General features: G+C 51.1%; 1 protein-coding gene and 1 pseudogene across 1 annotated transcript; one reads left to right on the top strand and one right to left on the bottom strand.

The window, feature by feature from the left end:
• Positions 1-32,763: 32,763 nt before the first annotated feature.
• KCNA10 (potassium voltage-gated channel subfamily A member 10) lies at positions 32,764-34,296 on the top strand. The gene has a single exon (XM_058537194.1). The coding sequence runs from the start codon at positions 32,764-32,766 to the stop codon at positions 34,294-34,296; it is 1,533 nt and encodes a 510-aa protein (XP_058393177.1).
• Positions 34,297-58,971: 24,675 nt separating this feature from the next.
• On the bottom strand, positions 58,972-71,015 carry LOC131401066 (chymosin-like; annotated as a pseudogene).
• Positions 71,016-71,259: the final 244 nt, after the last annotated feature.

The raw sequence follows: 71,259 nt of genomic DNA, 5'->3' as shown, positions 1-71,259 counted from the left end.
GGCCCTTCTCTGAGCTTCCACTCTCCCCCTACTGCCCACGAAGCTGCTCCAGCCCAGTGGGCTCTCCTCCTTTGCTGACCCAGCACCCCCAGGTCTGTGAGCTGTACCGCCCCTGCTGCCTTTTCTGTGACCTGAGGTGGCAGGAGCTCCCCAGGCCAGCACAGACCTCTTCCGACGCTGGAAAATGTCTCTATGGCAAACTAACTCACTAGAGCCACCGTTCTTGTCTTGAGAAGCTGAGGGCTGTCCTTGGTGCTAGGAGGACCTGGATCAGAAGCCAGGGTGGGCAGGCCAGAGGCCCCAGCCTCTCTCGTACTCTCACGTTCTCTCCACTCTGGTCCCAGGGGCACTGAATGGGGACACAGGACATTTCCTGTTCCTCAGAGGAAAATTGTGAGCAGTTAAAAGCAAGTGCTTTTTATGTTTGTCTTCTTTGAATGAATCTTTAAATTAGAGGGGGGGTCCAGGTAAGTATCACTCCAGCTTAAGCATCAGGTCAGCAGGTGGGTTGAGAGAGATAAGATCGCTGAAGGGGGAGGTGCTGATAGTGAAAGACCAAGGGCAGGTGGCTATCCATAAGCCTCCGGGCTGGCCAACTGGAGGAAATGGCCCACGTATGTGGTCATTCATTGGCTGGGCTGAAGGCTGGTAGCTTCTGGGGTGTAAACCAAGGCCAGCAGCGAGTCCCTCGCAGGGCTACAATAAGGATCACATGTAGTAATGGATGAGGAATTAGTGGGATGCATGTGCTGCAAGTGTTATCGTCTGAGGACAAACTCTGGCAAGGCATGTAGAGAGAAGCAGAAGCAGTAATCCTTCTTGACATCAGCAGTGGTCACAGTGGACATGCTTCACTTCTTCCAGAACAGAAGTGCTGGTTACTGAGACCTCAAGATTTACCCCTCACCCTCCCTGTTTCTGCTCCTGGGCTTATGCTCCCAGGGGAAGAACACAAGTTTCTGAGCCTTAAGCTGTTCCTTCCTTTGCCTGGCTTTCTGACTGCCCCCTCCACACACATCCTGAGCCCCTGCGTCAAGGCGGCAGAACCGATGTGAGATCCCCCCCCCGCCCAGCTGCCCACATACCCTCACTGGGAAATTCCAGGACACACACGTCCAGCTTCAGAAAGACTGTGATGGCTCCGCCTGGCTCCAGCAGGGCTTCAGGTACCCAGAGCACAGAGCAGGACAAGCCCCAGAGGTCAGCTCTTCCAGGCCCTTCATTTCCTTATGGGAAAGTGGAGGCCCAGAGAGGGGGTGTGACTAGTCCAAGGTCACACTAGAGGCATAGATGGACCACCCAACTCCTGATTAGTGCAAGCTCTTTCTACTACATTAGCCTGACTTTCTCCTACTTTTTGGCAGCCTTTTAGTAAATGTTACATTACAGAGAAAAACAAATTTAAAGTCCAATAATCCTGATCCAATTCACTTTTACAACCAATAAATGCAGACTATGAACCAGCAAATAAAAAAGAAATTGCTTTTTAAAGAAAAGATTTACTTATTTAAGGCAGGTATTACAATAAAAATTATACTTAAAGAATAACTGCAGTCTTTTAACTTACTTCACTTAATTTATTCTCCAAAATAAATGAGTCTTAAAGTAAAGAGCATTGGCTTTGGAGTCAGACAGATCCAAGTCCACAGCCCGGTTCTATCACTTATCAGCTATGTGACCTGGGGCAGGTCCTCAACCTCCCTGAGATTCAATTTCCCTATTCATAAAATGAGGATAACATCAGTTTGACCACATGGATTTGTTGAGAGGTTTAAAGGAAATCGTGCCTGGAAAGCACTTAGCCCTGTGCCTGGCACATTGTAAACCACAGTAATGAGCTGATATCCAGTACAGCGTCTTCATGCTGTTCCCAATCAGTTTTGAGGCCAACAGGAGCCACCCACCAATTATTGTTATGAAACCATATGAGGCAGAGCAGTCACTGCCTGGCTGTAAGAAACCTCTTTCCTGGACCTCAATCCAGAGAATGATGCCTATGGACTGAATTGTGTCCTCCCTAAAATTCATATGTGGAAGCCCTAACTCCCAATGCGACTGTATTTGGAGATAGGGCTTTTAGGAGTTAATTAAGGTTAAATGAGGTCATAAGGGTGGGGTCCTAATCTGATGGGATTGGTGGCCTTATAAAGAAGAGGAAGAGAGAGATCTCTTTTTCTCTCTGTGTGCTCACACTGCGGAAAGACCATGTGAGCACACAGCAAGAAGGTGGTCCTTTGTAAGCCAGGAAGAGAGCTCTCACCAGAACCTAACCACAATAGCACACTCATCTCAGACTTTGAGCCTCCAGAACTTTGAGAAAATAAATTTCTGTTGTTCAAGCCACTCAGTCTATTGTATTTTGTTATGGCAGCCTGAGCTAAGATGATGACCAGCCCATGCTGAGTCCCTGGATCATGACAGCTCCCAGCTACAGGGACAGAAAACCACATACCACACCCTGACAGTGGAGTCTAGTGGTGAAGCACATGGGCTCAGACCCAGACTGCCTGGAATTAAATCCCAGCTCTGTTACTACTAGCTGTGTGATGTTGAACCATTTACCTAACCTATCTGTGCCTCCGTTTCCTCATGTACAAAACAAAGCTCATAAAGTTGTTGTAGAAATTACATGAATTAATGAATATAGTGATCTCAGAGCAGTTCAGTCAATGAATATCTGCTGAATGCCTACTATGTGTCAGGCACTCGGAGTCTAGCAGACGAAACAAAAATGTTCCTGCCCTCATGGAGTGGAGGAAATGGATGATAAGAAGATAAATGTGATAGTGATAAGCACTAAGATAAATAGAGCAGGAGAGAGGAATAGGGCTGTGGTGGGGGCTGCAATTTTGGATAGGTAACCAGGGATGACCTGATGAAAGTGGCCTATGCAGACATCTGGCAGACAAGCAGCCCAAACAGGTGGAACAGCAAATGCAAAAGCCTTGAGGTGAAAGCATGTGGCCATGTCCAAGGAATAGTGAGGAGGCCAGTGTGGAACTGAGTGAGCAAGAGGGAGAGCGCCGGAGAAGAGAAGTGATGGGGGCTGGTTACACAGGCTCTAGAGTCATGGAAGGGGCTTTGACCTTTACTCTGACTTGGGAGCCCTCAGAGGGCTTTGAGAAGAGGAGATATGAGTTGTGTTTTTATAGGATCACTTTGGTTGCTATTTGGAGAATATACTGTGGGGGATGGAGAAGCAAATGTAGAGAGACCAGTTAGGAAGCTACTAGAATAATCCAAATGAAAAATTATAATGGCTTGAACTAAGGTGGAACAGTGAAGGTGGCAAGATGAGGTCAGATTCCGGATATATTTTATAGGTAGAGCAATATAACTTGCTATAGTTTGGATGCAAAAAGTGAGAGAATGAGAAGTCAAGGAGAGCACCAAAGTTATTGATCTGGGCAAATGAAAAATGCCATTTACTGAGATTGAAAAGATGCCAAGAGAAGCTGGTTTGATGGGAAATATCAGAAGATCAGTTTTGGACATTTTAGTTTTAAAATGCCTCTTAGACATTGAGTAGACATACAGGGTAGGCAGTTAGATATACAAGTCTGGAGTTCAGGAGAGAAGTCTGGGCTGGAGGTAGTTTTGGAGTCATCAGCATGTAGAAGATACTTAAAGCATGAGATGGATGACATCAGCAAGGGAGCAAAGGTAGATAGAAAAGAAGAGGTCGAGGGCTGAGCCCTGGGTAACTCCCACAGTAAGAGATCAGGAAGCCTGGGAACAACCAGCAAGGGAGAGTGAGGAGCAGCCAGCATGGTTAGCACGATTTCAGTATTTGTAACTATTATTGTTTGTTGTTGTTCGTTGTTGTTATTGGCTGCATCAATGCAGCACCACTCCTCAGATCAGAGTGCTGCTATCTAAAGCTTACAGACGGTGCCTGAAGGATCTGAAAATTAGATAGAAATACTCCTAGATGAATTTTTCATCAGACCAGAAGAAGAGCAGAACACAGGAAACACACACTCAGATATGTAATGATAAAAACTGGTGCAAGAAGGACAGATCCTGCCAGGGAAAGATGGAAACAGGAAAACATCCTGCACGTATAAAAGGAAAAAGAGGAGGAAGATGGGGGAAGTCACTGTACTTCCATCTCCTGCAGCCGCCCCCTTCCACCCAGCTGAGTGACAGAATAACAGGAGACAATGAGAAGACAGAGCATTTTTTAACTGCTATTTTATTTTAAAAGATCAACTATAATCATATAATTAGGGTGCCTTGTTTGATGGAAGGATGAAAAGTCAGACTTGAATAGGACAGGAAATAATGTCTTAGAAGCTGTTTTATAACTAGCTGGCCCCTTTGACTTACATGCTGAAGGCACTTAGGAAATCGTGAATGTTTGGCCAAGGCATTAGAGGTTGTTGAGGGTCACAGAGGAAGGGAGACATCCCTGAGGACTGTGATGGGGTGGATATTGAGACAGCCCTTACACCGAGAGCCCGGCTAACTCTCCAGGTACAAAGCCCACAACTCGGTCTGCACCAGGCAAAATGTGGAGCAAATATCCAAAATCCATGTGCAACCACCTGGAAGATGACAAGATGTGACAAGATTGCTAACATATCCTTGAGAGAGAGCAGAATGTGCAAGACCAACTTCAACAACCTCAGAGTCCAAGGAGGTAGGAGGGAGATGACATATAGTATGGAACTTAGGTTACTTGGTTATTGTTCTCAAGCATCCACATGTCATATATACGTCACACATATGTAATAAAAAGAACTGCCTTTTATTAAGTACTCATGGGCACTGAACTAAACCGCTTACATAAATTACCTTATTTAAGTCCAACAACAACCCTGTGAGGTAGGGGTGCTATTTTTACCTCCCCCCTTTAACACATTGATGTGTTTAGGCTTAGGAGAAGACAATTGACCTTCCCAAGGTCACAGAGCTATTAGGCAGCTAAGTTTGGCCTTGAACCTGAGGCTGACTGGCTCTAGAGTCCACACTCATAATCTCATACCACTGCCTCCCTCAATGAGGTTTCCAGGCAATAATCTTCCTCTCGCTTCCCACCCTCCTCCACCACTTTCTTGATGGCTGCTCCTGCCCACTGCAGTGCTAACCGACAGTAAGCCCTCAGCTTCTACCTTCTCATGGTCAAGGAACAATGAGAGGAACATGGTGAAGTGCTCAACAAATACTTCCTGAATTAAATATCTGGTATCAACTTTGAATTGGGATCACCAACATGGAAGGTGAGGAAACTCAATCCCAAGGGAGCCAGAGAGCCAAAGCCTTTGATGAATGCAGAGGCAAGCTGAGATGGGACCCTCTTCCATATGACTTTGAGAAACACTCCAAACAGACATACACACCAAGGTTGCGCTTGGGCCATCGCTGGCCTCCAGCCATTGTCCAGCTTCTCCAGCCAGCATCAAGAGACTGATTCAGTAACTGTGTGACAAACTCCATTATGTCACCACTATTGTGTCAACACAGAGTCAAAACTACTGGTCAAGTAAGTGAGGGTGGGGGGATGATCATCCAGGCCCTGTGGTGCTGTGTAGACACCCAAACCTCACTTGTCTTAGTTTTATCTTTGTTAACTCTTATGCAATACTGAGTAGGCATGACCCACACAGAAATGCTTATTCCTTTGCCTTCTTGTCCAGAGACTGGAAGCTCATATCATAAGCTAGGCGTGCCTTCTAATCACAAAAGATTTTTATGAAAAAGAAAAATCATGGCAATTCCTTATCCAGAGGCTTTACAACCTCAACACAAGAGATGTCAAACAGACTATATCTGTGCCAAGACCATGTTTTCAAAGCCAGAAATCTAGACACATGGTTAGATAAAAGATTTTTAAACTACTTCCTTAACCAAGAGACAGCCTGTAGATGTGGTCTAGGTGGCAAAATATTAGAATTTCAGGGACGTTTATGGAAACCATATGATAGCATATTTGAAATTGGGGCAGTACCAGAAAATCCAGGATATATATGGTCATACCATCAAAATATGGACTGTTCATGGAAGACATTTTGCCAAACCATCCTGTAGGCCTGGAGAATACAGATCAAATTCTGTAACAATAGGTTTATGAAAAACCTTCAAACCCCAGAACTATTGCCTGCTTATTGGAGCAATATTTTAGGGTCCAAATCCTAGAAGTTATCAAAAATTTCAATGGTGCCCCCATCCTGTGGAGCTGATTCTTCTTTCCTGAAACTGACCAAGGATACAATACTCACAATCTCAGCACCAAGGACAGAGCTCTCTTAATCAGGGAGTAATGTTTAGTTTCTCAACTCTGCAGACAGGACATTTTTGTGAGTTAAAAATGACACCACAGGGGCCGGCCCGGTGGCGCAAGCGGTTAAGTGCGCGCGCTCCGCTGCGGCGGCCCGGGGTTCGCTGGTTCGGATCCCGGGCGCGCACCGACGCACTGCTTGGTAAGCCATGCTGTGGCGGCGTCCCATATAAAGTGGAGGAAGATGGGCACCGATGTTAGCCCAGGGCTGTCTTCCTCAGCAAAAAAAAGAGGAGGATTGGCGGTTGTTAGCTCAGGGCTGATCTCCTCACAAAAAAGAAAAAAAAAAAAAAAAAGACACCACAGAATATTAGTGCTAGAGGCAATTAAGTAGCTCAACACTTTCATTTTATAGATGAAGAATCTGGGTCCCAAAGAAATCAAATGATCCGCTTAACATCCCAGAGCCAGAGCATTAGAACTCAGGCCTCCTAACTCCCAGCCTTGTGCTTTTACCCTGCACCATACTGAGACCTGGAAAATCACATCAAGGTCACTCTCTTGTTCCTCTACAGAAAGCTTCCCTGATCCATCAGGGCTCAGTCAACATTAGTGCCAAGAGTGAATATATTTGGGGGGAGGGAGAGAGGTAGAAAATACAAAGGAAAGAAAAATCTCTATGGCTCGTCAATTGGGAAAGCTTTTCTTATTACCTTCTGGGAGTGCGACCAGTTGGAAAGACAGTACAGGTAATGAAGCACAAGTAAGTGGATGGTTCCTGCCAAGATCACAGCTTGAGAGAATGGACGGCAGATGGGAAGCCCCAGGCAGCCAAACCCAGGACTGAGGGACAGAGTTTAGAGACCATTCCCCAAACCTCAGCCAGTCAGCAGCACATGTTGAGACCCCAGCAGACATAGAGAATAGCAGGTTCTTGTTGTTAAACCAGGCATGGCTCCTGCCCTCAGAGATGCACTGAGGCCAGCTTGCCAGATCTCTGCTGAATCAGCCACACCACAGTGAGAACAAATCCGTGGCTCCCCAAATGTGAACCCTCCCATATGGAGGATTCAGGGGGCTGTGTGAATTTAGACAACTTATATAAACTCTCTGAGCCTGATAATGTGAGAAGGTTGGACTAGACGGTCTGGAAGCACCGAACCTGAATCGCCCTCCCAGGGTTGTCTTTCTGAGTGAGGTGAAGGGGACTGGAAAGGTACCACCAGGTAGTGTGTCTTTGAATCTGTAGGTCAAGCTCAGCGCCTCCCTCCCCCGACTTTCCTACCAACCAGGAGCAGTCACTGCCCAATCTCACTTGAGATGCGAATGTACCCAGATAACAACATTAACCATAGAATTGGAAAGAAAGGTGGATGCTAATGCAGAGGCTACGTGAGGCCAGCTGGCTGGACATCAGAAGGCAGCTTTTATTCTGATGAGCTCACTGCCGACAAGATTCTATTCTTCATCCTTACAGACTCAAGACTCAAAGTCTGTCAGGATCCCAAGTCAAATTTGATCAGATTTGTGGATACAGATGTACACTAACAAACCTTACATGAAGACCAATGAATAAGGCCTGAACACCAATTAAACCAGAACAAGAAATATAACTGTCAAGTAGATTAGAAACTTATCCAAGCTGACCACAGCCTCTCCATGGGAGCCAAATTATAGAAACATTGAGGAATTGGCCAAGACAAGTTAATTAAACTATTTGATTGCTTAACGGCATCAGGATCTCCTACCCTACCATGCCCATCTCTACAATTGGGGTTCACCTGTCAGTGGACCAGCTCCTCCCAACACCTGCCAGACAAGCTCCACCCAGACAGGGGTTAGATGGGCTCTGCTGCTTTTACCTAACTGATTCTCCTTCCTTCTGCTTCAGTTTCTGACTAATTTCTCCTCTAACTGAGACTTTTTGTGTGCGTGTATGTAGATTCATTTACCATTGAGTCTTTTTGGTCTTGTTGGCATTCTCTTTCTTTAAGGTTATCTTTGTGTTTCTGCTCTGATCCATCATATATCGGTCATGTAGTTTGACTACTATCTGCTTGCCAAGTTCAGGAATTAGAGGAGGGACACTGTATCAGTTAGACATCACAGACCACCCTCAAACTTAAAACCACAGTCATTTATGATTTCTCATGCATCTGTGGGCCACCGATCTTGGCCAGGCCTGCTCCTACATCTGGGAATCTGCCGGGAATCCTCTGATCTGAGCTGGGCTCAGCTGAGGCAGCTCTGGTCTTCATGGCTCTCACCCTCCTTGGACTAGCAGGCTAGCTGAGGCGTGTTCTTCTCAAGTCACTGACAGCTGCAAGAAACCAAGCAGAAACCCTTAAGATTCCCTAAGGCCTAGGCACACTGTCACTTCCACTTCCTTCTACTGGCCGAAAAGTCACATGGCTGAACCCAAAGTCAAGGGCTAGGAGGAACTACTACAAAGCCACATGACAAAGCACATGGATACAGACAGGAGTAAAGAATGGAGCCAATGACACATCTACCACAAGCACCTCACTCCTGTCCCCCTGTATCTCCTACAGGAATGACCCCCCCTAACATTGTTAGGACATTTTTTAGTTTGAAAGCACTTTCATGCATATTGTCTCATTTGATCCTCACAGAAAAATCATAAATTAGGACTTGGTATGGTCTTCCCTACTTCACAAATGAGGACACTGAAACTCGGAAGGATTTTGGTAAATTGCGATGAAGGAGCTTGATTCCAGTTCACCTGTCTCCAGATGCATGCTCTTCTCCCACTGCTGCTCTGCTTCCTCCTGCCCTGGCAGAGCCTTGATGTGGAAGCAGGAGCCCTCTGTGCCTCTTGGACCTGTGGTTGGCCCTCATGCTCCTGTGCCAGATCTCAGACCCGACCTGCCCCAAGTCTGAGTCAGCAGCCCCCTGACTGACTCCTTGAGGTCCTTGTCAGGCATCTCCCCACATTGCCCCACCTGCCCCTCTACCTGCAGCCACCAGCCAGCAGCCAGCCTCTCACAGCCTGATCTGGGGAGAGCAGTGTACCCCCTGCCTCCATCCACCCTCCCATTCTGGGGATGTCCTGGGCTGTGGAGCTCTCTGCCCCACCCCTCTAATTGCTGCTTTTTCTACGAGTAGACAGAACTGAATTGTCCTTGGCCTACGCACCACAGACTGAGTGGCCCAGAGGGGCTGGGAGTGCTGAGACAGTCCTAAAAGGCAGAGAGTTTGGAACTCAGCCTCTCAGCCTGCACTTTGAGGAGCTCCTTTTAGGCCATCCTATTGCTGCATGAACATAATTCAAACTCCAGGAGAAGAGTTATCAGGCGATAGGGACTCGGGCATTTCCTGGGTCCCGCCAACTCTGTTTGGATCTTTCCTGAAACCTGTAGTCATTTATTCAATAAGAATTGATTGGATGCTTACTGTTTGCCAAACACTGTGCTAGTCTGAGACAATGCAAAGACGAATTAGATATTGTCCTTGGACACAGGAGGAGGGAACACAAGCAATTACAACAGGACCACTGCTATATAGAGGAATGTACCTGGCTCTGTAGAAGCACAGGGGAAGGAGGGCCTGAGTGACCTTGTATGACCAGGAGAAAGCTCTGAAAAGAAGGTGATGCTCTAGCAGAATTTAAAGGACAGACAAGAGTTTGCACGTACACAAGCTTCAGGGGAATGGAGTGGGAGAAGCATCCCAGACCCAGGGGGCTGCATGGACAGAGTGCTGGGACATCAAAGGGGACAGCATGGGCAGAGTCCAGGGGGTATCAGAGTGACAGGGTGGGCAGAGTCCAGGGGGGCATCTCGTCCTGGCAGTGTTGAGGGACCCACATGGGAAAGTCGGGGAGCAAGATGAGGAGGGACTGGTCTTCTGTGCTGATTAGTTGGGTTAGCTTTGACTGCAAGCGATAAAAACAAAAGTGGCTTAAACAAGAGAGCTTGTTTCTCTTACATAAAATCTATATATGTGGGGGCCAACCCAGTGGCATAGTGGTTAAGTTCGCGTGCTCCACTTCGGCAGCCCAGGGTTCACAGGTTCGGATCCCGGGCGTGGACCTCTACACCGTTTATCAAGCCATGCTGTGGCAGTGTATTTCCACATACAAAATAGAGGAAAATTGGCACAGACGTTAGCTCAGGGACAATACTCCTCAAGCAAAAAGAGGAAGATTGACAACAGATGTTAGCTCAGGAACAATCTTCCTCACCAAAAATAAAAAAAGCTGGATATGTGATCCTGGGCTGATTTGGATTCCACTGTCAGGGAGCCAGCCTCCTTCTATCTTGTTGCTTCCCTGTATAGAGTTGACTTCAGGGCCAAGAAGGGACATCTAGCTCCAGGCAGCAAAGATAAGAAAAGGAGAAAGAAGAGAGCAAAGAGTGAGTGAGTGTCAACTCTTAAAACTGGGGCCCCAGGAAGCTGCCAGGAACACCTCACTTACCCCCTCCTTAGACACTTGACCACACCCAGCTACGAGGGAGGATGGGAAATGTGGTCTCTGTTCTTGCAACCTCATACCTAGCCAAAAATGATGGTATTAAGCAAGAAGGGAGAACCAATATTCAGTGACAACAAGCCACATACGCCATGAAAGGAGTTTCAATTTTGCATAGTAGCAGATGGTGAGTCATTGAGGAATTTTGAAGAAGGGAGTGACAGATCTGATTTGCATCCTGGAACAATCACTGAGGAGGCTGTGTGGAGAAAAGACTGAAAAGGAAAAGCTGGGGGCACCTGTACAAAGGCCATTTCAAGTATCCATGGCCAGGCAGATGAGGAGGCGGGGTAGGGAGGAGAGATGCCAGAGGGGTGGAAATGAAAGGGGTGGGTGATTAGTTAGAATAGAGAATGTGGCAGGGGAGGGAGTCAAGAACAACCCCAAGTTTCAAACTTTAGACAGTAGCAATGCTCAATAAATGTTTGCTAAATAGTTAAAAAAATAAATGAAGAGTTGCTATGAGGGATTAAATAAATTAACATTCATAAAGTGCTTAGAGCAGTGCCGAGCACATAGTCAGCACTCAGTGACTGCTAGATCTCTGGTCTCAGGAAAGGTCCTAGGTTAAGTCTTGCCTACAGGGTGGGATGACTTTCTGTGTAGTGCCTCCCCTCTCCTCCACCCCACTCCTCCATACTCCAGTTTGAGGGAAGAACCGGTCAGCAACCTGGTCCCGATCAGGTGGGGCACTGCCAGTGCTAGAGCAGCAAGCAAAGGCAAAGAGAATGACCCAAGCGGATGTGGGTTCTTCAGCCCACTCACAACAACCTTGCCAGGCCCATCCAGAACAGGCAAGCAGTTCTAATTTTAAACCAATGGAATGGGAAATTCCAGATCGAAGGGTTTGCTCCTGAGCTGAGGGATGGGCAGGAGGGTTCAGGATTGGTATCACTTGCTCCCAAGATCAGGGGAGATACTTTTCCAACCCCTACCCCAGCCAAGTCAACCATATTTAGAGTTAGAATGTTAAAAAATGACTCAACTAGTTGAGAACATCAGAACTGTTTTCTTTACACTCTTCTATTTTTCACAGTTTTTCTATTGTGAATGCGTATTTCTTTTTAAATAAGAGGAAAATAAAATTTCAAACACAAACACACAAACAGCCCAAAATGCTGGTTTGCTGTAGCTCTGATGAAAGGTGGGACCACTGGCCTAAGAAGAAGCTTACTGATTCTTACCAACCAACCACAGCAGAGGAGAAGCCCCCTCTCCCCAGACTGAACCTCTCTGCCGGGAGCTAACAGATTTTGATACTGGCTTGTGGATGCTCCCTTCACCCTATTGATCAGCCCTGGGCCCTGCCCCACCCCGTGTTCCAAGACTCTGTTAATTTCATCAAGCATTTCTCAGGTGCCTCCTGCAGTGCCAGGAGCTAAGGATGCAAAAATGACTAAGCCTTATCCCGTGGCCTGGAGGCGCTCACACGGAGAGACCTATTAGGACTGGCCTGCTCTGGCAGTTGGAATCTGGCTGGAGCTGAATGTTCGTGCTCCTTTGGCAGATGGATATGGAGGGGTCTGGGACAGAAGGCAGTGCCTGCGGGACAGAGTTGAGAAGGGAGCTCAGATTTTGTCACCACCCTCACCTCCTGGGAGAAGGCAAACTAGAGATAAACAGAGCCATGGCCCTGCCCTGAGGACAGAGACCTCAAGTACTCTGCCTGTGCCTAGAGCACCCTCCCTTTCCACCTGAGGATTCAAGGCCCACAATCCAAGCTGGCCTCCAACCTTGCTCACTGCTTTGTTGTTAGAGACAGATCTGTGAGTTATGGGGCCGGGGGCTGCCCTGCAAGATCCTAGTTGGACTCTGTGGGCATCTTTCTTTAGTGCGCCCCCTACAGGACACCGATGAGGATGCACCTCCACAATCACTCCCCTCCCCATGTTGGAGCTTCCTCAGGCCGAGCCTTCCCCCTCCCCACTCTGTCACTCTTGAAAGGTTGCCAATCAGTGGGTTGTTTTGTGAGGGTCAGAGAGGGAGGCGGGGCCTGCTGAAGGGACTGAGCTCCCATCTGCCTTCATCAGACTAGAAACTGAGCCACTCAGAACCTGATCCAATGTGTTTTTTTCCAACCCAGTGTGATTAAAGTCAGCATCACCTGAAACCCAAGACCAATGCTTGTCCACAAGGCCTCCCAGGTGGCCCTCTGGACTGCCGCACTCTCCTTCCCTGCAGCCCTTTGGAACCAACCTGAACAGGCAGGAGGCGCCATTACCACTGGGGCTGGGAGCCGGGCCCTGGCTGAGGGAGACAGAAATGCCACTCTGGAAAGTCTCAGGGCATCAATATTTCATGCCGCTGGAGCTGTCTTTGTTTTTATGCAAATTGCTCGGGCTGCCAGATGGGCAAGGGCTGGCAGCATCATCCATCACCAGGCTGTTCCCTCCTCGCAGCCTTGCTAGCTGCCAGGGCCCCACAGGCTGGCCTCAGCTGTGGCCTGTCCTCTCATCAGGTCTGCACAGCAGGTCACAGCCCTGTCCTGAACACTGGGGGATGCAGAGGAAGCCAGAGGCCAGGTCACTGTGCTGGGGGACTCACAGATGGAAGGGCCTCATGGTGAGACAGCAGCCAGCTTGTCACTTTAGTACAAGGCTGTGTAGCTTTTGTTTTAACTCACAAAGAACCTGTGAGGAGGGCATAACAGGGCTTATTATCCCCAGTTTTCAGATGAAAAACCAAGGCTCAGGGCTGCTAAAGGAATTGCCCAAAGTCACCTGGCAAGTGAAGTAGCAGAGCTGGTCCATGGTGCCCTCCAGTCCCACCTCTAATCTGATACCACTGTGAGCCATGTTCGGAGGCTCTGCCCTTCCTCTCCCAGCCTGCCCGTGATCTGCACAGTTCTCAGCTTCTGTACCCTCCCTCCCCACAGCTGGGCCACCTGACCCTGCTAGTAGCCTCAGCCACGCCACAGCTAACCTTTGCCTGGTTCCCAGGGCCTGAGCCCACCTCCAGCAACCTAACCAGTGGCACTTCCTCCAGCTTGGGGGTCTGCCTTGCTCCTGCCAGGTTTTACTCCCTCAGGAGAACCCCAATACTGACTCCTGCCTAGTAGCTCCACCTATGCCAGGATTCCGTGGGGTCTCTGGGCTCCGCCCTGTGGGGATACCTAGCCACCTGTGCCCAGCCTCCAACACGACTTCTTAGCTGTAGTTGCACACGCTTCGGGCTCCTCAGCATGACATCCCTCCTAAAACTACTGCCAGCCTATCCCGCTCTGGTCGGTAGGTTTAGTCTCACAGACTGCCCCAGTCTGCGCCTTCTGCCCCAGTGTCCCTGACTGTGCAGGGACAAGGCCCCAGTCACAGCACTCAGTCCTGCCTGGTCCATCCCACACTTCCAGGGTTCCAGGGCAGTAATGGTGATACGAGTGACAGTCAGTGCAGGACCCTGCAAGCATGCAAGCCCTACAACCCAAGGGCAGAGCCTGCAGGAATTGGTTGATTCCCTGTGATGTCACTACGCTGGACCCAGCTCAGCCAAAGGCTGCCCGGGGAAGTTGGGAGAACTGTAAGTAACTTACTGGGGGACTTGGGCAAGTCACAGCACACTGCATCTGTATAATTCAGAAGTTAGGATCAGTGACTTCCAGGGCCCCTTTTAAGTCTCTGCATCTCTGAACCAGTCGTCACTCTTCCTAACCACTCTCTTCCCACTTTTACCTCTCCCCTAAGACAGGGTCAGAGTGAGATGTAATAAATGGCTACAGTCAGGGTTGCGGTGGGCCTGTGACCTTTGCACAAGCCCGGAAGTGTCGTGCAAAATCTGGACGCCACCTGGCAGTGCTGCTGTAGAGGGGCTTCCTGCATTGAGAATAGGCTAGAGCAGAACACTCCTGACATCTCCAGATTCCAGAATTCTGAATCTCAGGTTCTGCACCTCATAGAAGAGACAGAAGCAAAGACCCGTGGGACATGTCCTGTGAGTGCATTGTTTCATTTCATCCTTGCGTCACACCAGTCTAGCAAGGTAGACAGCAAACTCCCCTTTACAATTGAGGAATTGAGACTCAGAAAGGTTAAGAAATACCCCAAGGCCACACCACTAGAATGTGAACCAAGGTCTGTTTGAGTCCAGAGCAGCTCTCCACTATACAATGCTGCACCCAGGGGACCCTGACGTCATGTGGGCAGGACATTCCTGAGCTTGGAGTTTGCCAGGGAAACTGGGCTTTCACACGCATCCGTGCCTTCCTTTGCACATGCTATGTTGCACACGCCTGGAATGCCCTCCTCCATCCCTTCTTCCACTCCACCAACACACCTCTTCTCTGCTTTGGGAGATCCCATTTATGCCGCAAGGCTCAGCTCAGGATTCCCCTCCTGCCTTTGCTTATCTCCCTCCTCCACCCCACCCAAAGTGCTCCCTCCTCTGTGATCCTGTAGCAAACGCTTCTATTATTTTCCCAGGCAGCAGGCTCAGAGCTTGGTGTATGTGCATGTAATATTCATCCAGTCCTCTCGGCATCCTGTGAGGTGGCTCTTGGTATTTCCATTCTACAGTCATAGAGCTGCACTTTTTTTTTTTTAGTGAGGAAAATTAGCCCTGAGCTAACATCTGTGCCCATCTTCCTCTATTTTGTATATGGGATGCTGCCACAGAATGGCTTGATGAGCAGTGCGTAGATCCGTGCCTGGGATGAGAAGCAGCAAACCCCAGGCCATGGAAGCGGAGCGTGTGAACTTAACCACTACGCCACCCAGCCGGCTGGCCCCTGAGCCGCACTTTTTTGCTTTTTGTCCCCCTACCCGCACTGCATCTCTGTCTCCAGCACTGCGCACAGCACCGGAGCATGCATTAGGTGCTGAGCAATCATGTGCTCCTGTGAAGAGAACCTGCTTGCACCACTAATGTCTTCAGGTGCTGAGAGATGGAGTGGGTCTGTGCTACGGAAATGTGACCCTGACCCAATTCAGATCTGATGGCAGATAGTTCCCTGACCTGCAGAAAACGGCTTCTTATTCACTTCCACCCTTTAACTCACGCTCCTCCTGCCTTCGGGCTGCCTCTCTCTCTCCCTGCTGAGTCTAGCCCCAGCATATACAGTTGGGGGGATGGAGACCCCCCTAAAGTGTGCACAGCCCTGCTCAGCCTTTTGTTCCAGAAACTGGAGCACCGGAGTTTGGGTCAGAAGGACAAGGCCAGGCTGAAGCCTGAGAGGCCTCAGGATCTGATAGGAGAGTTCGTTTTTCATGGCTTGGTGTCCAGTTGGTCAAACAGAGGCCCTGGGTCCCTGGCCATGCTCCCAGCCGGTGGTGGTAATAGAGCCAGAGGTCAGAGCGGAGAGCAAGGAGATCAGGTTCTTGGGCAAGGACCAAATCCAGCTGCGTCACTGGGCCTGCACTCTGGGGAGAAGGGGGCCACAGGATGTATTCAAGTGGGGAGCCCAGGCGATCCGGGAGGTCAGACCTCAACCGGGCAGCATTGGAAACAGTAAGGATTTTAGCCCGTGGGCATCAGAGTGTGTTCCAGGGAGTGGGAGAGGTTCCAGGAAGCCAGAAATAAAGGGCCCCAGCAGGCAGAGTCAGAGCCCTCACCCCACCCTAATCAACAGAGCAGCTTCTCTTTATCTGTTTTATATATTGGACTTTCAGGCAAAATCTCCTGAAGAAAGAAAGGGTTGTGGTGATAATGACAATGATGACGATGAGGAGGAGGAAGAGAAGGAGGAGGACTCATCTTACCTTGGACTGTAAATGCCCTGGGTCTTGGACCTCAGCTCCCTGTCGCCCAGCCTCAGGCTCAGCAGAGTGAGGAAACTACTGGCAGGCACCCCAGCTGGTGAACAGTCCACACCATCACTCCACAGCCTGTGTGGCCTGGGTAGACACTGCCTAACTTAGACCTCTCTCTTCCTGGGCGCCCCACACTCCAGTCTTCAGAGAATCGCTCTTCTGGACCTTCACGCCACTGCACCCGAAGGTCCCCTCTCCATGGAATGCCTTCATCACCTACACGTCTTTTTCTCAGCCTGGAGCACTTTTCCATTAGTGCAAATGCTCCCTCCCTGGGGAGCCCTCACTGACGTCCAAGTTAGTCCCACATACACCTCACACACCCCCCACCCACCTGCTGCCCTCACCTTGAACACAGAGGTTACGTCTGCAAGTCTAGATTCACATTTCAGCTCTGCTATGTCAGGAGCTGCACAACCTTGAGCGAGCAAACCTCCCTGTGTGACTCGGTTTCCCCAAACCTGAGATGGTAATACTCCCCACTACAATTGCCGGGGGAGCAAACGAGATAATAACATAAAGTGCTAGGCCCTGTACCTGGCACAGAGTAAATGCTCAATAAAAGGTAGCTGCCGTAAACACTCTCGCTGTTCACTGAATTTCTGTGACCAACTCCAAGCTCTGTTTCCTGCCCCTTTTCCCCACCATAACTTTGGCACACACAGCTCAAATACACTTGCATTTTCTTCTCAAATGACTCCTTTGACAAGAATGACAGGTTCCTGTGCCAATGACAGTAGAGAAGAGAAGCAAAGTCAGGAAGAGAAAAGAAATGAGACAGGTGAATTTTTTTTATAGTTTTATGGTAATCAGGAGAGTCTCTTTTTCTACCCATAGAAAGTCCTGCTTCCCACTCAGCATTTATGGCATCGTATTCTTTAGGTGTTACCTCCATTGCCTGATTGGTTAGCCTGGCAAGTTGCCTAGCAGGGGGTGGGGAGCAGCCGCCTCTGAGGACCACCCTGGGCAGTGGCCGTCTTTCCACAGACAGCAGGATGCAAGGCTGCAGGGGGCAGGAGAGGCCATGTTAGACTCACAGTCTCACTGGGCCCTGCCACATGCAGCCCCTTCTCCCTCTGTCAGGACCTCTCCCCTCCCTCTGCTCTGCAGGTTACCCCCTCTCATCCTCAGGTCTCAGCCCAGAGGAATCAGACCCGCAAGTCCAGTTAGAACCTCATGGCCCCTGGCTCCTGTCCACAACATAACACTCATCTCATGGTGGTGAACTACCGTTGCCTTCTTGTTGGGCTGCCCCCTGGCCTATGAGCACCTTGAAGGGCATTCACATTTGTTCCCCTTATACCCCAAGCACCTAGCACGGTTTCTGTGCCCAATAACTGGTGTTGAATAAATGAAAAACCAATTGATAAATCACTGGATGTGCAGAGAATCCCATGGGCCCCGACTCTCCATCCCTCTTAAACAAGGATTCATGTGTCTGGAAACCACTTCTCAGAGCCTTGAGAGTAAGGAGGGCTGAGCCCCAGCCAGGTAGAGCCCAGCTACCCAGATGGAAAGGGGTAATCTAGTACCCTAGGCCAGCTGCTCCTGTGCAGACTCAGAGCTGGGAGAAGGGAAGGGTTACTTGGCACGAAATGGAACTATGTGTGAAGTGTGGTGGGAGTTCTGAGTTAGAGGGATGGGCAGAGTTTGCTCTCCGTATTTACTCACAGCCCAGTGCCGACTCCAGGACCCACCACCACCCACTCAACTGCCCTGGCGTCTAGAGCCTGGTGTTAGCATCTCTCCCAGGCCCAAGTAAGTGCCCTGGTGCCCAGAAGGCTGAACCAAGCCTCTTCGCTGGCTGCAGTTGTACCTCAGAATGGCAGCCTGGAGGTCAAACCTGATGACTAGCTGCTAAGCCCTGGTAGTGACATTGTAAAGGACCATACCCTGCTGGATCAAAGGAAAACAGTTTTTAGCTGTGGTCACTTACTAAGCATGTCCCCTCCCCCCCCATCCTCTTCTGTTTGTCTTCAGAGTACCTGTGTATGACCACCTGCATTCTCTTTAAGAAAAAAAATTCTGAAAGATTCAGCCAATCTGGAGTTGCTTGCAAACAGTGAGCATTTAACTCTATAAAACTGGTAGGAACCATTCCACTCTACATATTTGCCCACAGGAATTGAAAGCATAGTCCATACAAAGACAAGAGTATGAATGTTCACAGCAGCTTGATTTATAACAGCCCAAAATGGGAAACAACTCAAATGTCCATCAATAAATGAAGGGATAAACAATGTGCATTATATCCACACAGTGGAATACTACACAACAAAAAAAAAAGGGAGTGAGCTATGGACACATGCAACAACACGGATGAATCTTAAAATTTATTCTGCTGAGTGAAAGGAGCCCCGGACAAAAAAAGAATACACACTGTATTATCCCATTTTTATAAAATTCTAGAAAATGCCAACTAGTCTATAGTGACAGAAAACAGATTTGTAGTTCATTGGAACTGGGGGAGGGGGAAGAAGAATTGCACAGGGACTTGAAGAAAGTTCTGGGGTGATAAAGATGTTCACTATCTTGATTGTTCATGGTAGTTTCATGGGTATATACTTATGTCAAAACTTATCAAGTTGTACATTTTTAATATGTGCAGTTTATTATATGTCAATTATATCTAAATAAGCTTATTTTTTTAAAAAGGTGGGAGGTAGAAAATTGCAATGTTATGTCCAGGGCACAGCCTCAGCCATGCCAATGGACTCCACTCTGTGTCTTAGCCCCTGGCACAGTGCTAGACAGAGGGCACAAAAAATGTTGCTGTACTTAAAATGAATAAATATTGGCCTATCTGACTCATCTGGCCCAGGAGGAAACTTCCCTCCTGGTCCTGGCTTAGTCACATCTGCTGAGATATTAACAACACTCATAGCTATAGGGCGATTAATCTGATCAGTATTAACTCCCTAAGCAGAACAGTGAGCAGAGTATACCTCAACCCACTCCCTGTCCCTCCCTCCATCTCCTGCTCCCAGCCCTTCAGAGGGCTGCTCTTACTCCTCAGAGGCTGCTCAGAACCCAGGATTTGTTCCAAGAGAAGGGGATGACCGGGAGCAGATCTTGAGCCCCCCGTCTTCCTGGCATATCTGCATCCTTGTTGGGTGGGGCCTCCCTGGGGCAGGGAGGGCAGGCGGGCAGGTGCAGTCCCTGAGCACAGCCTCCTGCCCCCTGGGCAGCAGGGTAGGTGCCAGGTACTCTGGGACCCTCACCCTCTGGGACTCTTGTCTCTCATGCAGTCCTCACAACACAAGGCCACCCGCTCAACTCTGAGAGTGGGCAGTAACAAAGAAGAGAAAGGCCCGGGGAGCGGGCAGCCATCCTTTATTGACGACTCTTCAGCTGTTGATGAGAAAAACCTTTGTGCTGGCCCTGTTGCCTGTCCCAGGGAGCTGAGCTGCGGTGGGGCCAGGGCGCTCACGGTGGGCCACAAACACTTCCTGAGCCAGAACTCAGGCCGTGACTCAAGGACTCAGGAGGGCAGTCACCAGGCTCTGTTGGGCACCAACTCCCCTCCAAGACGGAGGCCCACAAAGCACCAAGCTGCCCTGTACAGAAGAAAATGAGCCAGTGCCCCCCTGAAGAACAGAAAAAGATCTATCATCCCAAGATGACCCAAAATACCCCCCAGTGGAGCCTCTTGTGAGTAAGACACTACAGGTGCATGATCCCTGAGAGCAAAAGCCGTAACTTCCATAGGCTATTTCCCCGTACCAGGCATTGCTCTACATGTTTTACTGCATATCAATTCAGTTAAATCATAGCAAAGCTGTGACGGATGTCACATTATTTTCATCTCATTTTATAGATGAGGAAATGGAGACTCAGAGATGTTAGGTAATTTGCCCAAGGTCACACAGCCAGTGGCTGAGCCTGAATTTGGACCCAGGCAATCAGCTCCAGAGTCTGGGTGCTGAACCACTGTGCTGAATTCCCTCAGAGAGATTACAGGCTATGCTCAAGGTGACCAGCTAGTAAACGTAAAACTCAACACCAAGTCTTCTAACACCAATGCAGTCTGATTCCACCTCTCTGCCTCTCCTTTTTGTTGTTACCCAAATAGAGCCCCTCAGGATGGTGAGGGCAGAGAGCTGGGGCAGTTTCCCCTAACGTGGCACTGTGGGGGGGAGGGGTCCTCTTTCCTCCATGTCAGGGCCCTCCCAGAGAGCCTGAAGGCATCTGGTTGGAGTTGGAGAAAAGGCCCTTCCCTGGTTGGTCAGGTCAAGGTTCTGTCCCCCAGGTCCAATAGGACTGGAGCAAGCCCCCAGCTGTGCCCCTACCGCAGCCCTCCTCACAGGAAGGTGGGGGAGACCCAGATGCAGTCTAGGACCTCATAGTAAGAATCTCAGTGCCAGGGGTCAGTCATGGAGGAGCCCAGCAAAACCACACCTGACTTGATCACCCATTTATGGGCAAGGTCTCCTATGAGCTAGGGGTAATGATGGGGAGACACAAGCCCACCACCACCACCCTCTGTGCCTACATGTTATCACTAGCTCTTAGGAAATGCCCCCTGAGTCAGCACCTAATTCAGCCTCTGTGTCAGTATCTGATCTGTGCACCGTCAGCCATGGAGGTAGAGGGCTGTCCTCTCCCCAGTTCACTTGGCCTGATTTGCCCCTGGTGCCCTGCGCCTTGCCCTCTGCCCACCGACCCTGACCGGATCCTCTCTCTGGAGCTTCCTCCAGAGACAGACAGCAAGGGCGATCCTGTTTCACAGAAGGATAGGATTTCCAAATCCCAGGCATCAGCTGGGCAGGCTCCTTCCTGCCACTCCTCCTGCGTGCCCCGAGACCAGCAGATCCCCTCGGCCATGGAGAGCTGACCTAGCCGGAGCACCCAAGGCTCACACAGGCCCAACAGGGAGCACCTTCTCCTCCACTGCTCCTGCTGGTGAGTGCTTGGCCACATTTTTCCCTCTGACCTGCACGTCAGTCTCTGCAAGTGGATCTTACCTCCCACATCAAAGGGCCCCCAGCATATTTCTCCTAGAGTTCCTGAAGCATTCTGGGGAAATTCAGTTGCATGCACAGCAACAAGCATGAGCTGCCTAGATTGGCTCGTTTCCCAGCATGCTCTTAGGGAGACACATTATTCTTATGATCCACATTCCTAGCTCATTTTGCTTGGAGCCTTCCAAGAATACCAGTTTCAATCCCCCACCTAAGCCTGGGCCTTGTCTTTGCACCAGAAGAAAGTATAGTGGTCCTCAGATCCCCAGCTACTCTGCCCATTTCTGCTCCAGAAATTTGGGAGCCTTCTTGGCGTTTAAAGAGGCCCCAGAGCCCCACTGCTCAATGTTCCACATAACAGCCAATAGAAGAACAAGCCTGGAAACCGGAAGCAGAAGAACTTTAGCCAGGAGACTAGACAACGGCCTCTGTAGTATTTTTGTGGGCACATGGGCAGCTTCCACCACCCACCCAACTGCACACAGGCAGATGCCTGCAATTCCACCCCAAGTGCTTCGTTGCATCAGCTCACGCCTTTGTGTACCAATCAATGAATTATTCAACAATATTTACAGAGGTTCTTCTATGTTCAAGGCAACGTACTAGGGACTGGTATTATACAGGAATATGAATCCTTCCCCCAAATATCTCTGTAGTTACTATTATTATCCCTGCTTTACAGATAAGGGAATTGAGGCACAGAGAGGTTAAGTAAGTTGCCCAAGGTCATACAGCTTAATACATCCTGGAACATAGCTATGGGGTGGTTCTTTAGGGAGTCCCAAGAAAATAACTCAAGATTGGGGGTGCTTGCAAAAAGGAGAAGCTGACATTTGGCATTTTGTTGTTCAGTGTCAACATTAGCTACAGAACCTGCTTCCCTGGCACTGGGCTGCCTGTGCAGGGAAAGGAAGGTGATGAAGAAGGTGTGGTGGATGACTGCCAGGTGGAGCGGAGCCAAGCTGGTTCCTCCCCTCCAGTCCCCTGAAGGATACTGCATGTGCCCACAGACCCCAGAATTTGCTGCAGAGACTAGATGAGGCTGAGGTCCCACCACAGCATGGGAGAAACAGAGGCACACACAGGGTGCATCCCAGGCTGGGAATGGTGGGGGCTTTGATCTGGGCATGGAGGAACCCGCTGGAGGCCTTATGCAGGGGTGACTGGACCCACCTGGCTGTGAGGAGGAGCATCTGGTAACCATATGAGGAGGCCATGGCAACAATCCAGGCAAGAGGTGAGGTCTGAACAGGCTGGCAGTGGGAGAGGAGGGAGGGCAGGGCCAGGTAGATGGACCTCATGGAGGCAGATCCCACAGGGCGTGGAAACTGAAGGAGTGTGAAGGTTGAGGAGAAGACAGCCTTTACCCCAACAGAGAACCAGACTAGGGCACACCCTGGGGGAAGGAGAAGACAATGTGAGCTCAGACAATCACAGGGGTGCCAAAGGAAGGCCGCAGTTATGCTCTCAAAACCAGGCCACGACAAGGCATCTATTCCCTGGGCCAGCCAGGACCGAGCTCCCAGACACACCATAGCCAGTCTTTATGTGGCACCCACCATGTGTCTGGTGCTGTTCTAAGTGTTTTACAAACATTCACTCCTTTAATAACCTTGACAGCCCTATGATATAGGAGGTCTCCCTATTTTACAGATGAAGAAACTGAGGCACAGAGATTAAATGACTTGTGCAGGGCTAGTTGGTCACAGTTGTAAACCTCGACCTGCTGGCTCCAGAGCCCATGCTTGTAACCACTGTGCTACTCTGCCTCTTGGGAGATGGGGGAGGGGAGGAGGCTGGTTTAGTAAACTTATTGATGCTGAATTGCAACATGTTATTGAGAAAAGCAGGAAAGATAGTGAGTACCTCCCTAGCCTTGAACAAGGCTGCCTGGCAGCACCAGGTGAGTTTTTGGCTTAAAATCAGACAAAGGAGGGTCAGGTCCCTGCACTGCCACCTACTACCTCTGCCTTCTAGGCCTGAGTTTCCTCATCTATGAAAGGGAGACAGGAAGAGTCCGTCTATTACTGTCCATCTCCTAGATCTGTTGTGAGGGTCAAATGAAAACATGAATGTGAAAGTACTTTAGAAGTCGCGGAGTTATACAAAAGTGAGGTGCCGCACAAGATTCGGAAGGTGGGGGCTCTTCATCAGGTGAGCAGCTCTGGCCCAGGGGCTGTGACTCTCGCCCCCTGTGCCTTCATGAGCGTTCTGACATCTAGGATCTCACGTGCTCCAGACGCGTTCATTCAGCACAGACGGATTAAGAAGCTGCCGTGCAAGGTGTCAGGGGTGGGTAGATGGGCAAATGTTTTTATGCCCATTTTAAAGATGATGGAACTGAAACTTAGGAAGCTGAAGTGACTCCCTTAAAGATATACGGCTGGTGAGAGGTAGAGGCAGACTTGAATCCATGTCTACTGACTCCGCATACCCTGCTCTTTCCAGCTAAGAAACTTGCTTCTTGGAAACTGGTTGCTAAGGGCAAGGTTGGCAGTAAAGGGTTAAAGAGAAATGTTCTCTATTTTACGATTTTATCTAAAACCATCCCTTCTTATACTCCTGGGAAGGCCTAAAAACCAAATTCACATTTCTGGGGGCGAGCAGGAGACGTTTTGTCAGAACAAAAACCCCAGCACACTGCCACTTATGGAGCGCTCCCCTCTGCATACCCCAAGCTGAGCTGGGCTGAGCTGGCCGAGAGGGAATCTGGGTGGGGCCACCATCCAAGCCCCCATCGGGAGCAGCAGCAGGACAGAGTGACCTGTTTGAGGACAGGGTGTGATGTGAGTATACAGAGAGTGTTTGGCCTCAGTCTCAGCTTTCTTCAGTGTCACTTCCTGGCTCCTCACCTCCCCCAGGACCTGCTTGGGTGTGGCTAACACCCACAACTCTGGAGAGAGCCAACACAAAACCGCAATGAGCTTTCCACTTCCCAAAGCCCAAAGAGTATTTCATTGATAGACTTGAGCAAAAGCGGCATCGCAGAAGGTGTGCAGGCACTGGTGGATCCAGCCCCCAACTACCACCATGCATAGGCAGAACCTGCAGGAAGTTACTGAGGCTCCCAGGCCTGTATCTTCTGTGCCGTCTCTCCTGGTATCCGGAAGTGCACCTATTACCATCAGAGGCAGATGCATCCTTCTCTCCAGGGCAGACAGGAAGGCAATATGGAGCCTCGATAATGCACAAAATCAAGAGGTCCAGGAAAAGGCTCCAAGAGTCCCGCCTCCCGGCTGACTTCTGGAGCAAAAGTATTCCCCTCAATGTTGGGAGGGAGCTGTTCCAGTCTCCATGGTTAATAGCAGTTAAATTGTAAGCCCTTGTATTCCTGCTGGAATGAATTATCCTGTGATCATTCTTTCCAGCATCGCTGCTGCTGCTCAGGTTTTAAACAAAAGAGCTCTTGCCCGTATCATTCTGTCTCTTTAGGAAGACAGCTCTGTCCTTAGCAGTCCCCTCAAGGAGAGAGACAGACTGCCCACGCTGTGCCCTCCCCACTCTAACAAGGAAGAGAGCCACGTGACCGGCTTCCCAAGACCCTCCAGCCCTCCTTGTCTCCTTTCAATTGCTCCAAGTAACAGAACATCTTCCTGTTCCGAGAGGCAGACAGACTAGATGAGGGGGAAGGGGTGTCAGGGCCCACCTGGAACACAAACATCTGTGGATGTGGGTGGTTTCCGGGGCTGCAAGTTTGTGCATGGGAGTCTGCTCAAGTGTCTCTGCATATTTGCACATGAGTACATGTCTATCTATGTGTTCACGTGTCTTAGTAATTTTACATGTAGCAAGTATGTGTCTGTGACTATTTGTATGAGAAGGCACATATAGCTATGTTCATGTATGTGTCTCAGTGTGTCTACGTATGTGGGTCTGTGTCTGTGTGTGGCTGTGTGTGACTGTGCATGTGTGGCCATATGCACATCCTTGTCTCTGTGTATACGTTTCCCAGGCACAGTTCCGGTTAAATGAGAATAGGCCACCCACACTGGTGGGTCTGCTGTTGTGGGACAATAGGAGAGAGGGAAGAAAGTTGGTTTTCGAACTAGAAAACTTGGGTTTGAGTCACAGCTTCATAACTTAGTGACAGAAGGATCTTCGGCCAGTCGTCCGCCTTTCTAGACCTCAGTTCCCCCATTAGTTAAAGGGGGGTAACAATCTCTACCTGCCTTAGATGCCATTGTGAGCCTCAAATCTTGTGTGGAAATGCTTGGCCAGCATGAGGGTAGGCGACCAGAGTGGACAGGAGGAAGCAGCTTTGCCACAGGCAGAGGGGCTAGAGTATGGGCCATACCATTCGTCCCCAGCCTCCGATGGCCCCAGGGATGTCTGTCCCCAGGACTACCCCACCCTGACCTGCACACCAGCCCCAGCAGGCTCAGCCTGAGCGGGAACAGCCTCTGAAAGGGCCCAGCTGCTGCACCAGTAGGCGTGTGACACACACATTTCCCTAGTGCCAGGAGATGCAGAGGAGAAATGGCCATCCCACCCCAACCCCTGACCGGGGCCCCACTGATACAAGCCATCAGCCTTCCCCGAGCACCTGTTATGTACTGCATACTTTCCATGTGGCCTCACTTCCTCACCTCAGACTCATGAGGCAGGTAGCAGTAAGGCCACTTGTCCTCGGTCATACAGACAGCAAGTGGCCGAGCCAGGATTGAGAGCTGACCTTCCCATCTGCCCCAGAGCCTGGACTCCTAACTAGGATGGAGAGCCCGCCTCGCGTTCCCTGGGGAGGCCCCTCCCCGCGGAACCCTCACCCCCAGCCTGCTGACTGCCTTCGCTCTCCCCACCAAGTACAGGTCTCCTGACCAGGACACTGCTGTCAGCTTCAAGCTCTACCCATCAGATGCCTCCAAGACTGCCATTTCCAACCTCTGCCTTCTGCTCAGGAAGGCTGGGAGAGCTGGGTCCTTGCATTACCTCCCCGCAGGGATAGAAGGGCGAAGGAGGGCTGCTGAGCCAGCAAGTCTTGCCTAAGATTCCATCTTATTATTCCCTAGTTGGAGAAACTGAGGCTCCTGACGGGTGGGGTAACATAATCCCCAACCACTGGTAAGGCAGAGAGCAACAGAATCTATACTCTTCAGGCCCCTAACTGAGGCTGGGCCAGGGTGAGGGAAAAGATAGATCTTGGGCTGAGGGCGGGGCAGAGACCAGGGAGGTGGCAGGGGTGAGAGCCACCCTGGAGGGAGAATCAGCCAGCCCCGAGGCCTGGCTGGACGAAGAGGTGAAGAGAGGCGTCCTCAGAGATGGAAGGAAGGGGCCCTGTGGAGATGTTGCAGAGTGACTAGGGATTGCTTCCGGCAGAACAACACCGCCCTCTTCTGTCTGGCCACAAGCAGTGCCGAGGTCTGCCTTCCAGCCACTCCTTGCTTCCATCATCCTCTCATTCACTCAACAGGTAGTGGGAACCCGCCTCCTCGTCCTCCCGTCTGCTGTGACATCTGAGCTCGCCCTCTACGCTGCTCTGCGTTCCCTGTCCCTGGGGCTCTCAAGGCCCTGTGCTTCAGCGCACACAGTCCTCTTTGCATGATGACTTCTTTCAGCCACTCTCTGACTCAGAGATGGCTACCACCTCACCTGAATATGTAGGAGGTGTTGGGGTTGCTAAGCAACCAAGGGAGATTGATGGGGAAGGGCCACGGGAGGGGCTCAGGACACTGACTGCTCCTATCCTTCTGTGACCTTGAAAAGCCAGACCCACAGCCTGCACTCCCACAGACTGTGGAACATGTGCTCTGGGAGAGGCACAGGATTGAGCCCCCACAAGGCCCTGCCTGCAGAAGTGCCCAGCTGAGCGGGAAGAGACCACAAGCACCACAAAGCCACATCCACAGACTGGGTGCAAACCTGAGGTGCTACAGAGCACGAGGAGGCAGCTGGGCCACTGTGGTCTACACCAGGTGGCCAGGGAAGGCTTCCCAGAAAGGATGAGGCTGAAAATGATAGCAGCTCCCACCTAGGAATGCCTACCAGGTGCCAGGCACGATATTCACAACACATATTATCTCAGTCTTCCCCCAAGAACCCTGAGGGAAGGTATGATTAGACCCATTTAGAGAGGAAGAAAGCAGAGTTCACAGAGATGGTGATTTGCCCAAGGACACACACCTAGTGAGTGCAGAGTTGAGATTCAACCCAAGCCTGCCTGGATCTAGGGGAAGGAGAGCAAGCCAAGGTCAGAGGATGCTGAGGTGTACGACACGCTGGGGTTAGTGAGTGGACCGCCTGTGCCCATGTACAAAGATGCTGAATGACCCAAAGATGACAAAGCTCTGGGGAGATAAGACACGGATCCAATGATGTTGGGCCAAAACCTTGTCTAGGGGTTTCTCAGGAGGGCACCAACATCCTTTGGGAAAGCTTCCCATCAGGGGAAGTTAGAAGTAAGGCAGGTGGCAGGACCTGCACAAATAACGGCCTGGACGGAGGAGAACACAAGTATGTTCAGAGGAGAAGAGAGGTCGTTTTAACCCGATGCACTCTCTCACTGTGCCAGGCAAGCAGAGGGAATATGCAGAGAATCAGATGTTGCAGAAGACTCTTGAATACAATGGTCACTCCAGCTCTGGGTGAGAGTTCAGCCATGAGTACTGGTAATTCTATCCAGGCCTTGGAATGCTGGGCAGATGAAAAGATGTAAGACTCAGGGAAAGCCATCAAGAACCCCACACTCCGAGGGGCCGGCCCGGTGGCGCAAGCGGTTAAGTGCGCACGTTCCGCTGCGGCAGCCCGGGGTTCGCCGGTTTGGATCCTGGGTGCGCACCGACACACTGCTTGTAGAGCCATGCTGTGGTGGCATCTCACATAAAGTGGAGGAAGATGGGCACGGATGTTAGCTCAGGGCCAGTCTTCCTTAGCAAAAAGAGGAGGACTGGCATGGATGTTAGCTCAGGGCTGATCTTCCTCACAAAAAAAAAAAAAAGAACCCCACAGTCTGCAAGCAGAACAGGCTCCAGGACTGCAGGTACTTGGCCCCTAAACACCTGAGCCCTGCAGCTCCACCCTCACTGGGGTGCTCCCCTGACCCAGAGCATCCATCTCCTCCCAGGGGCCAGTGTGGGGCAAGGAGGGCGGCCCAGGAGCAGAACCAGCTCCCATCTTGGGTCCCGTGAAATGGTCATTTAAAGGCCTATTTAAAGTAGAGTGAAACCTCTCTGGAGCAGGGGATAATTCCCAGTGCAGGCAGTGGCTTCTCTCCTGCCACCAAAAAGACAGAATGCCAAGCACTAAGCTGAGGCGAGCCGGCTTGCCAGGGCCAGGGGCTGCTTGACGCTGTGCACACTTCTGAGGGAGAGTGGCCTTCCCACAGCTGCTCTCAGCCCTACCACTCCATGCTCAGCCCTGGGTCTGGGTGCATTCACTCTTGCAGCATGAGTGGGCATGGTGCTGGCAGCGTGGTGAGTGCTACCCAAGCGTAACCCCCTCCTTCCCCATGACCCATGCAGTTTGCAAAGCACCCACATCCCCTTTGGTCCTTAAGAAAACCTTGAAGAATCATCAGCAGACCGTGCACTTTTATCTCCTGGTTTGTTTGCTTATTTGCCTTTTTTTTTTATACGTATATATACTGAGACACAGTGATGCACGCTAGACTTAAACTGTGCAACTTGATGAGTTTGGACATATGTACACACATGTGACACCATCACCACAATATCACCACAATCGAGATAAACATCATCACCACCCCTAAAAGACATCCCCTGGTCCCCTGAGAATCCCGCCTTCTCCCTCCCCACCACCAGCCCTAGGCCACAGCTGGTCTGCTTTCTGCCACTCTAGGCTAGTTTGCAGTTTCTAGAATTTTGTATAAATAGAATTATGCTATATCTACCCTTTTTTATCTGGCTTCTTTGACTTAGCATATTTTCTTATTACAGATGGAAAAAATGGAGTCTTGATAAGGAAATGCAAGTAGTCAGTAATCATAAAGCAGTAGAGGAGGCATTGCAGGTGTCCTGGCTTTGAGCCCAGTATGCTATCTGCCACACTTCATTCATTCATCACTCATTCATTCATTCACCAGAAGTTAATTGAGCACTTGGGTGGGCTAAGCCCTGGGCCAGGTGTTAGAATCATAATGGTGCACAAAACAGACATGATCCCTGCCCTCATGAGCTTGCATTTCTTCTTTCATTCATTCATTTGCCTACTTAACAAATATCACTGCATGTCCACGGAAAACACTGCTTGAACTTGGCACTGCCACACCACCTCCTATGCCCCGACCCTCATCAGCCGCCCTCCTCTCTGCACTTTGAGCTGGGCACTAGGTGATGCAAGTGGGGATCAACAGAGGTGAATTCTGTCCTCCAAGGCCATGCAGGGCAGAAGGAAAAACTGTAAGACACTGTCCTGCACTCTGAAAGCTTACAAGAGAGCTGAAAAGCCAAGGCTGACCTTGCGGAAGGTGGCGCTCCAAATTGAGCACCAACGTGAGTGATCTGGGCAGGGAGGCCAGGAGCTCAGGGGAGGCAGAGGGCTCTCCAAGCTGGACTGGTTGAACAGGCTCCTCAGACAAGGTGGGACCTCAGCACTCCCCAGATGGGCAGAGGAAGAGGAGAGAGAGGGGAGGGGAAAGTGTATGCCAGGCATGAGCGGAACAGGCAGGGAGGAACGGTGGCAGGACTAGGCAGAGCAGATCAGGATGGTGAGCCGAGACTTCTGCCTGGGGAAGTGGAGGCCACACAAAACGTGCTTCCTGCCCACGCATATGTTACATGGCATTTGTGCGTGGAGCAGCGAGGAGGAGAGCAGGGAGGGTATTTCTTTACATTTTTATAATAATTTACAATTTACAAAGTGCTCTCACTGTTGTCTCCTTCTTTAGTCCTCAGTATAATCTTTGAGGTGAGAATTACCTTTATTTTTCCCAATTTACAGATCAGAAAACCGAGGCTCATAAAATCCAGTGATTTGCTGTATACAACTCCAAAAATATACAACTCCTAAGTGGTAGAGCAGAACCTCAAGCCGGGTCTCTTGTCCCCAAGACCAGTTCTCTTTTCTCTATGTCTGTAATGATCAACATTTACTAATCTAAAAGTGGCACGTGGAGAAATCATACAGCACGCTTCTGTAGACCTCAGAATACACTGTTTCACCTTGATACTGTCCCCCCACCTCCTACACAACCTGACCCTCTCCAACCACACTCCTGTCTGTCACTTTGAGCTGGAGGTGGAAGCAACAAAGAGATCAGGAGGAGGGGAGAAGGAAATCACCTGGCTCCCAGGAAAGGAACTTAATTATTTGGCGAAGGAAGCTCTCCCTAATCCCTGCTTGCCTTCTGCCCCTGGCCTCCAGAGAAGGCTCCTAACAGGGCCCACTCCAGCCACTTGGAAGTGGTGTCCAAGCCCCTGCACCAGAGCCCCCGGATGGCACCCCTTCCTCTCAGCCTGGAGAAAGAGGGATGGGGTTCACACCAAGAAGGAGATAAGCAGGGAACAACCCCCAGGGCCATGACCCCAAAGGAGAAAGTGCTGCTCTGAAGTCACAAGGTGGGCACAGAGCTGGAGTCCTGGCCCTACATCTGCGAGGCAGCCCCTAAACCATCACATGGGTCACTGCAAAGGAACAGCTAACATTTCTCCAGGGCCTACCGTGTGCAGAGCCAGGATTCCAGCTCACGTCAACCGGCTCTCATCTCAGAGTTCTTAACCACTGCTCCATCCTGCCTTCCAACCAGTCCACTGCTCACCAAGCATCATAAGGCAGGCCGGCGCCTGACACGCTCTGTGGTGGGTACATCCTCCCCCATTCCACAGCTCAGGAAGATGCAGTTCAGTGAAATTAGGCAGCTCGCAAAGGCCACTCATTCCTAAGAGGTAGGGCAGGTGCTCAACCAGCCCTGGCCACCCAAACCTGAGCTCTTCACCCCACACCATGCACCTGAACTGAGAAAGGAGGTGTGGGACTGAAGGATCTCTGTGCTCCCACACTTCTGTGGCCCTGGCCTGCAGCTCCCCAAAGCCCTCAGCTTCCACGCAGGGGTCCCATGGTCTAGTAGGAAAGGCCCTCGGCCGGAAGGCAGGTTCAGGTCAGGGCTCTGTACCACTTGGTCCCTGTGACTCAGTTTCCCCATCTGTAAAATGGAAATAACATTTTCCAACCTCACACGATTATTGTCATTTAGTGAGATAAGCGAATGTGGAATCACTTTGAAAAGACTACAACACTGTACACAGCAGGATGTCCTTGTCATCTGTAAATGAAACAACTCCAAGTCTGTGCCCGCTACAGACTTCACCTCTCCCACCCTCACCCTCAGGCTGCCTGGCTTCAGTGTTAGTCAGCTGAAATGGAAGCTTGAGTGGACCTGAGGAAGGAATCTTACTCTCCGTGGCTATCCAAGCCCACTGGGCATGCTCTCCTTAACCGCCCCCTCAATACACGCAGACACAAACACACACGCGCGCGCGCAATTGCTTCCTTACTTCTCCCTTGCCTAAAATGATTTTTAAAAATGAAATCATTTCTCATAAACATCTTGGCCTTAGGGCAAAAAAATACCAATGGCTGTTGGCATCTAAAGTTCCTGTTACGTGGAGAAGGTGGCAAAAACAGTAGCTACAATTTAGTGATCTTTCCACCAGGCATTTTACATACGCTACCTCGTTTAATGTATGCACAAAACAACCCTAAGTGTTACCTACAGAGAAGGGGCTAAGGCACGGACAGTTACTGCTGGAGGAGACACTGATGGCTGCCCACAGAGCCTCTGTCTTCTTGTGCTTCCTTCCCAACAGAATCAACTGGGTTCATGTATCCACCCCCGCCCCACCACTTGGTCCAAGAGGTAGTGGTGGAGGTGATGAGAAATGGTTGAACTCTAGACACATTTTCAAAATATAACCAAAAGGATATGTGAGGGACTGGCTGTCAAGGGTGAGAGAAAGAAGGGAGTTAAGGATGAGACTGGGCATGGGAAAGTGTTAGGTAAACTAGAAGACTTCATCCAAACACAAAATTATACATTTTATTAAGAAACATTTACTTCCTCTTTCATTACGGCCTCTCTCTGCCGTCATGTATGGAGACACTCTTTGGCTGGAGAAAGTTTTCTCCTCTCAGCCAGGCTCCTTCTTTGCAATTGCTTCTAGTTATTAGTGTGTGCAGACTTGGGGTACAAATTGATTTCAATGGATGAATGTTGTCAAAACAACCGTGAGGTTCCTTCCCAAGCCAAAAATAAATTATTTTTTATTCCACTGGTATACCTTACCTCAATGATCAAGAGTCAGTGGTATCCTAGCTCCTGTATGATGACCTTCTTCCTCTCTACAGCTGGCAGCAGGCAGGGAAAACTAAGCGTCTTCATGCTGCTTCCCGGACTCCCTTAAGATGGATGCGTGTGGCTGGAAAGAAATGGAGGTTGCTCTGGTAAATTTTGATAATTCAGACGAAATCCAGGAAGAGCCAGACTATGCCACAGATTTTGACCCAACCAGCCCAAAAGGCCGGTCTGGAAGCAGCCCCTTCAACTGGAGGATCCTCATCAGCGACAGCACCAACCACGAGACAGCCTTCTCCAAGCTCCCTGGAGACTATGTCGATTCCCCAGGGCCTGAGCCAGTGGTCTTAAATGAAGGAAACCAGAGGGTGATCATCAACATTGCTGGGCTGAGGTTCGAGACCCAGCTCAGAACCCTCAATCAGTTCCCAGAGACCCTCCTGGGAGACCGGGAGAAAAGGATGCAGTTCTTTGACTCCATGAGAAATGAGTATTTCTTTGACAGGAACCGGCCCAGTTTTGATGGAATCCTGTATTATTACCAATCTGGTGGGAAAATCAGGCGCCCGGCCAATGTCCCTATCGACGTCTTTGCTGATGAGATCTCCTTCTATGAGCTGGGTAGCGAGGCCATGGACCAATTCCGGGAGGATGAAGGCTTCATCAAAGACCCTCAAACATTGCTCCCCACCAATGACTTCCACCGGCAGTTCTGGCTCCTCTTCGAGTACCCTGAGAGCTCCAGTGCTGCCCGTGGCGTGGCCGTGGTCTCTGTGTTGGTTGTGGTCATCTCCATCACCATTTTCTGCCTGGAGACACTACCTGAGTTCCGGGAAGATAGGGAGCTGAAGGTGGTAAGAGACCCCAGCCTCAATATGACCAAGACATTCCTCTCTCACACCATGTTCACTGACCCTTTCTTCATGGTGGAGTCCACCTGCATCGTATGGTTCACCTTTGAACTGGTACTCCGGTTTGTGGTCTGCCCCAGCAAGACTGACTTCTTCAGGAACATCATGAACATTATTGATATCATCTCCATCATCCCCTACTTTGCAACCCTCATCACAGAGCTTGTCCAGGAGACAGAGCCGAGCGCCCAGCAGAACATGTCCCTGGCCATCCTGAGGATTATCCGGCTGGTGCGGGTCTTCCGCATCTTCAAGCTCTCCCGCCACTCCAAGGGGCTGCAGATCCTGGGGCAGACACTGAAAGCTTCCATGCGGGAGTTGGGGCTGCTCATCTTCTTCCTCTTCATTGGAGTCATCCTCTTCTCCAGTGCAGTCTACTTTGCTGAGGTAGATGAGCCAGAGTCCCATTTCTCTAGCATTCCTGATGGCTTCTGGTGGGCAGTGGTCACCATGACAACTGTGGGCTATGGGGACATGTGCCCAACCACCCCAGGGGGGAAGATTGTGGGCACTCTGTGTGCCATTGCAGGGGTCCTCACCATTGCCCTCCCTGTGCCTGTCATTGTCTCCAACTTTAACTACTTCTACCATCGAGAGACTGAGAATGAGGAGAAGCAAAACATCCCGGGAGAAATTGACAAAATCCTCAACAGTGGGGGTTCACGAATGGGCAGCACAGACTCTCTTAGTAAGATCAGTGGTGGCTGCTCTGCAGAGAAGTCCAGGAAGTGATCCGTCCAGGGCTTCTTGGCTCCCCAAGTCTCCTCGTGTCTCTCGATCTCTCTCTCTCCCTCCCCTCTCCCTGCCTCTTGCTCTCTGCTTTTCCAAAGACGAAAATTTATCCTTTGTGACCAACAGGCCATCTTTGACTGCAAGCTGTTTTAATAAACCCATACTTCTGCTGTATTTTCTAAGCTGTTTCTTCTAAACCAACTATAGGAAGATTTCATTCTCCTTTCGTGCGATGGGGTAGTTCTGGTCCTTGCTACTCACCTGTGGGCCCCAAGACCAGCAGTATTGGTATCACCTGGGTGCAAGGAAATGCAGAATCTGGGCTCAGACTTACTGAATCAGAATCTGCAATTTAAAGGGGTCCCAGGTGACTCATTTTCACATTAAAGATGACCCTGACTTTAGTCTTTCTAAGAGGAAGCATATTAAAACGCCAGGGATTGCTGTGAGCAATGGGTAAGACCTCAGAGTTGTTTAATAACGCCTCACACTTGTGTAGCATTGCATAAATTTTCCAAAGCTCTTTCCCCTACATTATCTCACTGCATCTCAAAATAACCAATTGAACAGATTTGATTATTGTTTCCATGTTGCAGATGAACAAACTGAGGATGGTGACTTACCTAGGTCATCCAGGAACAGTGACACAGTCAATGCTGGAATCCAAATCTCCTACCTACCAGTCTAGAGCTCTTTCCATTAATGAAGGGGATGTGATGGATCTAAGGGGAGCGGGAGAGGAACTCGAGGGGTCTGTCTTTCAGAGGATCCAGGCAGCAAGGCTCTGGCCAGGAACACTCTTCCCTGGTCTCGTCGTCTCCACACAGCCTGGTAAGGCAGTGCCTGCCTGGTCCTCTTGCTCATCAGTCCCTTCCTTGGACCACAGACAATCAGAAACAGTCCCAGATGTTTTTCGCTTGGCCAGTCTCCATGAATTTATACAAAAACTGGGGATCCTGAGTGTGGGAAGAGTACACACCAGGGCTTTGGAGGACTGCTCCGGGGAAATGGACATGTCCACTTATCTCGAGGTTTAGCTCCCATGGAGTCATCAGGAATTGACCAGCAGCCTGTGGGGCAGCTGGGGTGAGACAGCAGGTCCCTAAGTCATGTGGCCAGAGGGCAGGCCTACCCAAGGAACTGCTCTCTTGGGAAAGGATCCCTCTCAGCCCGCCAAGCTCCCAGGATGAGGGAATGGAGCTGAGAATCCCCAAAAGGCAGGAAAGAAAGTTTCCACTCTGTCCCTCCCCATTTATTCCCTCAAGTAAGGAGACCCTGTGCCTTCCTCAGGCCCAAAAGCCAACATCTGGCCACACCTCAAAGGCGAGTCAACACTGGAAAAATGCCCGTGTGCTGCAGGTCACTCACAGCTCCACTCCACACAACCCAAACCACACAACCCAAACCACACAACCCACAATGCACAACCCTGGAACACACACACAACTCATCAAGACACAATGCTGCAGCCACAGGTACCACCACACAACTTCCCTTTCATGACAGCCTAACAAATGAACTGGTGTGAGAGAAAGCTGCCTCTCTTCTTTCCTTTTGTCCTTAGTCTGTGCTCTAAGAATCTGGACTTAGTCATCTTGAAGTCCCCCTCCCGCTCTAACAATCTCAATCTCCTTCTTGCACTTTAACCCCAAGCTCCAATTCAGCACTGAGTCGGGCAGAGACCTAGCCTGGGCTTTACACAGATATTACTGCCCTTAAACCTGGGCAACCAAGCCAGGCCCGGGCCTGAGCCTCAGGGCTCTGGGATTTGGAGTGTCTTGTTCACAATTTTCTAAGAATTTCCCTTCCAATTTCTCCCCTTCTGGGTACTCTCCAGTTCTGTACCCTCCCATCATGCCCAAGCAAGTGGGGTTGACCAGATGTCCCGAAGACTCCTAGACTCATATATATGGGATCATGCTGAAAGTCTGCACCACTCCAGTTCCAGAATGGAGAACTGGGGAGCAGTTTGCTCCCACTGGCTGGTATGGCATTTTTTTACAGGATCACACAAGCTTAGATGCCAGAATGGTGATGGCACTCTGATTTAGGGTGATGCAAATTTTTATATACACAGAGACTTTGCAAAAAGTATTTGCCCAGGATCGCAAGTGTCTTTGACAAAAGAGTCCACCTGTCCACATTCTGCCCTCTGGGAGCCATGTCATCATAATCCTTTACGCCAAAACCTCTCCCCACAGATAGACCCTTGGCCCCTCACATCAGCCCTCTGAAGTAGATATTATTAACCCCATTTTGCTATGTAAGGAAACTGGTTCAGAGAAGTTCAAGGGCTCATAGCCAGGAAGCAGTAGAGAAGGATTTGAATCTAGGCCTCTTTGATGCCAAAATGTATCCCACATGCAGTCTGCCCAGAGCTTCCTAACCAGGAGAACAGCCTCTTCTGGGGCAGGGAAGTGGGGCTGTGGCCACATAGACAAGCTTGGCACATTTCTGGGAACAGGGAGGCTAGTTCTCCTAAGACCCCTGCTTGCTCATTCTCTCTGACTCTATGTTCAGTGGCAGGACCAAACACTGGCCTTGGACATTCACAGGCTGCAAACAGAGTGGGATAATAAGACCCTAGGGCAGGCTGCCCAGTGCCCCAGAGCCTGCAGCCCCAGCCTTTCTCTTCCTGGGGTCCTGTCAGGAAGACTATAGGCAGAGCAGGGCAGAAGGGAACCACTCTTCTTCTTTAGCTAGTCCAGTTACTCCCACAGGGTTGGAAGGCCTGGTCATAACCTTCTGATGCCCAGGAAGCAGGCCCAGGCCTTCAGGCTGGTGCCAGGGAGTGGGGCTGCAGAAGCAAGCCCTCCACTCGCCATGCCACTGCAGCCAATGGGGCTGGTGTCACAGTCCCTGTGTGCCAGCAATGAGTCATCTATTTCTTCCCCAGCAACCCAGGGAGATGGGGTACAGGGGCCCCTCCCACTGCCCATCTGCCCAGCCTCCCGTTTGCAATGTTATCTGTTGTCTATAGAGGAGTACTCAAGGTGACCCACAGACGGGAAGACAGAACAGGGCTGTCCAGGGGTCAAGTGAGAAACACAGATGAAAGATATTCCCACTACCGTCAAGGAGGGAAGGACCTGTTCAGCAGCCAGGCTCAGAGAACCCTGCCTTTAGGAGAGCACAGCAAGGCCAGAGGCTTCATTCAGCAAGTTACCATTTACTGAGCTCCTACTGTGTGGCAGACACTTTATAGCCACTGAATAAGGACACAGAAAGACCAAAGGGGTCCCTTTAAATTTTCACAGTAAAAATATGCACATAATGTAAGAGAAACAGCAAAAACATTTCAGAGGGTGCTACAATTTGCAGAAGGCTTCCAAATCTTGTGTTTTCTTTTCCACCGTATCATGCTGGCTATCTTTGCAAAGAACTGTGCAAGTCAGGACTAACAGTTGTGTCTATTCACAATTCTTTTTAAAAAGTGCCTTATAAATCAGAAACCACAAAACGTTTCAAAAACTTAAGGGGTTTTGAGTGGAAAGCTCTCTAGACTTGGAATCAAAAGACCTGGCTGAGTTTTACTAATTTTATGACTTTGGCCTGAGTGAACTTCAGTCTCCTTATGTGGAAAATGGAGATAAAAAATACCTACCTCATAGCAAGTGTGACAATATTTTCTCCCCCACTACCCCTTGCACCCCCCCAATGCAGGGAACAGGCCCTAAGTCCTTCCAGTTGCCCTCCTTCACCCAACCTGCGGGCTCCTCAGGACCTCCACAGGCTGCCAAAGTGGCTGCTTATGACCTGCCCTCTCTTAGAGAAAGGTCCCTTGTGACTTCTTGCTTCTCTGATTCTTATACTTGTACTCACCCTCTTTGAGCTTACTTCCATATCTTAAAAATGGACTGAATTACACCTGCCTCATCAGGCTGTTGGGAGGAATCAATGATGGAGTGTTATTAAAAGTATTTTATGGCTGTAAAGCACTACACAAATGAAAGGAATTATTACCCTTTAAAAGCTGTCATTTTGGACCAATGAACACTGCCCAAGTAAGTGTGGAACTTGCCTTTGTAATCCAAGTCAGATCACGACCCTAAGCAGAAGGCAACTGATTTCAAAGACAGCCTAAAAACAGAACTAGCTGATGTGGGGCAGAGAAAGGAGTAGGCGTGGGATAACACCGTGTTCAATAAACAACTGCACCCTCGGATGCTTTACACACGTGTTGTTCTGTTTCATCTAAAATAACCACCACAAGGGAGGTATTATCTCCATTTTACAGATAAGGAAACTGAAACTTCAAAAAGTTAAGCAACCTCTCCCTGTGCCATACCGTAGGGGAATCATCGTAGGCACCCCAAAGGAAGGGAGCGCAAAATCAGGGTGGTCAGACATAGATGGTACTCCACTCGTCCTACCCCTCCATGCCAACTTCTTGCCCAGAGACCCAAGCCCTACGTCTGTCACCCTCAATCCTCCCTCACCCACATGCAAACAAAAGGGGCCCATCGCATGGGCCAGCATCATTCCCTGTGGTTCTGGGACATCAGAGAGGCCGAGGTTGGAGCCACCCCTTGCTGCATCAGCCTCTCCCGGTCCACATCAGTGCACAGGCCACTCAGAGGAGCTCAGCCACTCGTCGAGAAGGGAGGCTCTGCAGGACCTCCGGGGCAACCTCCCGCGCACGGGCTTTCCCCTACAGTGTGGCCTGGAGCGACTGCCGCCCAAGACACTGCTCACACACGAGGCTCCCCTGCCCTGCTCTCTCAGCATGGTCAACAGCTCGTCTCCTGAGGGCCCTGCGCAGCCCTCACTCCGCGCTGGACGTAGTCCCTTCCCCACGACCTGCTCAGGCACTCCCCGAGGATGCGTGAGCTGGTGCAGGAACGCACTGGGCAGGACGCTTTTGGGTGCAGGCGGCAGAAACCCAACTTCAACTGAAACAAAAGAGAGGACTTGGTCGGCTCATACGATTGAGAAATGCAGGAAGAGAGCGGTTGTAGGCCCGCTGAGCCTGGGGACTCAAACACCTTCAGAACTCTCGTCACCTCTGTCCATCGCCCTTCTCGCTTGCCTCTGCTGGACGGCCTTTGTGCCCCTGAGGCAGGCCTTCTCAGCACAGCAGCCCCAGGTCACAGCCTTGTCACCATCTAACCAAAAATAAATAAATAAACACATATACATATATATACACGTATATAATCACCTTTGTAACTAGTTATGATCTATAATTTCTCTCAAAAAGGTTTGATCCAAAGGTAGGTATTTTTGTCTGTCTGGTTCACTGCTATATTCCCAGGGCCTGTCACAGCACATAACAGGTGCTCTATAAATATCTGTTGAATTCATGAATTGTTCTTTCAAGCTTTCCTCCCAGTTACTCTAGAAACACCAAGCTAAGCGACTCCACAGGCCTGGCGAGATTTCTCTCTCACCCATCCCCACTCTCCGCCAAACCCTAGATCAGAGCCAGATCCCTCAATGAGGAGCATGACTGCAGCTGAGCCTTGAAGGCGTTATGGGTGTAGGCTCTTGGGCCTGAGGGGCAGCCTGGGGAGGGGCAGAGGGGAGGCCTGGCCTAGAGCATGCTCTCAGCCTTCCAGAGAAATCTCCCTGCCCCTCCTCCCCTGGGGCTGCTCTGCCTGGAGGACAGGATCACAGGAGGACAAGGACAGCAGGACCCACCCCGCCAACCCTTAAACTGAAACCCCTGCTCAAAAGGTCCCTCAGGAGGCCGGGTCTCGGACCCCTTCACAAGCTTTCCAGTGCAACACCTGAGCCTTCAAAAGGCCGCCTTCTCAAGCGTCCTGGAAGTCCCGCCTCCAGGTGAGTTTGGACCACACCCCTCACAGCCTGACTCTGCCCAGACCTCCGCAGTCACGTGCACCTCTGCAGGACCCTCCGCCACACCAGCTACTGGGGAAGGAGTGCAGCCCCTCCCAGCGACGAGGCATCGCCCCAGCCCTCTCCGCAAGCCCATCCTTGACCCCCTCCCTCCTTATTAGGTCCTGGGGATGGGGAAGGGAAGGAGACACTCAAGGTGCCCCTGTCCCACTCAGCAGCTGACTGCAGCCTCCTGAAAAGTGAAATGCAGTCCCCCCATGGAGGGGAGCGCTCGAAAGACCCTTTGAAGTGAGAGGAAGAAAGCCACCCTGGTCTCCCCAGAGACCACTGTGTCTGCACAGCGGCACTTCCTAGAGACAGGAGAACGTTTGCCCTCAAACGCAGGGATGAAAAGGAACCGGGGGTGTCAGGGAGCCGGGGAGATGGGTAAAAGGAAGATCAGATAAACTTTTGTTATTGCCTCTCAGGGGAGGCGGAGGTAAAAGGCTGCCTGCGAAATGTCACCCGATAATGAATGCTGTTTCGCTCCCATGGCTGAGGCGTCAGTCAGACGCACGCACTCGGAGAGAGAGACAGCCATCTTCATTAGGAATTCTGGATGACTCTTCTGAACCCGAGGACCCATGGCTGAGCCCTCTCCTTCCCACTCCCACCCTGTTGTTCTACTGTTAACAGAAATAATAAATATAACAGGAAAAATAAATATAACAGAAATAACAAATAATACCAAGCTCCCAAGGTTGTGATGAGAATTAAATAAGATAATATATGAAACTCCTTAACAGAAGGTAAAACACGCTACACAAAGTAAAGTGGAGACAGACAAAACCTAGGATGAAAACTCACCTGCAGGCTGTAAACCCTTCAAGGGCCATGGCTATGCCCTTTTAATGTTATAACCCAGCAGGGGGTCTGGTGCATAATAGATGTTCAAGAAATGAAGGAAGGAAGTAGGAAGAGAAAGAGAGGGGGTCAATCCAAGGCAGAACCAAGCCCAGAGGAGGGCCTAGTCAGAGGCCCCTCGACTTCCCCCACTCCCCAAAATGATAATAATTGTGACCCAGTTACCTGCAGAGTTTGGAATGAAGTAATTTTCTGTGCAGGCTCTATTTCTCTATTTCTTCTGAGATTCTGAGCGGGAGAAGATAACGAATCCTCCCTGTGTGCCCGAATAACTTTCTTAAGGGTGTACCAGACAGCGCGCTCATTCTTTCCTCAAACATTCCCCAAGTTCCTGGTACAGGCCAGATGCCAAAATGGGCTCTGGGGTTACAGAGCCAACCAAGAGGGGTGTCTGCCCTCGGGGAGTGGAAATGGCTTTCTCAGAAGTGCCAAAACCCACACCCTCCCTGCGGTGGGCCTGAGGCCTGTGCCTCCTGAAAAACCATGCGATTTCCTGAGCTCTCCCTGCAAATTAATAGTAAGACAGTCCTCCCACTCCCTGGCTCATTCAAACTGGAGGGAAACCGGCCCGTGTGAGCCCGCCTCTAACCAGCCCTGAGACAGAGCCCACGGAGTGAGGGAGTAGTCAGAGCACAGTGTTCTGCTCTACTGGAGGGCATGTCACACTGGGAAAGAATCTGAAGCCCAGGAGGGAAGTCCCACCAGCACTGACACGGATTCTAGTCCTGAAGGGAGCTCTTGCAGGAGAGAGCAAAGGAAGAAAGATGTTCCCTTCTGGTCCTGAGGAATAAAGTAGACCAAGATACTTGCCTTTGGGTGGAGAAAGGGAAAACAGGGTTAGGCATTTCCCAAGAGAGACTCGGTCTGGGCTCGTCTTGGAGAGAGTGAGGACCTTGCTGAGGGGGTAGAGAAAGGGGCAGGGCCTGCGGCTGTCTCTCTTCTTTGGGGTAACTGAGAGGCACAGACATTGGGGGCTGACGGCCTGAAGTCAAGCATGTTGAAAACAGAAGGCGCTTTTAAAAAGCTTAGATAAGTGAGTAGAAAGAGCAAAGAGAGCCACCCCCATGGCTTAGCGGTTAAGTGCGCGCGCTCCGCTGCTGGCGGCCCGGGTTCGGATCCCGGGCACGCACCGACACACCGCTTCTCTGGCCATGCTGAGGCCGCGTCCCACATACAGCAGCTAGAAGGATGTGCAACTATGATATACAACTATCTACTGGCGCTTTGGGGGGAAAAATAAATAAATAAAGTTACAAAAAAAAAAGAGCAAAGAGCTACAACCTTCTTTTTGAAGCTGGATGAGGGGGAAAAAGCGAGGGAAAAGCCTAGGACAAAGAATAGTTACTTGGAGAGGAAAGAGGTGTTCAGATGTCTTGAGGTTTGTTATCATTTTCTCAAAAACATCATCTGTAAGTGAAATGCTCAAGGTCAACTGTTTTAATGACAGATGGGTGCTTTTTTTAATTTAAACAGGCTGGGAGCACTTTACCTGCTATGGCAGTACAAGCGGAAATTGCCATGTGGAATCTGGAAAGTCAGTTTGTGGAGGGAGCCCGGTTTTTACATCCCTTCCATTAGGAGTCCAGGTTCAAATCCCAGCTCTGCTGTGTGACTGTTACCAAGTTACTCAAACTCTCAGAGACTCAATCCTTTCAACAGTAAATTGGGGTTCATTGTGCATATCTATTAGACAAGTCGAGAGAATTAAATGAGACGTCAACTATAAAGCCCATTTCGTAGAACTGGCACTAAGTAAATAGCAGATTTCTCCCCAAATATGAGATCCCAAAAAAAGGTTCAAAACATAAGCAGGGTCCCTGTTGCCGCTTGGTAGCAGCACACTTGAACTCAGGGTGGGGCAGTACTAGGGACACTTCTGAGCAGGCCACTGGCTTCAGCCACTGTGGGCCCCTTAGGACGGTATCGTATTTTCCCACAAAGGAGAACGTCTCCCTCCACGCTCCCCTATGACACTTCGCTGTGTTCTCAGGACTTCCTCCTATGTCAGGAATAACACAGTAGTGCAGTCATGCGCTGCATAACGACGTGTCAGTCAACAGCAGACCACATGTTCAACGGTGGTCGCACAAGATCAGGACCATACAGCCTGGGTGTGTAGTAGGCTGCACCATCTAGGTTTGTGTAAGTTCACTCTACAATGTTCGCACAACAACGAAATCGCCACAGGACATGTTTCTCAGAACATATCCCAGTCGTTAAGCAACACACAACTGTAATTAATGCTGTGGGGTTTATAAAATGATTCCACGTGCATTGTGATCTCATTTGAACCTCACAATAACCCTTCGAGATATTCGGGAAGGTTTTGGTATTTGCCCCACTTTAGAGTCTGTAAAACCGAGATTCTGAACAGTCCGATGACTTGCCGCAGGTCTCGCCATCTTGTGTTGGGTGGAGCAGGGCCCTGGGCCTGCAGCCTCTCCCTGACACCACAGCCGCCTCCCCTGAGCAGGGTCTGGCCAACACAGCTCACCAGAAATGGAGCATTTGCTCTGAGACAAAGTGGGGGCCGGTTAGGAGAAGGGGCCACTCCCTTCTACCCCAAGGGGTGTCAGCCTTTCCTGAGGGTCAAACGCTTGCTCTGTATCTTCTGGTGAGTATTACTGTTCTGGTTTGCTAGGGCGGCCCTAACAGAGTGCCACAAACTGGGTGGCTTAAACAACAGAAGCTTATCGTCTCACTGTTCTAGACGTCCAAGATCAGGGTGCCGGCAGGGTTGGTTCCTTGGCTTATAGATGGCCATCTTTTCCCTACATCTCTTCACGTCGTCTTCCCTCAATGTGTGTCTGTCCCTATCCAGATTTCCCCTTTGTATAAGGACACCAGTCATATTAAATTAGGGCCCATCTAATGACCTCATTTTTACTTGATTACCTCTGTAAAGACCCGTTGTACAAATAAGGTCACATTCTGAGATACTCCATCATATCTTTTTGGGGGGACACAATTCAACCCATAACAATTGTCGGTTCCACCTTACAAATGAGGAAGCTGGTTCAAAGAGGTTAAGTCATGTGTCCAAAGTCACACAGCTAGGAAAAGCAGCAGCCACTAGCCCCGACTCCAGAGCCTGTGTGGGCACCCACAACACCACGTTCTCTGGCTCAGTGGTTAGGCTGCCACGGAGCCCACCACCTGCCATGGGCACCGAGGGCACCCCACTGCAGAGCTGCCCCCTGTGACTGTGTCAGGGATTAGAGTGAGGAGTGGGAGAAAGGGTCCCAGGCAGCCACCTTGACCTTCCCCTCCCTCCCTGCTGCTGCCTCCTCAGGCTGTGGGGAGTGAACAAGAGGGGGAAGAAGTGACAGGTGAGGAGATGGAGGGAAGGAGAGGAGGGAGAGGTAGCCAGCCCGATGGGTGCTGGGGATGCCTGGCAAGTCCCCAGAGTGGGGGGCCTAACCCCCTCCCCGGGTCCTCAAGCCTGGTTTCTTTGCAATCAGCAGAGTGCCTGAGTAGGTTCTGGAAACAGCTCCCACTAGTGACTTGTAAAATGGAGTTGTTTTTACTAAACTGCTTGAGTCATGTTTTGGAGTTTCTTAATAGCCTGGTTCCTGCCTAGCACTCCCAAAAAAAGGACTTCTGAAGTCAAGAATTAACTCCCTGCAACACACACACACACACACACACACACACACACACCACTGACCTGACTATGCTGCAAACACAGTATCCCTGAGCCCTTTCCCAGGGAATGAGGAGCATTTGGGGCTGGGGGAAGGGAAGGAGGAGGGAGGGAAGAACACTGTGGAGGCCAGGACAGAGCAGAGAGGCAAATGGGGCAGCCTAGCATAAACAGTGCTTTCCAGCACCCTCTGCTCTCCCTCTGCTGCTACAACAGGGGAACCAGGTTCTGCTGACCTCCCACTCTCCTCACAACCACACCCTTTATTTCTGCCCCACTCCCCCAGGAGACGAAACTCCCCCACATAGTCTGCAGGAGGGGTTGCTTTCCTCTTGGGCTTCACCTCATTCCTTTGTTAGGATTGTGTTCCATTTGCCCAGGAAGTGTGGGGAGACCCATGCTCCATGCTGGCACAGCCCAATAGGGCAGTCATCCAGGAGCCAAGGGGATTTGCTGCTGATCAGCTGTGTGACTTAGGCCCATCACTCACCCTCTCTAGGTCTAGCTTTACCTTCTGTCAGTCCAGGCCCTTAAAAATGTGGGAAGTAGGTGTTGCATTTCCCAAACCACTTATCTTTGTACCCCTCCCACCATTGGTAGGACCCCTCTCCCCACTTCACAAATGCAGAGGCTTCCCCCTCTTTTGATTCTGAGCCTTCCTCTCCCCCCGCTGAGCCGAGAAAGTCATCTGAGCGCAGGCAGAGCCCATGGAGACAGGAGCCTGCGCCTGTTCCTGGGCTGCACTCCATCCCCAGAGCAGGCCTCCCTGGGAAAAGCTACCTTTGCCATTCTGATGGGCTGTCTGTCTGTCTCTTTCTCTGTGTTTGTGTGTGTGTGTGTGTCTCTCTCTCTCTCTTACCCTCTCCCCAGTGCCTCTGCCTTGTGTTCAGCCTATTGCTTTGCAGGGGGGAAGGGTCAGGGAGGGGGGTGTAGGGATGACGTATTTGATAAATAGGTCCGTCTCCAGAAAGGGCTTAGCTGGAACCGAGGAGTGGGATGACCAGCCTCTGAGACTGGAAATATCTTTCTATGTTGCATCTTGTTTAAATTTCAAATGGATTATTGACTCCTCAGAGCACTGGACTGCTTTGGATTCCAAGTCCAGAACCAGCTGGCAGCCTGGAGCGACACCCATACTCCAGAAGGTCCCATTAAGGACATCAGACCCCTCTGCCTAAGGGATCCTGAACCTGACAACACACCCATCAACTCCTCCGCCTGTTGAAAAGAAGAACTGTTGACATTGTGGGAAGTCCTCATATCTAATTTGCCACCAGAGGCTTCATGACCTTACACAAGTATTTTAATTTCTCTGGGCCTCAGTTTCGCCGTTTGTTAACAGCAATAATAAATAATATCAAGATCCCAAGTTTACTGCCAGAATTCAATAAGACAATACATGAAATTCCTTAGTAAACAGTGAAAGGTGCTGTACAAAGTAGGATGGAGGTGGGCAGCGAAAGACTCATGCTCAGCCGACAACATGTGAGGGACAGATAAAGTCTGGGATGAAAACTCACCTGCAGGTTGAAAACCCTTCAAGAGCCACGCCTGTGTCCTTTTCATGTATAATCCCAGCCCAGTGTCTGGTGCATGAGATGCTCAACAAATGAAGGAAGGAAAGGGTAAGAGAAAGAAGAAGAGATGATGCAAAGATCAGATCATGTCCCTTGAAAAATAAGATAACTCACATTTATTGCATGCCATGCACTATTCTAAGATAGTCAATGTAAATAAACTAACTTAAGGCTCACAACACCGTATGAGGTAGGATCTGTTATGAGCCCCACCTTATAGGTGAGGCAATGCAATCACACAGCAGTGAAATAATTTGCCCTAGATGCTAGAGCTAGAAAGTGGCCGAGCTGAGATTCGAACCCAGGGGCTTGGCTGCAGATCTCGATGCTTCTCCTCTGCCCCAAGCCACCTCTATTCACAGTGTGTCTCAGGAGAGCCAGGATGATTGAGCCCAGGGGCAGGTAGAGGCCATGGAGTCCCCTCCTTCCTACTCCACCCCACCTCCCATATACCACAGGTCCCACGCTAGCCTGGCCACTCTGTTCTGTGTCACCGTTACTAGGAAGCTGTGTGAAGATGCACCCTCCCTCCAGTCTTGCCTAGTGCTAACCCCATCCAGAAAATAGGAGCCAAATCTATTGAACTTTTTCTCCTCTGTGGTCAGCTCGGTGTCACACACTTGAAAACACTTTGCACCACCTCTGTTCCTCCTCCATGAAATAACTTCACCTTATTTCTGCCTTTGGAAATCCTACCCCTCCCTCAAGACACTCCAAACACCCTTCCCTCCATGAAGCTTGCTCCAATCTCACCCTCCCCATGCCTGACCCCTCCACTGTGAGCTCCTGGAGGCTGAGGTCTTGCCTAGCTCATCTCCATTGCCTCAGAAGCCCAATACTATGTGCCTGGCACAGAGTCGAGGCTCAGCTGTATTTACTAAACTAAAAGTGTAATGATACTGCAATTTTTTAGTACTGAATGACACTTTACAGTGTGCACTAGCTACCTGTTGCCACATAACAAGTTATCCCAAAACTTAGCAGCTTAAAACAACATGCATTTATTACCTCACAGTTTCTGCGGGTCAGGAGTCCAGGCACCACTTAGCTGGCCTGCTGGCTCAGGGTCTCAAATGAGGCTGCAATCAAGGTGTGAGCGGTGCTGCAGGCACCTTAAGGCTCAACCAGGGTGGGTCCACTTCCAACCTCACTCGCGTGGTTGTAGGGGATTCGGTTTCTCTGGGGCTGTTGGACTGACTGAGACGGTTCCTCTCTGGCTGTTGGCCGGAGGTCGCCCTCAGTTCCTTGCCACAGGAACCTCTTCACCGGGGGGCTCACAACATGGGGGCTTGCTCCCTCAGAGTGAGCGAGTGAGAGGGCACGAGAGAGGGCAGGCAGGACGGAGTCCACAGTCTTTGCAAACCAACCTCAGAAGTGACACCCCATCGCTTTTGGATATTCTATTTGTTATGAGCCATTTACTAAATCCAGCCCATGCTCAAGAGGCGGGATTACACAGGGCGGAAATACCAGGAGGCAGGGATTATTGGAGGCCATTTTGGAAAGATGTCAACCACACAGGGTAAAGCATTTCATAGGATTTTATCTCATTTGCCCAAGTGGAGCTGGGGCAGGGGAGGGGATGGTCAGAATGAGAGGGGCACGTGGGAAGAGAGCTGTGAACCTCTTCATCACATGAAAATATCACTGGCACCGGTCAGATTGGTGCAGTGAGGCCCCAGGTTCTTGGTCCAAAGACACAAAAGAATTTGAGAGTGGACACATAGCGAAAGTTTTAACAGAGGAGGATTTATTAGCAAAGTGAAAGTACACCCTCAAGGGAAGGGGTGGGCAGGCCCAAGGTGAGCAACTGCCCTGAAGTTGTGGTGGTTGGTGGCTTTGGAATGTGGGGTCCTGGGGGCAGGTGAGGGTCTTGGAATGTGGACCAATCAGGCAATCAGGGCATTGTCTCCACCCCCACATCGGGAGGGGGAGATTTTTCCTTACATAGACATCTCCAGAACTGTCATGGCGGTGATCCCTCGACCGGGGATGGGGGTGGGGGGTCAAAACTGCAATGCAAATGAGGGTATAATGAGGCTTGGGGCTACTCCCTGTCAGGGTCGGGGGGGGGGGGGGGGGGGGGGGAGTGCTGCACATGCAAAGAGAAGCTGCCCAGTAATTAGGATTAGGAGGCTGCACCTGGTGGGGTGACCTTGCTCCCAGCTCATATCTAGCTTCCTGCCTATCTCAAAAACATCAGGTCTCCCACATCAAGTCAACTCCTGGACCACTCAGCAGGGTTTCCTGTCGCCAAGGTACAGGCTATCCACCGGTACAACTGTCATCCTGGTCCCCAAATTCCCAAGTGGTGGATTCTTCCCAGCATGCTCACATTCCTTTAATAATTATCACATTCCTGCATAGCCTTTCCCCATTTCCCTTCGTACAAAGCACTTTCACATTCATTATCTCATGTACTCCTTATTACCGTCCTCTGGGGCGGGGGTGGGGGGGGTGGCATTTGGCGGTGGGGGGCGGGGCATGGAATTCTTGTGTGTTCCCATTTTACAGTTGAGGAGACTAAGGCCCAGGAAAGTCAAGATCGCATGGCCTAATGAACGACAGGGCTGGAGTTGAACCCAGTCTGATGTCCTCAAATTTATCTAAACTTTTAAAAACTTGTTTCTATACTTAGACAGCACCACCTCCAAGTGAAAGAAGTCCCATACAATTACAGGCTACAGTGAGAATGAAACATTTCTATTTATTTCTCTAACACTTAGTGTCAAGGCAGTGCTGCCTTCCCCATACTCTTGGCTTTGGTGATCAGATGCTCCCTGCCCACTTGGAATCAAGTCCACTCCTCAGATGGGCTCAGGTGCCAGTCCCGGGACCCCAGGAGAATGTCCTGGCATGGGCAGTTCCAGGTTTGGGAGGTGGTTCCTTCCTTCCCTTTTCCCCCCAGTGGTGCCTTGGCCCCGATGCAGACATCTATAAGCCAAATAGTCTCTCTGCCTTTATAGAAACAATTTTCAGTAAAGAAACAGTGAAGCTGGGTGAGCAGGGCGTGGGATTTGGGAGGGTGAGGGGCCGGCTGTGCTGTCTTAGCCTTAGTCCTTGGCTCTCTGAGTTTTTGTGAGGAGATCATCCTGTTACAGTTTGGGGGGGAGGGGGTACCAATATTGGGGGTACTGGATGGTATTCTAATGAACTTGTCCTGCAGCAGCCGAAGAGAAAGCTCGCCCCCTGAGGAAGAGGGCAAGGTGTGCTCTGAAGGAAGTAGATTCTTAGCATCACTCATCCAAGAAGGAGAGTCTTGGGCAGGTGGTGAGGGAGCCCCCACCTCAACTAGAACCTCCCTCTCTCGGATCTAGACCTCAAGGAGGGAAACCATCTGAATATGAGCTTCAGGGCAGAGGGCCATAAGATGATATGGGAGGCAGAATAATGGCCCCTCAAAGATGTCCACATCCTAATCCTTGAAACCTTTGAATATGTTCCCTTAACACGGCAAAAGGGACTTTGCAGATGTGACTTAGTTAAGGATCTTGAGATGGAGAGATTATCCTGGATTATGTGGATGTGCCCAGTGTAATCACAAGGGTCCTTACAAGAGGGAGGCAGGAGGTCAGAGTCAGGCAATGTGCCAACAGAAGCAGAGGTCAGAGCAATGAGGCCACAAGCTAAGGAATGCAGGCAACCTGTAGAAACTGGAAAAGGCAATGAAACAGATTCTTCTAGAGCCCCTGAAGGAATGCAGTTCTGCTGATATCTTAAGTTTAGCCCACTGAGACTGATTTTGGACTTCCAACCTCCAGGACTATGAGATAATAAATTTATGTTGTTCAAGCCACTAAGTTTGTGGTAATTTGTTGCAGCAACAACAGGAAACTAATACGACTGGTATCTGTCATAAAGAAATCAGCCAGGGGGCAGACCTAGTGGCGTAGCAGTTAAGTTCGCGTGTTCTACTTCAGTGGCCCAGGGTTCACGGGTTTGGATCCTGGGCGCAGACCTACTCATGGCTCATCAAGCCGTGCTGAGGTGGCGTCCCACACAGAAGAGCTACAACTCTACAACTATGATACACAACTATGTTCTGGGGCTTTGGGGAGAAAAAAGAAAAGGAGGAAGATTGGCAACAGATGCTAGCACAGGGCCAATCTTAAAAAAAAAAAAAAAAAAAAAAGAAAGAAAGAAATCAGCCAGGAGATAGACTGGGTCAACACCATGGCTCTTAAACCTGACCACTGGGACATGTCGCTCTTGTTTACTCCCCTTCGAGTCGTCCCAAGCCCGTGCACCAAAGTCGTGCACCCATACTTGGGCCAGAGAGTTGAAGGGAGCAGCACCCTTCAGGGGACCATATGGTGATGGCAACAGCAATGACTAGAGACCCCCAAAGAGGAGGTGACTCACCTGTGAGGTCCAGCCTCTGCTGTCCAATGAGAGAGCCTCTGAACAATGCCCACCCTGGAGGATTGGGTCTTATTTAATTAAGGAAAGAAGTCATGGCCTTCGGGGTCCCCCTCACTGACATCCCCTGCAGTGGCCAGGAGGTCTGATATGAGGGTCCTCAGCTCCAAGGCCTTAGACATTGGGGGTTGTGAACTGTTAAAAGACAAACTGAGGCATATTAAAAATGTTAAGAATTTATTTGATGGGGCCAGCCCGGTGGCACAAGCAGTTAAGTGTGCGCGCTCTGCTGCAGCGGCCTGGGGTTCGCCGGTTCGGATCCCGGGCACGCACCAACGCACCGCTTGTTAAGCCATGCTGTGGCGGCGTCCCATATAAAGTAGAGGAAGATGGGCACGGATGTGAGCCCAGGGCCAGTCTTCCTCAGCAAAAAAAAAAGAGGAGGATTGACAACGATGTTAGCTCAGGGCTGGTCTTCCTCACAAAAAAAAAACAGTTTATTTGAGCAAAAATTGATTAGAATCAGGCAGCATCCAAACTAGCAGATAGAAAGGAGCTCTGAGGAGCTGTATGAAATGAAAGACTTTTATAGGCAAAAGGGAGCAGGAACAAAGAAGTTATGCTAGGAAAAGAAGTGGGTTGGTTATCACAAGGTTACTTTCCTTTAGGGATTGTGGGGTCCATCAGGCAGATTACCTAACTCGTGCTGATCAGGTCATTCCTGATTGACTGCCTTAAGATTCCATTTCTGGGAGAGCTGAAACTGTAATTAAGTTAAATCTCTGTTTGGTGAAGTGGGGCTTAGCATAAGTGACTCCATTTTGGGGCCTGTTGTCTTGTTGTTAACACCACCAATGGACCTAAGGAGATAGTCAAAGCTGCCAAAAGCCTCAGGATCAAATCCCAGGGCCCTGGCGCCCCGCTGAGCCTCTGTTGTAGCCAGCCGGCAGCAACTCCCCCTTCCTAACCTTCCCCATCACATCACAGCTCTTGGCTGCCCTCTGGCTTCAACTCTCAGATACTCCAGAGGACCCTGTTGGGACTATAAAGGTCGCAACTCATCTGGGGGCCCTATGTAGGTTCTCAGGAGGCTGGTGAAGTCGAGGGGGCCCGTCTGGAGCAGCAGAGCTGGGGGAGCTGTCATAGGCCTGCCCCAGGGAGGGACAGGCCTTCACGACCTGACGGAGCACACACTCAGGTTACCAGCTGATAGGGTAAGGTTTCCAGGTGCCAGGGCCTGCTTCCCTTTCCTTCGTTCAAATCCCTGCCCCATGTCAGGGGCTCTGACGCACAGGCCGAACAGAGACCACACCTTCTGGAATAAAAATTGGGACACTGGTGTAAGAAACAATCTGACAGACAGAGTTTGATTTCAGAATTACCACCTTTTTTAGGACACTGCAATCAATTGAGAGAACAATGGGACAGAATATTTTAAATCTAAAATATGGCTGCTCCCAATACATTTCACCATGATAAAACTCCTGAAAACTCTCATTCCTGTAAAGCTCTATGAGGACGAGGATGGTGTTCTGCTCACCATTGTGGCTTTAGCATCAGTGCTAGGTGTGCTCAGTAAATATTTGATGAGAGAGAGAGTGAGAGAAGAGAGTTCATTTGACAAGGCCCAGGCAAATGCCTGGCATATTCATCCCCCCGACCTCAGGTCAGGCCGCCAACTGTGTGGGAAAGACCACAGTCTGTGTCACCCCCTTTCACCTCTCCGGCTCAGCTACCTCCAGCGGGCAGGTGACTTCCCAGTGTCTCTCTGCCTTGTTTGGGGAGACATGCTGGATCCCACCTGGCACCTGCGCCCCTTAAGAGCTGACCAGGCCCAGAAAAAGCTGGGGCCTTCCAAGTAGGCCAGGGCGGCCACGGCCCTGGGGGAGGGGCTACTTTTCGGGGCTGGATGGGGAAGAGCTGAAGAGCAACAAGGCGGTGAGGGGCTGACAGACACGATGGGGAGGGGAGCACACCCCTCCTAGGATGCCGCTTGTGATGGACTGAATTGTGTCCCTCCAATACCTGTATGTTGAAGCTGTAACCTCTAATGTGACTGTATTTGGAGATAGGGCCTTTAAAGAGGCAATTAAGGTTAAATGAGGTCATAAGTGTGCCCGCATCCAATATGACTGGTGTCCTTAAGAGGAAGAGATACTAGGGTCGTGTGTGCACAGAGGAAGGGCCATGTCAAGACACAGGGAGAAGGCGGCCATCTACCAGCCAAGAGGAGAGGTCTCAGGAGAAACCAACCCTGCTGACACCATGATCTTGGACTTCCAGCCTCCAGAACTGTGAGAAAATTAGTTACTGTTGTTTAAACCACCCAGTCTGTGGTATTTTGTTATGGCAGCCCTGGCAGACTAATAACCACTCAAGGCAAGAAGTAAGACGCAGAAGTCTGAGTGGTCAGAGGAGAGAAAGGGGCCCGGGAGACATATGTACAAGTGCCCAACGACATTCGCCAGGGAGCACCCCACAGATGGTAGAAAGGCCCTCCTCTCCCTCTCGGGTCTAAATAAATCTTTGGAATCTGGTCCAAATCCATAGCCCAGCTGTCACCAAGTGACTAGAATATCTGGATGTCATCTTCTAGAAGCACCAGCCTATCAATCGGTCCATTTGTCTGACTCTCAGGCCGAAGACAATGATTTCTGAAATGTCTTGGGTCCCAATCCATTCTCTCCCTAACTGACCTGGGACTCCCTGGAGATGTGTGGGCTCAGGAAAGTACTTAGAGATTCTCTACTCTTTGCGTATTATCCAAACCCACAAGGCCACAGGCCCAGGTACTGGAGCTCTGGTCCAGGCATCCCTTCAGCTTGGGGACTGTGGCTGAGGTTTGAGCTCCCGGGTTAGGGCCTGGCCTACAGGACTCCACAGGCAACAGTTCAAAGCGGCAGGAGGTGTGGCTGCCACCTCCCGCCCAGGACGCTCCTTAACATGAGAGGCCTGTCTCCTGAGGCTCCTTGTTCCCTCTCACAGGCCACAAAAATAAAGCTCCAAGGACACAGTTATTCTGGTCTCAAGGCTAAATGGAACCCTGGGAAAGAAAGAGGCTCTCAAGTTTCGTGGCTGGGGCCAGAGGAGAGGGCAAGGACGAAAGGTGGGGGAGCTTCAACGTGGGCACTGAGGAGACCCAGGCCACCAGCCCAGAGGAGGTGGCCAGGGCTGTGAGCAGTACCCAAAAAGGAGGCACAATCCCACCAGCCAGAATGGTGCAACTTTGGTCTGTATCCTACCAGCCCCAGCCCCGAAACTACGGGGAGTGTCTAGTGAAGCAGATCCCGGCTGTTCCCCAAGCCCACCAGAGCTGTAACTCTGGCAGGGTGAAGGGCTAATGCTGTCCCCAAGGCTGTCGGGCACACACAGCAGGCACATCCTTGTCAGACCAGCTCTAGCTCAAAATGTAATTCCGTTGTTGCAGATGATCCAGAAAGATCAGAGAGGGAGGACACCAGAGAGCAAAGACTGAGGAGGGAACGGCTACCCAGGAGAAGGCTGGTGAGGGAGGGGTTTGAGGGCGAGGACCACGTCTCCTGTGTCTGCGTGCCTCCCACAGAAGCTGGCACTGTGCCCTGCACGTGGTAGTCACTGAGTAAATTTTATTGTTTGGTTGGCTACTGCCCCTCAAGGCAGCCTGGAGTGGGGCGGCCGACTGTTGCAGAATATAAAACAAGGTATACAAAGATGGCATTTTAGATTAGGTCACTAGAGGGCGCTCCAGGACAGGGCAGAGTCCTGGGCAGCCGTCACCTGCTTTAAGAGCTTAGAGAGGGACACTATTTGGAGTTCCTTTATTCATTCAACATACATATACTGAGCAATTACTCTGTGTCAAACACTAAGCGCTATGAAGGATATAAAATGATTGAGATGTGACTCCTGCCCTCAAACACACAGTCCATCTCATTAGAAAGATAAGAGGCATAAGCAAAAACAAATGTATCCATATTTGTCTACCGGTAACTTCTATTTATTAAGTGCTGAGTAATCTCACACACTGTTCCTTCCACCTGTAATGCTTTCCCCTCCCTCATATCTGCAGGCCTTACCCCCTCCTTCATGTCTTTGCTCAAATGTCACCTGCTTGTGGAGTCTTCCCTTCCCACCGCGTTTTAAAGCACAACGTGCCCTCGAGGCTTTCTCCGTCATCTTCATCTCTGCTTTTCCCTGTGGCACTTAAAGCCATCCAACATGCTACACCGTTTAAATATTTATTATCTCCGTCATCCATGTGCCCCCCGGAACTCCACGAGGTGGAGGTTCTGCCTGTAGCACCCACTGACGAACATAGTGCCCAGAACAGTGCTTCATATGCGGTAGGGACTCAAATCATATTTTTTCATAACTAATACAGGTGATGATTCTAATTAGCCCCAAGTAAACCGAGTGGCCAGTGGTCAGCCATCGAGTATTCTTGTGGTTTGGAGGGTTTGGGTGACGTGGGCATGGTGGGGAGTAAGGGTCTTCTCAGAGGACATGACATTTAAGCAGGTCTGGAAGGATGAGGAGCAGTTCACAGGTCAGAGAGAGTGGAAGGGGGCATAGCAGGCAAAGGAAAGAGCACGCGCAAAGGCCCAGAGGCCAGCCCCGCAGGGTGTCAGATGTGGCCATGGCGGGAAAACCAGATGTCCCTCCTGGCCTCAGCAGGAAGCTGCTGTATGCCCTGGCCAGTCAGGCTCCCAGCCATGAGCAGGGCACCTGTGCGCTGGCTGGGCCAAGCCCCTCTGCCTGCCCTGGGCTGGCCCCTCACACCACGTTCCCCCTGCCCTGGTGTGCGTCTCACTCATGTTTCTTGCTGTCTAGGGCTTCCTGACGTGAGGCGACCTCTGCCGCTCGTGTCTCAGTTCTGTTCTCCCTTCTGCTGCCAGCAGGAAACACACTGCACAGCTCAGCAAACAATCCATCATTCTGTCATAACATTTCCATTTCAAAGACTTCCTTTCCAAGCTTCGCTCTGGCCAAAGCTTCCTCTCATTAGCATGAGAAGAACTGGTAGGAAAATGAGTGACAAGGAAGGAGAGGAAGTGGAAATAGGGCTCTGGGCCTGAGCATCTGTCTGTGTCTGCGCAGGGGCAGGGAGGGTGCCGGGCCGGGCAGGTGCTGGCGGGAGGCTGTGTGTGCGTGTGCGTGTGTGTGTGTGTGTGTGTGTGTCTGTGTGTATGCGTGTCTTTGTGAGCTCGTGTTTCTCAGCACTCGTGATTCACGCTACTTAGTCAGAGATTTGCCTGCTCATATCACAAAGCATAAGCCACCCTTGGGCACTTGCTCAGTCCCCACAGTGTGCCACGAACTCCCCTGAGTGCTGAGGATTCAGAGAGGAAAGACACGGGTGCTGCCCGGCAGAGAGACGGACGTGTAAGTGAATAACTACCGCGGGAGCAATGCTGTTGTAAAACTCCCTGCTGAGCAATTAGGAAGCAGGAAGGCAGGAGTCTGGTGGAGTGGGGGTGCTATCTCGGAGGACACGTAAACTGGTCTGGAAGGACGAGGAGCAGTTCACAGGTCAGAGAGTGGAAAGGCGAATAGCAGGCAAAGGGAATAGCACGAGCAGAGGCCCAGAGGCCAGCCCCGTCAGTATGGCCATGGCAGCAGACAGCAGCAAATGAATGTTGGGTGGACATGAATGGCCACCCAGGCTTCCTCAGCTGCCCTCTCCCTGCCCTGGGCTTCATCTGCAGAGAGCTGGTCTGAGACAGGAAGTGAGTCAAGGGCCTGCAAAGGGCCCCCTCCCTGCGTCTTAGCTCCGCGCTGGCCTCCAGGTTGCCCCTCTTCACAAGCAAACAGCAGATGAGCTGACAGCCCCTTCCAAGGCCCCGTCATCCCCTTGCAGACCCCACAGAGAGCCGGGCCTGGCGCAGAGCCCAGTGTGGGCCCCTTGGCAGAACCTTCAAAGCCTGGAGGCAGCTGGGCCCTCTTCTCTCCCCTCCCAACACGCACTGAGCCGTTCCCCAGGGACAGCAAAGGACGGGCAGTGTTCCAGGCCCAGCAGTGGGAGGGAGAAGACACAGAGTGGGCCTGAGTGTGGGGTGGGGTCAGGGATTATAAAGACCCAAGAGAAAAGAGGAGACAGCAGCAAGCAGTGTGACTCCTGAGGACCTCACCGACTGAATCACTCATTCATTCGACAATACTTGATGGGGGCACTCCGTGAGTTAGGCACCCAAGATAGCAAAATGAGAGGACCACAGTGTCTGTCATCAGGGAGCCCACAGTCCGTGAGGGAGACAGACAAGGAAACAAATGTTAGAATACGAAGCACTACACTGGGGAGAGTGCTGGGTACAGCAGGGCACACAGGAGGGCACCGAACCCAGCCTTGTCAGGAGCATCCTGAAGAGATTTGGACTGAGGTGAGAGTTGAAGTACAATTATAAGTCAGACAAAGGGGTTAGGGTGTGGAGAACATTCCAGGCAGAGCATTCTCTGCAGCCAGGAGAAATCCCAGGAATGGAATGTGAGGCTGCCCACATCCCACCAGCCCCAGGCGGGGAGCCGCCTCACCGTATGGTCACTACCATCTCAGGACAGGGATGGCCACCAGGGCGGGGTGGACTGGGGGGTACAATGGGGGGCCCTTTGGTCCAAGCCTCCCATTTCTGAAAGTCATCATATTTAGACTTTCTACATTGTCTGCAATTAAGGATTGGATGTTTAAAATACTATTTGTTAAGTGTAAACAACTGAAATATAACACAATTTTTGTGAGCCTGTTCGGCATTATTTTAATCTACAAGAAGACTAAAAATAATGAAAGTGGCCCAGTTCTGTCTCCTTCCTGGCAAACAAGCAGCATTGGTCTTAGATAAGAAAACTGAGGCTTAAAGAAGTCAGTCAAGGCCAGAACTTACTCCCTGGCATCCTTGACTCCATAAGGCTCAACCATCAAGGCCCACCCCCGCTCCCGCCCCCCACCCCACCCCCCCCCCGTCCTTGAAGTCCTGTAAGTTCTCCTGTAGCCTCTGCCCCAACCCACCGCAGGCTCCTCAGCTCACCTGGGACTGCGGCCTGAGCCTTCCTCCCCCACCTCAACCCTCACAGCCCAGCCCGGCTCCTTCCCTGCCAGAGGCCACCAGTGCCTCTGCGGCCAGCGCTGGCAGCTCAGCCACAGACCCAGAAAGGTACTGTGGACAGCTTCTCCACTGCCCTGGGTCCTTCATCTCATTTGTCCTTGGGTACAGCTGAGAAAGACCCCAGGAGATGCCCACGGAGGGGCTTATCAAAAGGACCCCATCTGCAGTGCCTGCTGGGAGCCCCCACACACACTCCTCTTCATAACTGACAGTCTCCTTTGTGAAGTGTCATGGCCAAATCTGCAGCTTCAGGCTCTCTGAGATGTGCTGCGTGACTCACCTGCTCCTCTGCTGGTTGCAGAGCATGTGTGGTCAGGACAAGGCGGGGGCAGGGACTAGATAGGAACACGGCCCCCAGCCCCTTTCCAAGGCCTTCTGAGAGTTGAGCTACTTTAAAGATGTGACTTAAAGCCCAGTCACTATCTTGGGGGCAAGACTGGCTGTGATTTAGAAAACAGAAGCCTGATCCACTGTACTGTCCCCTGTTAGGGCAAAGACTGTCCGAAGAAGGGGGTGCGAAGAAAAATGAAGGAGGGTTGAGGTAGCAGACTTGCAGCTCTCAGCAGAACACTGTCCAGGGAGCAATCCACCTGGATCCCCTTGTTCTGACCCTTCGATATTTGTAGTCCACGTATGGCCTCTCCCCTCCCCAGGAGGAGCGGCGGGGACCTGTGAGCCGAGCATTCTGTCCGCTGACAGCTGCGTCCTCTCTGCAGCCTGAGAGCCCATGAGTGTGGGTCTGCCAGGCGACAGAGCCACTCTCCTGGCGCTGGCAAATCAGGTTTGGAGCCTCTAAGAGCGAGGATGGGACTCTGGGCTGTGGTTCTGCTCCAAGATGATGGCAGCCTCAGGTCCCTAAGACCTTCCAGATGCCCTCTGCCTATTTCACCATCTGTCTTCCATGGCAGTGAGGCCCTTCTCTTAATAGACCTAGAGTCTTTCTCTCCCTGGGTCACTTTTCTCTACTCAGCCCCACACCCCAAGCCCTTGCGCCCAGGTACAAGTGTCATCCTGTGAAGGTCTCCTCTACCGTACCCTTTCCCCAGAAAGATCTAGAGGGGGAGAACAGAAAGGCAAGACATGGCTTGGTTTTACCTGACTTGAGCTTGAAATGACTGATTCCCTTGTGAAAGTCTCCATCCATCATCACGCCCCCTCTCCATAATGGTCCAGGGCCTCGGCCCCAAGGGAAGCCGGGCTTTGCAGAGATGTGGTACTTATTGAGAACCATCTGCCTGAAAGGCTGATCTATGTGTGTGCATGTGTGCGTGTGTGTGCACATGTGTGTTTGGGGACAGTGTGGTCCATGTCGGTCCAATCAGACTGCTTTGCCCAGCCTCACACAGTTGTTAGCCCTGTCAAAGATGCTGTAACACTCCTGGATGAAGACATCCCCCAGGATCCACTTCTGGGAATTGTCATCACCCTGGAAGCCACTGGTGCAGGAGCCCTGGTCCTGGGAAAGGCAAGGATGAGATGAAGCTGGTCCCAACCACTGTCACTGTGCCTAAGGGTAGGCCTTTCCCTACCCCATCCCTCAAGTACTCTCTCATCTATTATTTCCTTTCATCCTTGAAATCACCTCCTGAGGTAAATAAACAAGTACCAAATTCATTTCACTCAACAGAAGAAGAACTTGATATCCAAAAAATAAAATGATTTAATCCAAGATCGCCCAATGGGGTGTCCTGGAGATCTGAGCTGGGGTCCCCTCACCCCACTTCCCCTCACCTGTCCTCCCCAGCCCCGCCACCCTCATGCTCTCAGCACCTACTGCCCTGATGACCAGCCAGAGCAGGCCTGGGGGCCCGAGGACTTGCCATTTTGGGGTGCTCAGGATTAGGTCAAAGCTGAGGCCAGTGGATCAGTGGTTAGTAAGTTATAAAATGAAGATAATAACGGCACCCACCTCATAGAGTCTTAGTGAGGAATAAACGAGACAGTCATATTATCACTCAGCACAAGGCCTAGAAGGTGGTAAGTGCCCCATAAATGCAGCTAGTCTTACTAATAAAGCACAGGTGGATGTGCAGCAGTCTCACTGACAAAGGCCATTGGCCTCGGAAGTGTCTGTTCAGACTCTGATGTGAAGGTCTTATGAGCTGCTGTGCTGCAGTCCTTCTCGGAGACTCGTGGGCTGACACCTGACCCTCACTTCTCACACCTGGAGTCACCCTCTGGCTGCCACTCACCCACCTGTGCACAAGGAATTGCCAGTAATCCTGCAGAGTCACGGGCACCCAGGGCAGGCAGCCTGTGTATCGGGAGCGGCCGATGGCCCCCAGCGTGAGCATGCTCCCCTGGCCATTCCTGAAACCAGGAAAGGCATGTGGTGACACTTCAACACCCCGGCTCCGTGAGGAGGAGCTGCCACCCCACACTGGGGCAGATGCGATTGAGACCCTGCCCCACTGTCCTCCCTGCCCCCAAACCCCACCTCCATCCCAAAGGCTTCAAATGAGCTCTCAGCCTCCCTGGTGCTCCTCCTCAACCTGGCTTTTCTCTGTCAGCTGCAGCATCCTTTCTCTCTGGGCTCTGCAGCCCCCAGGCTCAGGCAGCACCTGGAGCCCAGAGCTCGGTCATTACTGTGTGAAGGGAGGTCAGAAGTAACCCACCATGTGGGTCACATGACACCAGGCTCTGCTCAGGCCACCCTAGGCTGTTCCCAGCTGTCACCTGTACCCCCAAGCCCCGTTGCCCAGGGTTTTCTGCCCCCATTCCTTTGGCTGTGAGTAGGAGAGGGGGTCTTCAGTAAGGTCCCACACACTTTGGATTAAAACTGCCACCCAAGCCCAAACCCCTCTGTCCTTCTGGGACTCTGTCTCACAGCTAGAAAACACCGGTACGCTAGTTTTACCTGCTTCCCCTCTGCTGATCTCAGTTCCTAGACCTCATCAGGCACCATCCCACCTCCAGGCTCCAGCACTTGCTGTCCCCACTGCCTAAAATGTGCTGTCCTGTCTCACCTGGATAGCTCCCACCCATGCCACAGCGAAGCTTCCCCTGGCCACCCTCCACACACACACCCCGGTTAGACTGGGCGCCCTGTTATTATTAAGCCTTCAGTAGACCCAGATCTCCCCGGCAGCAAGTGCCCTCATCCCAATCATAATCACCATTGTGTGTGTAACTGGGGTTGTCTGCGTCCCCTGCTACAATGTGAACTCCTGGTTTGTCTTGTTTGTCCATGTATCCCCCTCTCCTGGTACAGCTTCTGTTGATAGCAAGAGCCCAGTAAATATCTCTTGAATGAATGAATGAATGCACCAATTCACCCCTTGCCTGGGTTCCCCTGAGCTCAGCTGTCCAAGCCCCTTCTCCTGGGGGTGGTCCTCTCCTCCCTGCCCCTCTGTCCAATGGTGCTGAGCTGCACCACCACAGAGGCAGGCAGGCAGAGTGGGGAGCACTGGACTGGGAGTCAGGAGCCATGGGCTGCAGGCGTGGCTTGGCCACCAGTTCCTGCGGTTATCATCCCTCCCAGGCCTCAGTTTCCCTCATAGTGAAAAGAGAAGGTTGGACTCCTTTGGAGCCTGCTCTAAAAGTCTATGAATTTCAATGACATCAACAAATGATTACTGAGACCTGCTATTTTGGAAAAAAAGAAGTTAAAAGCCCCTATGCAGAGTTGGGGTTGGCTTCATTTTTTAAATGTTAGAAATGAAAGTCAAATTTTGGCCCAGTGGATTCTGGCTGCATTGATGACTACGTTGGAGACCTTTGGACAAAAGGTTGGACATGCCTGGAAACAAGGAGAGGGTTTGCTTGGACGCTGGTGACTCCCCTGCAGTTCTGGTGACCCCAAGGGTGTACGTTCTTTTCAACCAACAGTCCTTGCCAGGCTGTGGAAGTCTGGCCCTCGCTGGGCACAGCTCCTACCTGTCCATGTAACCAAGAACAGGTGGCCACCAGGTGTCTGTGTACTATGTTGTTAATCATGGGCACCAAGTACTTAGAGGCAAGAGAAGGGTAGGCCAGCCCCAGGATCCCATCGAACTCGGGGTAGGTGAAGATGCCACCAGGTTCCTGGGTGCTCAGGCCCTCTGTTTGGTGGGTGTCCACTGTGTTGGAGACCTGCATGAGGGCAGAGTGTTCTCCACCAGGGGGAACCTGCAGCTGGGGACAAAAAGGTCCCAGGTCAGAAGTCCTATCAGTGTCAGCCTCTGCTGGCCCGCCCTCCCTTCTATAGGCAGCATAGCTATTTGAGCTTAAGAGAGAAGCTTGTCTCCTTTCTTAGCTCTATGCTGTGGTTTTGAGGGAACTGGTTTGATGACGCAGGGGAGGGAGGAAGAGAGGACACAGTGGAGGGTACAAACAGCAGTGTTCAAGGTGCAGAAGTTGGGAGGTGAGACCAAAGAAGGGGGTGGGGCGGGGGATGCTCCAAGGCACTCTGCTGGCCTGCACCTCCCATCAGCTGCACCTGGGGCATCTGCCAAGGACTAGCTGTGGGGCAGCACGATGGACGACTGACGGGAAGAACACATACACACTTTGCGTCTAAAAGACCCAGCTGTGCGTCCGTGCTCTGTCGTGTGCTGACTGTGTGACCCCGGACAAGTACCTCTCTGAGCATCCATCTCCTCACCCGTTCAGTGGAATAGTAACCCCTGCATCTCAAGGCAGTGCTTAGACTAAATGACACTAATGCTGGGCACTTACAAATTGTTTGGTCTTTGAACATGTATTCGCACTATGCTAAGGAAGCACTAACTCCACAATATCCTGTTAACCTGCTCGCTTTCCTGGACGGCCGACATACCTGCCAGCCTATTCTGAGCTACTGCCGTGGCTCACTGGGCGTCCTGCTTCCACTCTGTCCCTTTATAACCCATACTCCACACAGACAGTCAAGGTGATCTTTGAAAATGGATATCAAGTCATATCACCCCTCGCTACAACCCTCCAAAGGCTCCCGATGTCACTCAGTATGAAGCCTTTGTCCTGGAGTCCCCTCATGCCCCCCAGTCCTGCTTCTCACACCTCATCTGACCCCTCTCACCCGTAACTCACTCTGCTCCACCCACGATGATCTTCTTCCTCTTCCTCGGGTGCCCCAACTCTTTCTTGCCCCAGTCTTTGCACTTGCTGTCCCCTCTGCCTGGAACACTCTCTTCCAGATCTTCTTAGGTCTGGCTTCTGGAATCGTTTCATTCAGGTCGCAGCCTGCCATGAGGCATGGAAAATCTGTGTCCCTGGCCCCCAAGCACTCTCTCTCACACTTTCCAGTTTTGTTTTCTTCCTGCCATTCAGCAGTGTTCCAAGTCATCTTAGTTAAGTGTCTACTGTCTCCGCCACTAGACTCCAAGCTTGAGGAGGGCAGGCCCTTTGTCCGTCTCATTCATCATTGTATCTTCAGTCCCTAAAACCAGGCTCAGCAAGCATTTGTGGAATGAATAAATGAAAGATGGTTAAGTGGTAAAGAATAAATTGATCCATTCTTCCTTTGGGTCAACAGTCATTGAGGGCCTCCAATGGTCCAGGGGCTAGGTCCTGGGGATGTAACAATGAGCCCAAGAAAGTGCCTGCCCTGGAGGAACTTATATTCCAGTGAGAGAGACAGATAATAAATTTTAAAAGAAGTAATATAGACGTGTCTGACAATAATACAGATTGCATGTCAGTAATATAGAACATAAAGACTCTGAAGAAAAGTAAGTCAGGGTAAGGGTGATAGCCAGTGGGCTATTTTACATGATGGCGAGATAAAGTGCACTAAGCAGACGGAAGGAAGAGAAGGAAGGAGCTGTTGGAGATTTGGGGGAAATGCTTTGTAGGCCAAGGGGAAAATGTGCTAGAAGTGGTCCAGTCATAGCAAGGACATGCATGGAGTAGAGTGAACGGTGAACAAGTCAGAGAGTAGGGGGCAAGGAGGGCAGGAGACAGCAGAGGCCCAGTCACATGCAGCCTCGCAGGCCAGATAAGAACTCTTCATTTACTCTGAGTGAGATAAGGAGCCACAGAAAGATTTTGAGCAAATGACAGACATGACATGACTTAGATTTTAAAAGGATCCCTATGGCTGCTGTGTTAGACTGTGGAGTGACAAGGGTAGAAGCAGAGAGCCCGGTTAGGAGGCAGTTACCCAGGTGAGAGGTGATGGAGGCTGAACCAAGATGGCAGCAGCGCACTGTGAGAAGACCCTCGATCGGTTGAGAAGCAGGGTCAACAGAATTTGCAGACAGACGAGGTATGGGGAATGAAAGGAAAAACAAATACTGAACTACTGTTAATGGAGTTATTCTTCCCTACAACTCTCTGAGGTACGTGTTATTACCTCCCTTTCATGGGTGAGGAAATTAAGGCTTGTCCAAAGTCACACAGCTCAATAGAGAGAAGTCAGGATTAAACCCAGCCGTGTCAGCCCTGGAACCCTGCTCCCGACCACAGCACGTGGTGCAGTTCTTCCCCCTTCTCCCTCTCTGTTTATAGCCAGTGCCTCCCTGTCTTTGCAGGGTGCTCCCAGATGATGGGGAGACGCTGTGAACATGAGCTCAGCTGTCTCCCACAGGCTGCACACAGAGCTAGCTTCCCCAAGGCTCTCATGACAGACCCTTCTCCTGTTTCTGGCCTTGATTCCCCTCATGTCATTTGAGCCAGGCCCCAAGCTAAGCCTCCTGAAATTCTTCATCCTTTCCTCCCCAGTGAAACCTTCCTGCTTGAAACAGGGAGCTGGGATGACCTCCCCATTCAGTCCCCACACTCACCCCAGCCAACTTTGGTCCAGAAGCAGAGAGCAGGGCCTGCATGGGGCCAGCCCCCAAAACAAGGCCGATGGCTTCCTGACACGTCCCACCCTACACCTCACCCGCTTCCATGTGAGACTGCTGGGGGCGGGCTGTCCCCTGAGGTTCTCTCTCCCACTCCCTGCCCGAGGGGGTGAGTGGAGGCAGCCAGATGCGCCACAGGCAAGGGCAAGCTCCTCATTGAAAATGCAGGGTTTTTGCCCTGAACCCAAAATAGCAGAAAAGAAAGCAAATGGCTCCAGGTCACAGAGGAAGTAGGACACTTGGGCAGGGGAATTAGCCTCCCAGAGGCCTGTCTTCTGGGCCACCTTAGCAAGTGGCTCTGGGGCCTCCGGTGTCCGGTGCTGCCTCTTGTGGAGGCCTGAGCTGCGTGGGCACCTGCCCAGCCAAGGGAAGACGCTGAGGGGAGGGCTGTCAGCAGAGAAAGGCTGTGTCCTTCCGGGCTCAAAGCAAGAAAGGCTTCAGCCAGACTCAAGGAAGAACCCAAGGAAGATCAAGGCAATCAACACCAAGGGATGCTATTTAATTTTTAATCTTAGATGGTGGGTGAGGAAGGAAAGGAAGAAGCTAACATGCAGTAGGCACTTACTGTGTGCCCACCACTGTGTTAGGTACTTTGGAAGCCAAAAAGAGGCAAGAGAAAGGGGAGCCCTTGTCCAAAGGGCACAGATTCTCTATGACTTGAAAGAAGATGGTGCTCTAGGTCTTAAAAAGAGCGAGGTCAAGGGGCCAGCCCAGTGGTGTAGTGGTTAAGTTCGCACGCTCCTCTTCGGAGGCCTGGGGTTCACAGGTTCAGATCCCGGGCACGGACTTATGCACCGCTTATCAAGCCATGCTGTGGCAGTGTCCCACATATAAAGGAGAGGAAGATTGGCACAGATGTTAGCCCAGGGCCAATCTTATTCAGCAAAAAGAGGAGGATTGGGGCCTGCCTGGGGGCGCAAGCAGTTAAGTGCGTGCGTTCTGCTGCGGCAGCCCGGGCTTTGCCAGTTCCGATCCCAGGTGCGCACCGACGCACCGCTTGTCAAGCCATGCCTTGGTGACGTCCCAAATAAAGTAGAGGAAGGTGGGCATGGATGTTAGCCCAGGGCCAGTCTTCCTCAGCAAAAAAAGAGGAGGATTGGCAGATGTTAGCTCAGGGCCCATCTTCCTCACAAAAAAAAAAAAAAAAAAGAGGAGGATTGGCAACAGATGTTAGCTCAGGGCTAATCTCCCTCACCAAAAAAAAAAAAAAAAAAAAAGGAGTGAGGTCAAGCCAAGAGCACTGCTCAGACAGTTAGAGATGTGGGTCTGACACTCAGCTCCCACAGTCGCCAGCTGTGTAACTTTGGGCAAATTTGAGTCTGTTTCCTCATCTGAGCAATGGGGGTAATATCTTCCTCAAAGGGCTGTTGGAAGAACTGCATTTAAAACGAGATCACACAGATGACACAGAAGAGCTCAGTACTGTGAACTAACTACGGCAAGGGCAAATGAAGAAGGATTGGGAAGATGGAAACTGGACCCCGAGAAGCCTCTTAGGTGGGACTCTGAGAGCTGACATGGGAGGGAGAGAAGGGAGGGAGGGAAAACCCACAGCTGCTGCTGGCTAGAGTCCCTCTCAGAATCCTTACCCACCAGACCAGCAGGGGGCAGGACCAGCTGGAAATGCAGCACACTAGAGCCAGGGTGGCTGGATGGGAAAAGTGGCTTGTGGGGAAGGAAAGGTGAGCATTGGCTGGCCCGGAAGCCCACTCACAGTAAAGGTGTCGCAGCCCAGCAAGTCCTGCATGGTGCCCGGGCCATCCCAGATGGACAGGGCCACGCCCAGCTTCTAGAAGGTGGAGGACTTGCACGGGTGGAAGTGGTGATGGCTCTCTGGAACACAGACCCGAGGTTAGTGGGACCCATAGAATCTCCTCACCAATTGACTGTGCCGACCAGGGTTGAAACCCTCACCAGGCCTTGTAAGAATACGATCTAAATACTGACCCTTCTCTCTACTGAAAATAAGCAGCCCGTTCTCTTTTGGTCCCACAGAGTTTAATAAAGAAAATTATTCCTCACTGCTCAGTCCACCTCCCTGACCCCTGTGCTACCTGTGCAGCTTCCAAACAAACAAGAAAAAAGCAATCCCTGTGGTTTCCGTGGACACGTTAACTTTACCAGCTGCACGATCTTAGGCAAGTCTCTCCTTCTCAGACCTTGGTTTCCTCATAAATGGGGATAAAAAGAGCAGCAACTTCCCAGGATTGTTGGAGAAATAAATCATTAACGTACAGGAAATGTTTACTCAGTGTTAGTACTGGGCCCATCACTTTATTCTCTCAGTGCCCACCGGCATGTCAAAGCCCCATTCCATGGAAAGGAAAACTGAGGACCCAGGAGGGTAAGCAGTTGCCTTGGCTCCTGATAGAGACAAAAAAGACACAAAAACAAAAAACAAAAACTAAGGATCTCTAATTTCCAGTTGGTGACTTATACATTAGACGTGAGATTTGCAAACCCTCCCAGTGTGTGACAGGTTGGAGGGGTTGAGCGATGAGATGGGAGACAACGGAGAGGCTGGGCATGTCAGGGCAACTCTCCTGCCATCCACATTTCCCCCTGGGCCACCCTGACCCCTGCTGGCAGAGTGGTCCTGGGGTCTGAGTGTGTAGGGGTGGGCAGGGAAGCGAGGTCACTCATGGCAGCCCTCACTCTTGTAGTAGACAGAGGGCACCCAGAGGTCGGAAGAGCCAGTGTCAACCACCACGGCGAACTCCTAGGGCAGGGTCCTGATGCTGATCTTCTCAAAATACTGACACTGAGGACAGACAGCCCAGGTCAGGGGCAGGGAGTACTGCCTGAGGGTGAGGGTTGATCTTGGCATGGAGCCTCTTCAGTTTTGTACACCCCGAGTTTCTGCCCAGAGATCTGGAAGGTCGGAGGGGGAAGAAATGGAAGGAGGATCCCTGGGGAGGGTTGTTCTCCCTCCCTCTCCAGCCCCACGCTGGGCTCCCACCCCCAGCAGTGCTGCGCCTGCCCCTCCCACAAGTCCTACAACCACTGCTGGAATCAGCCCCAGAGGCAGACATTAGACTAGAACTTAAGGCCTGCCTGGTAGGGAGACTGGGCCACTCCTGCCTGGGGTGGGGACATAGAGATGGGGCACCAGTTAGGTACAGGCCTCAAGTCCCAGCCCAAGCTGTTCTTGCCACACCTCCCTGCCAGCTCTCCCCATGTGTCAGAACCAGGGATGGGGCAGGGTGAGGATGACCTAGATAAGGAAATGAGAGCACAGAAGAGGAAAGAAGGATGGTTGTTTACTGCCAAGAGTGGCAGATGAGAGAGAGACAGGCTCCAGAAAGGAAGAGGGCCCAGGGGCATTCCTGCCATGTCCTGCGCAGCTGCAGAAGACGCACCAGCTGCCCAATCCCTGCAGAGCCCAGACTAAGACAATGGTTCCCTGGGCCAGGAAAGGCAGGCTGGAGGTTGGATCTGGGAGCAGATTGTGTCCCCGAGGGATGTTGTCTGCAGGAAGGGCATCTGAGCGCAGACCCTTCCAGCGGTGACAATCGACAATCGGAGCCTTGAAGGTGAGAGCGCAGCGCTGCAGAGCTGGCTGAGGGGCAGGGAGAGGGCCTCCACACCCCATGGGCTCCATGATTCCTGAAAGAGGCGGGGGCTGGGGCGGGCTGGTGGGGGCATCCATTGCACTCTGTGAGAGTCGTTACTGGAAGGCTGGCAGAGCCAGTCACATCCGGGTAGTTGGTCAGGGGCTCGCTGGCCACCTCCCCAACGTTGGAGTACTTCCTGCTGATGGCATGCTGGTGTGTCCTCAGAAAGTCCTCCAGGAGCCACGTTCCTTCAGGGCCATTCTCAGCGGCTCGCCTGTGTGCAGAGGGATCCTGAGGAGATGGGAAAGAATGCATGATGGCGGCGGGAGCCTCCCCAGGGCTGTCCAGCCTCCACGAAGTGCCCAGACACTCTGGGCTCTGTAAACCACTGCCCCACTTTTTTTATCATAACCCAAAGTAAAAATTATGTTTTACGTCAGTTCACAAATCAATCCCCACCCTTATTAGATGCAATCCACTCTATTTCCTACTGCTTTCTCTTTTTTTTAAAGCTGGTGGAGACTCAACAGATGTATTTTAGAACCCACTAATGAGTTTTTCAACTCTAAGGTTTGAGAGACATTAAGCACATTATCATTCAGTCTCCAAATTCTTGCTGTGTCCCTACTATGTGCCAGGCACTGTATGGGGCACAGGGGACACAATAGTGAAAAGAATACAGTCCCTACCTTCCGGGAGCACAGTGTCTGGAGGAGAAAACGGTGTTCCCCACACTCTGGGAAATGCGTGACAACGCTCCCGCCCTTTGCAACCCTGTTCTCTGCTCTCAGGGTTGCCTAAGGTGGGTGGAAATTCTTCCAAGGATTTCAGCACAAAGCATGATCCCCAGGGAACTCCTGACAGAGCTTAGGTATTAGATGATGGAGGCAGATCAACAAGAAGAGAATTTAGAGGGAAAACAGCAGAAGCTGGTTCCAGACCTGGTCTGTGGCACCTGGGGTGTCTCCCCAGAGCTCTCTGAGCTTCAACTCCTAATCTGCAAAACGGTTTGACGCCTTCCCTTCCAGGCACTCTCCTCGCCCGGCCTTTGACCACTCGAGTGGCTTAACCTCTCCTGCTCTTGGTTTCCTTTCCTGTAGATTGACGGAATGAGGCTTGGTGATTCCCAACATCCCTCCCAGCTCTGAGAGTCGTGTGGTCCTCCCTGTGGGGCTGGTTTAAGGACAACTTGAGATCACAGGTGTGCAAGTGCTTTGAGAGTAAGAAAATGGCAGCAGTTTTGAGATCCACAAAGAAAATGGGTTTTCTCACATTGTTCACATCCCAAATGATCCCATACGGAACAGCCTTGGATGTGAATTACCGTCCCTCCTCTGGTGCCTCCCACCCCTAGTCCTCACGTGTGACTTCAGCCAGGACATGGCTTATAAGTAAAAAGTTCTTGAGGGGCCGGCCCGGTGGCGCAAGCGGTTGGGTGCGCGCGCTCCGCTGCGGCGGCCCGGGGTTCGCTGGTTTGGATCCCGGGCGCGCACCGACGCACTGCTTGGTAAGCCATGCTGTGGCGGCGTCCCATATAAAGTGGAGGAAGATGGGCACTGATGTTAGCCCAGGGCCGTCTTCCTCAGCAAAAAAAGAGGAGGATTGGCGGATGTTAGCTCAGGGCTGATCTCCTCACAAAAAAAAAAAAAAAAGTTCTTGAGACGTTACTCAGCCTTTGTCTCTGATGATAGAAAAGGACTTAGGCCCTAAAGGAAGGAGGCTGGACTGAGCTCCTGGGAGCAAGCCCACAGCTGCCCTTTCCTGCGTCCCCATGTCCAGGCCCTCTCTGCTTTCTGCTTGTTCAGCCCGGGCTCCTGCTCAGCTCAGGATCCACTTGCTGAATGCCTGGCGACTCCCACAGTAGCTACGACTCTCCTGAGCTGTCCTATCACAGCTCAAGGCCCAGAGAGCCTCCCTTACAGGGAAGCCAGCGGCACGGAAGGCAGTCCACCACCACACGCTGAGAACCAGGAGCGCGGCCCTGCGTGCAGGCTCCAACTGCCGTGGAAACCTCCCCTCCAGGCCTGCCTCCAGTCCCTGTGCTGAGGCCGCCAGATGCCTGGGACTTGGAAGAACTCCACTTTCAGGACGACCACAGAGATTCCTGACTGGTCAAAGGCACCCTAAGACCTCTTTTCAGGGATCCGGTTTCCCAGGGATGGATTCAGGCTTCCCTGTGCTCAAGGCTTGACAGGGCTCGAACCTGGGAACCGGAGGTAGTGTGATGTCGTGTCAAGAGTGCATGTCCACCTGGGACCAAGTCCCAGCTCCTCCATTACTAACCACGTGGCCTTGGGCAGCTCAGGGACCCTCCCTGAACAACAGTTTCCTCACCCATAAAATGCAAATAATAATATCGACCTAAGCCAGGAGGATTAGTGGTAGTATAGGTAAAGGCCTAGTTAAGTGTCTGGCACCTACTAGCAAGCAGCTCAGTAAATATCAGGTATTATTTTTGGAGGAGAATCTGGGAACTTCATCCCCAAAGGACTTGGTAGCACAGAGAACTTTATTTTGTTTAACAAATGCATACATAGCTCTTACAATGTGCCAGATGCTGTTCAAAGCATTTTACAAGCATTAACTCATGTCAGCCCTAAGAGATAGATACTTCTGTTATCCTAATTTTATAACAGATGAGGTAGTGATGGAAGATGGAGCTGGGGATCAAATCAAAGGCAGTTGGACTCCAGAAGCCACGCCCTTCATCTCCCATGCCACCCCTCTGACCCCCTGTTCTTGTCCACACACCCTGAAGTGCAAGGGCACACTTAAAGTAAAAGGTCCCCACGTGCAAAGGCAAGACTGACGGAGTGATTTTCCTGGGAACCTGCAGCATTTCCTCAGAAGACTCCCCAGGGGAGCCGACGCTGGAAGACCAGAGAGGGACCCGCCCACAGCGGATGCATGAGATGCCTTTCCCCTCCCCTGGGCCTGACACCCACCTGGAGATCCCACCGCCCCAGAAGAGAGCCAGGACTGCAAGTAGCACCACGAGACACCTCATCTTGGACCACTGGCCAGCCACTGCTCGAGCCAGTGCCCATTCCCACAGCCGTTACAGAGGGTGGAAGAGACTTTACAGAGGCTGCAGAGACAGCCCCTGACTTCGGGCCACTCCACAAATGCAGTCAGATAGCACCCAGACCACCTAACACCCACCCTCATGAGGGCCACAGATTCCACCACGCCAGGGACTTCAAAGTTGAAGGGTACACATGTCAGATCTTAAGGCTGGGAAATGTCACACAGGCCTCCCTGATCAGACTTCCCCTTCCAAGTAGGACT

This window comes from Diceros bicornis, chromosome 4, assembly GCF_020826845.1.
Source record: "Diceros bicornis minor isolate mBicDic1 chromosome 4, mDicBic1.mat.cur, whole genome shotgun sequence".
NCBI lineage: Eukaryota > Metazoa > Chordata > Mammalia > Perissodactyla > Rhinocerotidae > Diceros > Diceros bicornis.
This window is presented reverse-complemented; position numbering and strand designations above follow the sequence as displayed.

Bases quoted from the DNA above. Each gene is read 5' to 3' on its own strand.
- KCNA10 (XM_058537194.1), top strand. From the start codon at position 32,764: ATGGATGCGTGTGGCTGGAAAGAAATGGAGGTTGCTCTGGTAAATTTT.